This window comes from Alosa alosa, chromosome 1 (genome assembly GCF_017589495.1).
Source record: "Alosa alosa isolate M-15738 ecotype Scorff River chromosome 1, AALO_Geno_1.1, whole genome shotgun sequence".
Classification (NCBI taxonomy): Eukaryota; Metazoa; Chordata; class Actinopteri; order Clupeiformes; family Clupeidae; genus Alosa; species Alosa alosa.
Genome location: NC_063189.1, coordinates 18,802,870 through 18,874,958, shown reverse-complemented (window position 1 = coordinate 18,874,958; position 72,089 = coordinate 18,802,870). Strand labels below are relative to the sequence as shown.

Genomic DNA, 72,089 nt, shown 5'->3' with positions numbered 1-72,089 from the left:
TTAACATATAACCTAAAAATAATCTCAGATGAGCACCAATAGATCATCTTTATCAACTGAGGATTTATACAAATTATCCACATGAGGTCAAGTAATTTAGGATTTCCAGTCGTCAAGTATGTTCCAAAAATTGTATATTTTGTTCCACTGTATACATTTTTTCTCTCCCTTATTAGTTTTTTCATCTATCTTTTAAAAACTGCACTTTTTAAGCCCTCCTCTGCTGCATTGTTTAAGGTATCAGTGGAGAGGAATGCTATTACACGGGCCAAAGAATGTGTTTGTGTATGAAAGCTTCAATCATAAAGACGAGTGGAGCACAGGCATGTGCTGAGAAGAAAAGGCTTAGCATATGAGCTCGCTAAACCCAGTTTAACCAAACAACGTTGGCCTGCACTTACAGCTGGCAGCCACGGCTGTGTTGGAACGGCACACTTTTCAGATGATTCTTACGTAACACATACTTAGTTTACAGAACACCTCAGAAGATATGAACGTTTGCATTTCATTCGTTCAGGATTCCTTTATAGCAGTGACTGTCATCAAACAAGATGTCTAGTTTTTCCAATAAAGCCAGTGTAGATTGTCACAGTTGTTTTATAAAAGAGCAAAAAGTGATAGTGCCTTTGTAATTTTGTGTTGAAGTACAATTTTAGAGGTGTTTTTTTTTTTATTAGTGTGGGGAGTTGTAGTCTTATTTCTTATATTTGTACGTTTTGTCTGAATATTTCATGGATAATCACTACGCAGATTCTTCCTTACTATTGCAGGGGTCCTTTTAATTTCAGATTTTTGTAGCTGTCCTATAAAAGGTAAGTGGAGAGGTGGTTTTAAACATCTGAGAGAACATCTGAAACTTGTTATTTGTGTGTGTGTGTGTGTGTGTGTGTGTGTGTGTGTGGAGGGGAGTGAGTGAGTGGGGGGATGGTTCTGTCTACGGGAGATGACTGGAAATGCAATGCTGAGGTCAAACAGCAGAGGGAACATGTGTAACACACCAACATTCTCACAGTGAGCTCAACAATGCACTCAGACAGGAAGTGAGGTGCAGGAAGTCGGAAATCAAACACCAGGAAAGGCACTAAGGGGAGGAGGGGGTGAGTCCAAGGGAGGAGAATTCTGATGTGTTGCATTCCATCACAACCCCGTCCTTCCCTACGCCATATTCTCTCGCCCCCCTCTCAGAGATCTGCCCAATACACAGTGAAACAAAGACGCAGGTCTTTTAACTAAACTGAGCTGATGTGATCAATACACTTAAGGTGTTCCAGTTAACAACAGGGAACAATTGGATGGAGGTCAACTTGGATTGTCCTCTCCTGACACCAAAAAAAAAAAAAAACAGCACAGCCAAATCCACTTTAAATGTACAATAACCCAATGGGATCAGTCCTGTATTCGAACATGACATCCACCCACAATAGAATGCCTGTTTATGAATTTAAGTTCATGTGACTGCCTAAATGAAGACAGCAGAGAATAATCATGTTGGCCAACGATTGAGAGCTCAGTTCTGAATAGGCTTATGTTCCTTATGGGACACAAAACACATGGAAAGAAAGCCAGGTCTATTAATATATTTCCCAGCTTGTGGAGGAAATGAGGATATTTTGAAACAACCAACCGTGTGAGGAGACAGACTCCTCCTGTTGTCTTGAAATCTGTCCATGTTTTCATGGCTCAGCACAACCTATAGAAGGAAGTTTCTTTCAAGAACAACCCCCATCCAAGTAGTCTGAATGACTGATTATTTCCTTGCAGATTAAGTTTTTTCTACTACTAATATATATATATATATATACCCTAACCTTCACAGCAAACTATAAATCAATCAACTCTTTGAAGCAGAAATCCCATAGCTCTGATTTCAGTTAATAACTATAGCAGAACAACAGCCAGCTCTCAACCGCTCTCCAGCTTTCCACCCATTAGGCAACATGATGGCATGCAGGGTGACCACTGCTTACCAGAGACGTCCAAATGCTCCAGGTTAGGACAGCGTGACACCACCTCGAACACGGCCTCGTTGGACACGTTGTAGCAGCCAGCCACCTCCAGGCGCCGGAGCTCCGGACAGCACTGGGCCACCGTGTAGAGCCCACGGTCAGTGAGCCGGCGGCAGCCACTGACCACCACTGTCTCCAGGGTCAGGCAGACGTTGGGCGTGTCCTGGCAAAGGCGGCGCGTTAGCACGCGCAGGGCGCGGTCCACATGCAGCACGTCGCCGGTCAAGCGCACGGTCCGCCACAGCCGCGGGTCCCACGCCAGGTTGTACCAGCGGCGGCAGACGCGCGCACAGCGGCACAGCTGGTTGGTGGGCAGGTGTGTGAAGATCTGCAGAAACGCATGGTCCGGCAGTATGTCGATGAGCGCTTCCTGCTGGTCGCGCAGGTGCCGCGCGCCCCGGTAGCCCACGCGGGTCAGGCCGGTGGGCGGTGCGTGCACCATGGCGACCGTCTCCGCTGTGAAGGAGGAGGAGGAGGTGGACGAGCCGTTGAAGAGGGCCGCCGGGGATAGCGAAGAGGACCGCGGGGGCAGGATGAGCGCCGGACTGGGTGTGCTCAGCGTCCTCATGCTCAGATCCGAGTCTAGGAATCATGGGGAGAAATAAGAACACAAAGCCTTTTACAATCAATGCTCCTTGACACAGACAACAACACTGAGCCAGAGTTAATGCTCCGTGACACAGACAACAACTGAGCCAAACTGAAAAGCACAACGCACCTCAAACAAGAAACAACCCAGCAACTCCTGTTTTATTTTAAGAACTTGCTTTCTGTCCCACGACAATAAAGCTGATGATGACTTTTTGTGCAGCTTTCCTGTGTGCCTACTATTTTTCTTCCTGATTTCATGGCTGTGTAGGAAACGAGACAGTTCAACTAGTAATTCTCAGGGTATGGAATGTGTAAAGAACACTGGCTGCAGAACTTATATTAATGAAGGCTAATCTCTTCTGACAGAGCCTGAATTAGTTTTACTCCAGAGCTTAACCCACACCACCCTCACCCCAGTGGCAACTTACAAAGCCCTCACAGGCCACAGGCCTGCTCTGCCTTACTGGCACCACTTCATAACGTATAGATGATTCACAGGTCACACACACACACACACACACACACACACACACACACACACACACACACACACTTACTTCCACTTAAAAGGCTCCAAAATGCTTTTAACCTAACGTTTCAAGACCCTTTCTAGACAGATGGCAAGCATTCGCTGTTTCATGTCACAAGTGTCAGGTCCCGTGTCCCCTGTGGGTTTGACGTCTCGGCCGAGGTTGAGCTGGGAGGAATTTTAGTAGACGGAGCACAGGGCACAAGTTTCACTGCCAAGAGGAGAGCAGTAGCCCTCATTCAATGTGGCATGCCGTTGGCATAATTGCAAGCCAGTTTCCAGTTCAGTGACACTATGTGTTCTCGTATGGAAACCACATCTTTTTAAAATGCCCCAGATAGAAAAAAAAGCAGTATTGGGTTGAGAGAATCACATAAAAATGAGTTTAAGATCATTTTTTAAAAGAAAGACAGGAAGAAATGAACAAAAGGAACCAAAGAGAGAAGGAAGAGAAATGGAGAGTGACAAAGAAACTTCACTAAATACGCCCTTTCTTTTATGACTGCATTAGTGAGATCTTTTGTTTTGTCCAACAGTATGACACATATTGCTGGGAATCCTGTGAGTGTCAGTGTCTTTGGGTGGGTGTGCAGCCATCTCTGGACTGTACACAAGCCAAGAGCACTCACACACTTTGACAGGCTGGGTCCCCACCCTTCAGACAGCACCTCATAATAGCAGCACCCTCGGAAACAGCGGAGGGGCCCCTGGCACTTGTTTGGCTGTTATGTGCCAATTATGTCTTTAGTCAGCTTTTATGTCCCCCGCCCAGAAGGAGGAGGAGGAAGTGACCCCATGGGGTAGGCTGAAGTTGTCTGTCTCACTCTGAGAACACTCTCCTTCTTGTGTGCACACATTAGCCTAAACTCCGCCGCGGTGACTGCTGCCTCCTGGACACCTTCTAAAGAGGTGTCACAATTAGAGTCACTCAGTCGCGTCGGCTCAAACACTCAGGTCATTGTGCAGTTGGGTCCTTACCAAGGAATTCCTCATTCAGCTCTGGCCAAGGGCAGCAGACCCATCCGACAGCTCAATTAGAGCATTTACACTGCCCAACTGGATCCCTGGAAATACCTGACCATCAGAATTAGAGACTCCATAAGCTCCTTAACTGCATAAGCCCATCTATTATACATCACTTAACTTGTCAATACTTTAACAAAAACACAATAATATCAATATCAAGTAATGGCCTCCTCACAAACATTTTTTTTTTACCCTTGCTCTGCTGAAGATCTGTGGCTGCAACGCAGCCAGCAAACAATTATGAGGGCACAGTGTAGTCGTTTATCAGACAGTGTGATTTCCGCGAGCTTAGATCACCTCTGCTGGGGCTGGGGGTTGGCCTAGTGGACCGAGCAGAGCGCCAGGCTGCTAAGACACCGTAAAAAAGCAGGATTAGTGTGATTTGCTAATCCTCCCATCAGCGTTGATCAGGCACCCATTTGTTAGGGCCTGTGCCCCCCTCCCCTGAGCCCCTTTTGCTTCATATTAGGGGGGTGTGTGTGTGTGTGGGGGGGGGGGGGGATGTTCCTGGGCTACCCTTGAGCTGGCTTCCTTCAGACGACGTTCCCCAAGACCTTCAGTGCAGCTAGCAAAAAGTCTTCCCTCAACTCCAAATAATTTTCCCACACCCCGAGGACCAAGCTTTTGGCTGCGGCACCGCTGCGTTGTAGACTGCTGCATTCTATGGCAGTGGGTTTTGGATCTCTGCTTCACATAACCTGTCAATACCTCATCTGGCTCCTTGTGCGCCGGCCCATAGAAGGGGCTTCCTGCCCAAACAAACAAAACTCCCAAAAGCCGTGTTTTCGCTCTCCTAATTGTTGCTGATATTGGCCGTGCTATCCCTATTCTTTCTGAATACGAGTCAACACAGGTTTCCATGCAAAACGGACTTGGTTAACGCCAGGATCACCACTGGTTCCTAAATAACCAGATTTATAGCCATGTCCTTCTTTGTTGTATTCGGTCTGCAGAGAAACATAGCCTGCACTAAACATGAGAGGAGTTCAACTGTGATCAGGATTTATTTTGGTGACATTTTGTTTGTTTCTGATTTATATGTGGCTAGACTGCATTCGCTGGTATTTCTGACCACTGTTTTAGACATAGACGTTCATGTAACAAATATAGTCACCCAACCAGAGCACTAACTCAGCTCGACGGGGGGAAAAAACCCTCGAACCACAAATTATTTCAGAATCCCACAATTATATAAAACCAAGGATCGTAGCCATAAATTAATATATGATATGTTTCAAAAGCAGTTAATTCCATAGCAGATGGCATTTTATTAGGGTGCAAACGAGGTGATATGTGTGGTTAGAGAGAAAATGCCCATGCCATCACTGTAAATCACTGTCCCCATAGGATGCGGCCTTCCAACTACTATGCATGTGAAATGCTAGCTGCTCATGGCAGACTAAATGAGGGGAAAATCAAGCGACCACCAGGTTCAATTTCTGTCTTTTGAGCACTCTCACGAATTCTGCCTCCTCGGCTGCTCCGGCTTATTAAGCAGAGCTTCTGTTTTGCGTTGGCCTGCCAGCCTGATTGATATTCCAGACCAATAGCTGGAGATGAAGAACACAGGCATAACTTGGACCTATCTGCCCAGGAAACACCTTTTAACCATTTAGACAACTCTTAACAAATGTCTGTCCCTCAACACAGCACCGGATGAGAAACGTTCACCTCCTGCCAAACTCTATGGTTCAAGCTCCAGTAATCATAATTACACTTATCATGTGAAACACTATTTAACTGGGAGACTGGAGACGCAAAAACATAAGGAGATCTAGATGATTGACACATCATGACTGAAAACAAAGCTTGATGTGACATTTTGGAACAGATTGTTGTTATGTATGAAATATTTGGGCAGTTTGTTCAGATGAGCAAAACAGATGAATACTTGAACTGCTATAGGCCTACCTGTCTAAATCCACTATAGGGTTCTTTTTGAGACGAAGATAAACCTAAGGACAGGTAAGCTGCCTAAGATAATCTATAGCTTTGTCAACACTGTTCTCACCAGTCAAAACATCTTCACAAAACCACTTGTGTCTAAATAATCTGTGCCCAACGCTAGTTCAAATCTTCTTATGAAGGTTATTCTTACGGATAATTTCTTGCTTGAGAAAACTTAAGCTGCTCCCAATCCCAATAACTTTATGGCCCCAATGAAGCACATAAATTAAAATGTGTTCAGAAATCCTTTTTAAACCCACAACATATCGCATGTAAGCATCACGTTTAAGAAGCACTAGGTTGACCTGGTGAAACACAAACCCTGTCCACAATCATAACAACCCTTATTCAGTCTGCTGCAGTCCATACATAAGGCAGTGAGTGATAAGCACAAAGCGTGAGCTAGGACTGACCGATAGGTTCACACGTCAGAATGCGAGGAATGCCATTGGCCAGCCTGCCTAGGGCATGCAGGAGGCTACTGCTAGAACCCAGGAGAGTCCCACTCTGCTCACTTCCTGCCATTTGACCGGATCATTGGGAACGACTGGTCTCCAAATGAAAACCAACCCCCAACGCACACACACACACACACACACACAGACACACACACACACACACACACACACACACAGGGCTGTTTGGGAATGGCTGAGAGGAATCCCAGGGTTTGTTGGCCCCTCGGCCGACTCATGCTGCCACCTCGGCATATATCGGTCCTTTAGTCAAGGAAAACAAACACAGCAACAACATTCACAACACACAAACAAAAAGTTCTGTTTCATCTCAGGAGGAGGGACCTCCAAGCAAATTGTTTGGTAAGTGCAGAGAATCCAGATAGTGGTTTATCTGGAGACTGACCTCTTTGGTGCAATCACGGCTAAAAATCAGCTCTTTTGAAGGGCCAAATTGAGATTAGAATGAGGGCCAAGCTTTCAGTGTGTTCAGCGCACTCCTTGAGGCCATGGTAAGGGTGAAGGGGAGGTCAGACAGACACAGTTTTATGGTGTTTAATCCTAGTACAATTTCATCTGCAGAGTGGAGATTGAGTTTAACACACTGGCATGCACAAGTGGAACTGACGTGCTAGGCATCACAGACACATTTGGTTACTGTCCAGTGTTTTTTATCAACTCCTGATATCCCATTTACGTTTGAAACAAAGTTTAATGTCAAGTAAAATCTACTGCTCTGCTGCACAGGCTCACACACACACACACACACACACACACACACACACACACAGGCTTTCACACACACACACACACACACACACACACACACACACACACACACACACACCAACCCAAACACCAACCACTCACACTCACTTAACACACATTCTTCAATTTTTGAACCGGCCAATTTTGACATCCATCTTCCACAGTTGTAGTAAATCACCAGTCACATTCAGTCAACTCACAAAAGCCTTTAAGTTCTTTGATCACAACGCGTTTCTCTGCTCGCAAAGCCTCCTCTCCGGCCGCCTCCTCTCGCTGGTTATTCATCACAGCTCTCTTCAGTTCACAGACGTGAAGTGTGATGTCATGAGCCATTTTTCACGCCGGCCGACACAGGGCTTGACCTCTGGCAGCCGCCAGCAACCTGATCTCAGCACTGCCCAGATAACTTGTCACATTTCAGCACTGCAATCCCACAGCCTCAGGCCGTGGTCAGTGTTACACTGTGATCTGGCATATGTGCCCGCTTCTAAAATGTGGCCTAAGTAATATGTTCAACTGAAACAAACAAACTTTCATATGATTGTGTAAACTTTCATATCATTGTGTAATGGCACGCTGGCAAAACAATTTTCTATCCCATCTAAACTCAGTGTATATATATTTACTGAGATGAAAAACTACTTTGAGCTGAAAGTACTCTCAGTACGGTCACACTGGACTTTTTCACCTGGACTTTTCTGTGCTCGACTGATGATCCTGACTAGCGTGGTGCTTGCTGACAGACCTATGCTAGCCTCAGCCTCAGCCTGGAGCAGGGCATCTTGCTCTGATTAAAATGCCTTCTGTGCTTCTCATGCGAGATTCTCTGGCTCATCCGAGCAATGCAGATGCATTTCGGAGCAGCTGCGCTCGCAGACCATCAATGAGACCACATGGACGAATCATTTACAGCCATCTCACCACACATGCCTGTAACTATACTATAGGAGAGAGACTTGCACTTCTCGGCCTCTTTTTTATATTTCATCATAAGAACACTTGGCTGTAAGCTATGTCTGAAGTGCTGAACCACTGCTGCTACAATCTGTGTAGAGAGTTAGGAGTGCAATTGTGCTATTATTCTCTGTACTGCAAATTGGCTGAAACAAAGCACTGTTCAAGGTAAATGACCAGCATGAAACAAAGAAGATTTTTAGAGCTCAGAATTGTTTCTTTTTCCTTCAGAAGCGCAAAAAAAGCCAAGAGTTTCTATTTTGATTTGCAATGCACATTTTCCGTCCAATATTCTTTGTGTGAACGTAGCTAGGTCTCCCTGCTACCTCTTTCATGTTTCCCTTCCCTAATTATCATATTAAAAAAAAGAGCCTGAGTCATCGTGTCACCATAAATTCTGGAACATATCCGACAAAGTTCTTTCCTGAAATTACTCATCCATATGGGCACAGGGCCCCCTTCTTTTATTAAATCAAAAACATCATAGAGGAAATATTCAAACATCTGGTCTTTAAACTAAGGCTTTGCCACAGTAAAGGACAAAAAGTAATGCATTTCATGTTTCTAACCAGTTCACCCTACTCTCCCCCCTACCCCCACCCCCTTCTCTCCCCCTCCATTCTGGTGCGACGGAGCAGCACTGGTGATGTAGAAAGCAGAGAGGGTCTGGAGAAGTATTCTACTTCGCCTGGATGGCAGGTCGTCCTGGGCTGGGCTGCTGTGTATTCACAATCACCAGACAGACGGAGGGGCCGGCCAGATGTGCTGTACCCCCAACCCCCTGCCCTCAGCCCACGTGTCCACACCAGCAGCGCAATGCTAATGACCCCCACATACGCCATGGCAGGTGAGAACGAAAGTCTCCCAATCATGTCTTGATTTCTTTGTTGAAAATGGCATCAGGCATTTAGCTGATGCACTTGACTGAACACAACAGTGGCAGTCCTCCAAGAGCAACTTGGGGCTAACAGTAGCAGAGCCTGATATCAATCCCACAAGATTCTGCCATTACACTTGGATCTCCAGAACCCTAACCACTAAACCAGCACCACCCACATACATAGGTGAAGATGCTGTTCATTAAATGAGTAGATGGTGTGTGTGTACTTATGAACTTAAAGACGTCTCCACGCAGCAGAGGTCTGAGACAGGAACAGCTGACACTCCGAAGCTGTGGCACGGCGCGGGCGCCCAGGAGGGCAGCGGGTGACCTCACTGAATGAAATGCTCTGCCGTGTCATGAGTCGCCAGAAGGCAGGCCACATAAATAGCCTGTGCCAATAAGCCAAATCCCATTTCCCAGTGCGGCCCGATTCCCGCCCTATTCAGGTCAAACTGGGAGGTGAGAAGCAGGCACCTGGCTTGGCCGCTCTCGATTCACCCGGTGTAATCACATCAGCTAGTGACACCGCAACCCTCTGCTCTGTGGGCTGATTATTCAGCGCCTTTGTGTCGGGCTCAGAGCGGATTCATCTCGACCCAGAAAGGGTTTTAGCTTCAAACTGTGGTACACACGGGCAGGCAGGCAGACTGAAGAAAAAAAAAAAAAAAAACGTGGCAATAGACACAGTCTGGAACACTGAAAATTGTTCCTCTAGGGGATGTTTTAGTAGTACTGTATGTGAATGGGCCCTGACTGCAGTGCCTTCCATTGCCACAAATATCTTCATGTGAACTTCCCTGAAGACAATTTATTTCCATGCTCTCACTCCCCCACAACTCACGTGTTGCACAGAGGTTCATCACGACACCCTGAAGGCATTCCTCCTCAAATCGAAGCAGTTAGGCCCTTATCGGACAATATAATGACCAGTGCGCCTTGGCCACTGAATGATTCCAAAAGAGAGTTTCTCAGACAAAAACATTCTGCACCTTTTGGTGGAAGGCAACACTGGCTGACCTGCAGGAAGCAGTGACATCATGAGTGTGGTTTGGGCACAATGGGGACGGCTGCCCACCGCCTTCCTGTTCTCCAGACTTCCAGAGTGTTCCCCCAGGCAGGAAACCAGCAAGCAGTGCACAAGCACGGGCACTCCACCACAAGGCACTGATTGTAAGACTATGTGTTTGATGTGAGCCTCAGGCAGGCGTCGCAATATCTCTCTCTCTCTTTGCTTCTCTCTCTTTCTCTCTCTCTCTCTATGCTCTCTCTCTCTCTCTCTCTCTCTCTCACACACACACACACACACACACACACACACACACACACACACACACACACACACAGCATGCATGTCTTCCACCTTATTATATCAGTCCCTACTACATGACGCCACCCGATAGGATTTGCTCTCCTCCTCCCACGTCTGCCTCTCTCCCTTCAGCCAGCGCTGTAAGTCACAGCGATGTTTAGAGAATCCCCCGCTCAACGGAATAGGTATCCGTTTGAGGAATTCTGAAGTTTGCTCGGGACAGATTTCCCTCTGTGATTGTGTAAGGGGATAGCCACGCTGTGAGGCATATGGAGACCACGAAAGAGAGCTGGCTCGGGGAGCAGCGGTCAGCACACAGCTTTGTTCCATAAAACCCTCACATGTGCCTGGCAGACCACATTTGGGCAGACGAGGAACAGAGATTAAATGATTTTCTGCATTCTGAATTTCACACAGGACGTCATGTCATCACCGTTATTAGGGTGGCAGAAAGCAAACACTTTCCTTGCACTAGGAAATGGCAAGGCAATTACCTTATCTAAAAAGAATTATGACACTTCATTCAGTGGCCTATACCGATACACAAAAGTCCACTAATGGTACCAATCCACTATACAGATCTGTGGCCATGCAAACATACAGTATATTTACCACTGTTATAAGTCTGCACACATTCATCCTCATAATTCAAGGTCTGATCTAGCCAAGCTCTCTTTTTTTAAAGTGTGGTTTATAAGAGCCCACAAATCCACATAGTGAAGCATCCCTCTGAAGCCAGTTCTAAGTGAACCACATCCCCTCTAGACGACGGAGACCGCTGCAGCCCTCCGCAACAGTGGCGGGCCCCACTGGGCATAGTGTTTATATAGTCCTCTCTCTTCACATAAGAAACGCATTCACTTGCCCAGCAGATTGACCTCGCATGACTACATCTCTATCTTGCTAATCAAGAGCATATTGTGGTTGCTGTAATCAGTCCGTTGTTTGACATGAGAGTGCAACTCTCTTTTGGCGAGTACTTGGCACCATCTTTCTTGGGGGGAGGGGGACTTGTGCCTCTCAGATGTCGGTGCAGATTTCATGTTGGGCGTTTGTAAGGGGGTATCATCTGACATTTCACTAAATTGCAGCACATTTCTCACAACTCTTTCATTTGTTATTTTTCTATGTCAACTATAAAGTTATTTCACAACAAAACCAGATACAGAATATAGTATATCCCATACAAGTGATGATTCCACTTTTCTGATGTGAAATTGAGTATGGAATGAAGCTTAATAACAGCTCAAGCCCTGACAAACCTTCTATAATCACTTTGGAGTTAGAGGATTTTATGGCTGAGGCTCCTTGGAAAGAATAACAGTGTGGTTGGGAATGGGACTCTCTTCAAATCCGTAGCTCAGATCACAGAAACAAAATATTAAATTCCAGTGAGTAGCTCACAAAATATTGAGTCTCCTTCCATTTAGAATACCTGTTAAGTCTGTTCCTCTCCACCCTCAACCATCCCTGTCCCTCTCTCTATCCCTCTTTCTCTCTACCTTCTCTTCCACTCCATCCCCCTCTCTGGTGGGTTTATTATAGTGGCAAATCCTGCCTCAGACCTATCTAAAAATACAAGGTAATAAACAACAGGGAACTATAGGACAGTCTGCAAATGACTGCTGTCTCCTTCATTCTCTCACTTCAGCTGCAGTCCTATCTTGGCATCTTGGCCACACCTGCTTCCGGTCTGAAGACACAGTGACATGTTGGTCATCACGACCCAACTCGCTGCACTGTACAATGCTCTCACCTGACACAACACAAACTGAGCTTGGGTCTGAGGACAGACACAATGGGATTCCCTCATTTCCATCGGATACTGTGCCAGACTATGTTTGTGGTGACATCTCACACAAAACCATCTTGTTGGAAGGAACACTACTAGCTACATCTTTCAGAAGAACATTAAGGGATAGCCTACTGCTAAGCAGCTCTGGTCTTTGCTGTTAACCAACAACTGGCTTTTCAAGTGCTGCATGCAATCAACGTATCCTTTTATCTAATTCTGGGGTAACAGCAAATAAGCACATTTTCCAAAAAGTTGCCATATTCCAATGCCAATGCCCAACAATCCACCAAAGCTCTTCCAATTGGAGCATCAATTCCTATTAGGCTCCATGGAACACCTCCATAACCAACATTGCTCTCGTCTCCACCACCTATCCCACAGCTTGCCAAAGAAAATGTGCCTTAAGATTTGGATTTGATCCAGTGTCTCTGAAAACAGTGGTGGACCAGATGACTGTGCGCAGTGCAGAGCAGGTGCTCCACACCACCAGGGAAAAGGCAGGAAGTAAAGTCCAAATCACAGCCCTCAGTATTATCATGCTATGGCACCAACCCAATCAACAGCTGCTGAGCAGAGAAGTTACAAGGTGCCACTGGTGTGGATTTGCATTCCCCAAACAGTCTCCTATCAGTCATCACAGAGATGTGTGTGATTCACTTGGATGGATGGATACTGTGTGTCTTTTAGACAGTATTTTCTCAATCAATATATATATCTTCCTTCGTGTCAGTTAGAACAGCATCCTGTGTGCTCATTTTGTCTCATTTGTCCTCATCCTACCAGTGATATAGTCAGCCCTGCGGGCCTCTAAAATGGGAAGATGTGCCAGTAAGTGTGAGATTAAGAGCCTTATTAAATGTGCTTTCAATGCACTTTGTCCATTAGGCCTATATATCTGGCCTACATAAAGTATCTTGACTATTTGTCTTGTTTTTTTTCTATACACACAAACAGGTATGAAAATATGACTGACTCCGCTTGTACACCCAGGAGTTGGATGTGGTCAGAGACCTACACAATCAGGTTTCTGACAGACAGGTGTTTGGCGAGAACAACATAGGATGAGTAAGTAAGACTTCCGTTAAAAATATGTTGACCTGTAAAGTTGGAATAATATTTGTACAGTTCTGGGTGTTAGTATTGTGTTGTCTACTCATGCTTCCTTTAAAACCAATGAAGGAAAGTTTATACTGCTGAATCAGCCCAAATGATGCACAGTATTATTTTACAATCTAAAGCAAAACCACACCAAATAACTGCTCTTGCAGTGTGTATTAGAGTCTGTAAAGTGCAGTCTTTGTGTAAATAGCCTCAATCTCAAACTTCCAACCTTATGTTGAGAGGAATGTTTAAAGATATTGCTGCAAGACTGCTGGAAATGCTTGTCAGACGCAGGTGTTTGGCTAGACCTCAGGGGGCTATTATTAATATGTGGCAACTGTATATATGAACAACCTATCAGATTCATTTAATTTCAAAACAACTGACCAAACTTTCACAAGCACGAACAGCCTGCTTTCAACATGTGAAAACTAGATAATTTAGCAAGAATATCTGATATCTTGCTAAACATTTTCTAGCCTTTCTCTGAGGAATTACCTGCACAAAATGACAAGAAGTGGACCCACACCCATATCCAAGCCCACACTGATACGGCTGCTGCACACGTGACCCCATCCCCATCTCCGCCTCCTCCCACTACACCCTGGCACGTCTCCCCGCTCAGTGAACTGCAGCTCACCCTTGACTCTTTTCTCCAGTGTGCGCCAGACACACAGATCAGATTTCTTCCGACCGGCCGACCCACACACACTTAGAACGCCCGCATTCTCCTTCTCCATCCCCTCACTTGATGTGTGAGATAGCAGGCCAGTTCTCGGACAATGACAAGATACAATGTAGCAACAAGTGTCCACATCATTACTTTGACTGACTTAGAAACAGAAGAGAGGGATTCATTTGCAGTAGAACAACCTCTGTGGCACGCCTCTTTGTTTTGCTCTGAGAAAATGATTTGAGAAAGCACTGAAACATTTTCAGACATAAACATATCAGACTGTTCTCCACTATACAATTTCTATGTACTGGTTCATCTATTTCTGAAATAGATGGCCTTTACATTCGTTAAAGCCCAAGATAGAGTTCTGCTCCCAACTGAGCTTTCTAAAAATGTATTGCACAGAGAGGGGGAGTGCATCTTAGCAGGGATATAAAACCCCACATCCCCACACTGTGCGACTGCTATGAGTAATGTCTGCATTACCGTGCCCTCCTACTGAGTTCTCTGTGGCAGTTGCCTCCATCTCCCGAGCCCATACACTTTCCCTAAATAAAGAGCTCTTCAGCGTTGTCCCTGTAAGTGAACCCTTAAAGCTGCCAATCGGCGCCAAATGATTTTGAAGGAAAACTTCCATGGCAATACAGCTGTTTTTAGGCTCTGGCTTCAGGTTCTGAGTAAAACCAATTCTGCACAAGTACTGTCGTTGTTGGAGCATAGAACGGACTTTTAGCTCCATGTTGAAACAGTTGGAGGCCCATTTTGAGGTTAGCAGAACTCTGTGTGTACTGTAGCTTCTAGTTTGATGGTTTACAGTCAGCTCTTGGCTGCAACCTGTTGAGATCTTCCAAAAGATTCACATCACCCCTCCTCAAACACTCAATGACTAACGATGAGTTTGTCTCTGCACCGGGTTGGAATATTACTTAGTCTGACTGGTATGGATATGATGAGAGATATAAACTGTATAGCGGTCTTAGAAACATAATTCTCCAAAACATGGAGAAAGATGCTATGACAAAAGTCAGGAGTATCCGTAGTAAAGACAACATTTTTGTCAGAAAACAATCTGATCATTTCACAAAATCCGCCAGCATTCTTTAGTCTAACATGTTGCCTCAGTGGGAAGGCCTCCTTGGGTCAGCTCTTAAGTGTTCTGTTGTTTACTGCTGAAGGATTAGCACAGCAAGACCATATGCTGCTTAAAGATGTGGCTGGCGTGGGGCTACTGATTGCTTCCAGCAGGGTAGTAAGGGCTGCTAGGCTAATTACACTTGATAAAATCAATCCAGCCTTGTTGCTTTCTTTTTGGAAAAGAAAAACAGAAAAAAATGTATGGCCAAACACCCATCACAGAGTGGTAGGTCAGTTGATAGAAAGCCTTTGGGATTTGGGTAGAATCTGATAGGTAAAGGCCTAAAGGAAAATTTAGGTAAATTAGCTGCTGTCTACCCCAGCCCAGAGTGAGACAAGAGGATACACACTCTTCTTTTCTCTGTGTGTGCAATAACCCAGTCTGACACCTAGGGTGGTTGTACGTCCGGATTTTAAATGCCCTGTCCGGCGTCCGGCACAGCCTCAAGCCGGACGTTCATTTTTGTCCTCCTCTTTGGAGTTGCACTGGGCCTAAAGAGCCCCGCTCTAGAATCTTTGCTGGGACACAGCATAGCGTTTCTCAAAACTATGGACGAGGAGACTGCTGGTATGCATGCGTGTGCACGTCTGCATGAGAGAAACTGAAACCAATCCATAACGTTGTAGCAAAGCTCCACTTCAACTTGGAAGAGCTGACCCTAGAGGTGTTGTCTCCTGAGCTGCTGCAGAGGATGAAGATGGAGTTTGCTGAGGCTAAATTGAAGAACAAGATACTAAGGACAAGAACTTAAATCAATTAAAAATTCAGATGGACTGCTGCAGCACATACACGGACAATGTGATCCCTTGTAATATAGCTGACATATGTAAGTCACTTCGGTCAAGAAGTGTCTGCTAAATGTAATGTAACACACACAAAGACACTGCAGACAAGTCTCCAATAGACTGAATCGCTGTAGAAATACTTGACTATTTGAGCAGTTGAATGTTAACCAGTTGCATAGGGTTTTTTCCACACTCTCTTTTGTTGTTTACATAAAACAAGTCATTTATGCTTGTTAAGAAGTGAAATGTATATTTTTTGTTTATTTTTATGTGAGGTTAATTTGCCCATTTTAAGTCCAGAAAGGTTATGCCTTTTAGTCAGTTTTTGAAACAGACACAGTTAGCCTAGCTTAGCGTAATTCAGACCCATTGCATACTTACATACTTGGAACTACTGCTTCCTCACCTGTAAAGGCTACTCAAAAAGACGCGTGCCTGGCTCTGGATCTCGATTGGTCAATCAATGTAATCATCATCTGAGGATTCTGCTCTCACAAAGTCAGTCATGATTACCAGTCTTTTGCTTTAGTCACTCACTACTCATTAGTCACATTGGTGTTATTGATGGAAGTCGATGGAAGTCAATGGAAGTAATGCTTGATTGGTGCATTTGGCTGTGTCTAGATCATAATAAATGATCTCTTCAAACTTTCAGGAAATGTGTGGAATGTGCATGAAATCACACAGCTTAAATAAAGAGTAGAGACCACAAACTGAGGTGACAATATGTCCATGGTCCCCACAAATCCATTCACCAGGGCACTTAATAAGGGGCCTGTTTCTTTCCTTGGTTGGTTGCTACCTCAAAACACACACACACCCACAAAACCAGTGCCAAAGCCACTTGCTTGGAGCTGACTGGCACATGGCCTTGGTAACTTATCACTAAGGAAACGGTGGTGGAAAACGCTGCCTTTATAACAATGCTATCTAAAAGGCTTAACGTTGGACTGCACAATGCCCCTTGCTCTACTAAAGATATCAGTACAGACCAACAACTAACCCCTGGTTCCACAGACAGGATAGATACAAACACAAACACATCAAATGTAAGAATAAGTCCTCAAAAAGACGGCAAGATTCTCCTGTTAACACTTTGTGAACACTTCACTAGATCGCTGTCAGGGAAGGCTTGTCCAACGCTAACCTCCACCCAACACACAGAGATAAAGCATCTCAGTTTACGAGTGGTGTGTGACCAAGCCACAGGACAAATTTCCCATTCTTCTGTTCACAATGGATCAGCAAATTCTATTTATTCTAGCAGCATCACAGAGCTATGTCCCGGAGGACTGAGACAACACAGCCAATACAGCACCATAGGCTGCTAAGCACACGGTCAGCCCAAAAGTGCCACTGTTACTGGGAGCTTGTTAGTCCTACCCCCACTTCATGTTCAGTCACAACTACAGTATGTGCACGCTGCACACACTTCCTTGTGAGTGTTGCTGCTTTCACATGAGTACACAGTACACACAGTCTGTGGTTGGGTGCTTTGCATGTCAGTCAAAAGACCCACTTTTTGTCAAAGGCAGTTCTTTGTTAGCCTGGATATTCCAGACCCTGGTAATCTAAAAAGATTAAGGCCACGAATAATGTAATGGCCCAATTTGGGGTGCATTGATGTGATTGGCTCCCCGTGATACAAGTGGCAAAAGTAACCTGCATCATTACTCATTGCCAGAGTGTCTCGCAGAGACAATTGAAATTGTGCTCTTGCGAGAACTCTGGAGTTTTCAGGGTAGTTCTTTGTCAGAACACCGTGAACAATCAGCAGTGAAGCAGTAAAAGAGTAGGGTACAGTAGGTCCTCCAAATATTGCTGCCTGTTTTTTGAGAACACATAAGCCAGTCAGAGAGAAGGAGTGCGCCTGGGGATGCTTTGTCCGCTCACCACCACAGCTCCTCGGAGCAGCTCCTCTGTTTTCTTTTTCTTCTCTTGGCTGACGTCGCGACGCTGCTCTATAAATCAGGGGCGCTCCAGGCAGTCATTCAGCAGCGGGATACACACACACCACTGACATTACAGCAGCGTGCTCGAGACGAGTCCTTCCCACTCCCAGGCGCTGGACAGGCCACGGAGCAGCCCATGACCACAGACGCCGCAACGTGAACGCTCACCGTGCTGCCCTCCCCGGCGCGGTGCAGCGGCCAGCAGCAGGCCACCTCCCTTCACACTCCCAGCAGGCCCCCATGCTCCCTGGGCCGGCCCAACCTCCCGCTCCTCGCGTCTCTGCTCCGCACTGCCCACATCACTGTTATTTTAGAAAGGAGAGGACAGCCCTCCCTGCTATTATTATGGAGACATAATGTCCAGAGCTGCAAATTACGGACTGTGTGCTTTTGAGTTTCATCATGTGTGCGTTTGAGTGACTGAGAGAGTGAGTATGTGCTCGCATGCATTCAAGAAAAACAAACAAAAACAAATCCGTATCTTTGAGAACTCTGGCACTATAAAATACGATTAAACGAGTCTCATGAAGAGCAACACAACTCAGCGTTGCACATACTTAAAGTTGTTTTCATTTTATTGTAGAACGTTGTGGGTGCGCAGCAATTTTGTGAGTTATTCATACCAGCTAGTCAGTCCATAAAAAAAGAACAGAGGCAAGGCCTCAAAAAGCCTCACTGCACACCCTCTCTTCCTCCTCCTCCTCCTCTCTCTCTCTCTCTCTCTCTCTCTCTCTCTCTCTCTCTCCCAAACACACTATCTCTTTCCATGAGGCTCTCTATCTCCTAAGTACCTCCATGGATTTAGGCCCTTCTCCCTGTTTTTGGGGGGCCTGGGTTTTTCAAAATGGAGTTGGGAGGTGGGTGGGTGTGGGGTGGGAGCGCCTCTTCTCTCTCTCAACAGTGAGGGCTCTGACCAGTTTGTTTTTAGTATAAAGCACCTCTAAAAACACATTTTTTTCCAAAAATAGTCAACACTGCACGAAAAAAAGAAAAAAAGAAAGAAACACAGAGCAATGATGGATAATGAGGACCATATGCCCTACCTTCACTGGTAGCTGCATTCTTTGGAGCCTTGGTCGACGTCTGATCCGTACTTGAACTCAGGTCGGAGGAAATACTGGAACTGCCTTTCCCTATGAACACAAAGAATATCATGAGACGTGTCAGTACACCCGTAGCATCACTCCAAAATGGTACTAAAGCTACAACCTCAACTCAAACAGATCAATTAAGCAGAGTTAAATACAGTATATCACAATAACATTCTTGAAAGAGAACTGCTAGCAAAAGAAGAAAGCATTAGGCTATTGAAGCGCTATATTTGCTCGCACTTCATTAATGTGGTCATTTGAATCACAATGACTCTTTCGGAAACAATTCTCTCACAACACATCATTTAACAGATCACTTCATAAATGAAAAGGTTTACTGTAATTAAGCTATCGCTCACTTGTTGAGTCAGTGTTTGGAGGTCATTTATGTCATTTTGAATAGCAAGTGAATAGGTAGTACTGAGAGATCACCTCCATACCCTTCCCCCTTACACAGAACAGTTAACTACACTATTAATAAATGCCCAGCATTCCATTTCACTTCATCACATAGGCTGCTCTGAGCAGAAGCATTCCAGATGCCTCAAAACCCTCACCTCCCGTGCACATACATACAGGACACAAAACCCTCACCTCCCGTGCACATACAGGACACAAAACCCTCACCTCCCGTGCACATACGTACAGGACACAAAACCCTCACCTCCCGTGCACATATGTACAGGACTCAAAAAACCCTCACCTCCCGTGCACCTACAGGACACAAAACCCTCACCTCCCGTGCACCTACAGGACACAAAACCCTCACCTCCCGTGCACATACGTACAGGACACAAAACCCCTCACCTCCCGTGCACATACAGGACACAAAACCCTCACCTCCCGAACACATATGTACAGGACACAAAACCCTTACCTCCCGTGCACATATGTATAGGACTCAAAACCCTTACCTCCCGTGCACATACAGGACACAAAACCCTAACCTCCCGTGCACATAGAGGACACAATCCTTTACAAAAATACCCAGTTCTGCATGTAAACATTCATCCAATTAAATAACATGTGAATCTCTACTAAAGAAGAGTCACTGAAATGTTTAGCTGAGACAAGCTTCGCCGTAAGAAAGAAGATGCAAGATCTTTATGCCTTATGCGTTTATTCCCAACTAAGTAAAAAAACAGCATGACAGGACATTGCATTTTCAATCAAATCACACCGATTGTGTTATTCATTAAAGTCCAGACATTTCTCCACATGTGTGAGAGGGTTAGTGGAGAGGGCTTCCCTGATGTTTTTGTTACATAGGAGACATAACTACCTGGAAGGCAGTACAAATTTAGCATGTTTACAATCATACCTGGAACTCAAGGTCAACATAAGTTTGGCTCAAAACTTTTCTTACCATAGAAGGAATAGTTTGATGGGCATACAGCATCCTGAACACATTTTAGAGTGTAAACACACTTTCTTTTAAATTATCTGAAGGATTCCATGTTCAGAAGACTTAGGGTTTTGCAACGGATCAAGAAGGTGGGGTGCAAGTGGAGCTAAACCATACACCAGGCTCCAGTGTATTGTGTAATTAGCCTACATCAGAGGCATTGTTTATTGTCTATTGTCTCTCAGGAATGTGGGTTATGATGTCGAGGAGATTAATTAGCAAACCATATTCAGTAATGATGGGATTTGGGACAGCCCAAGCAGTGGTGCTTGCCTGTGGTTTGCTACACCTTAGCACTCTGACAATGACTCATGGCAGCTGAAGAGTTTTCTGTGGTTGTGCCTGTGGTTTGCTACACCTTAGCACTCCGAGTGTGGAGGCCTAAGAAGAGATGAAGATGCTTGTGAGAAGCACATCAGTCTGGTATAAATGTTGAATCCGAATTTGTTTTAATGATTAGATATAACACGTTTCACAAATCACAAATACATGCCTTGCCTAGATGTATTCCCAAAACTGGAAAGGACACTGAAATTCACCAAAGTTCCAATCAACTTAATGTTGTGAGTGCCACTGACAAATGTAACAGATCTACAAGGCTGCACAACTTAATCTACATACATCATATGTGTTGCCATTTTATCATATATCCTAAAATAAGGGTAACTTTTTGATAGACTGTTAACAAAGCTGCATAAGGAAAACACAGACCAGTACACTTCCAGTCTGAAAGCACTCTGGGAGAATGCAGCCGTAAAAATAGGAAAGTATATATTACACCATCTTTGTCTGCTTCCTTTTCAGATACACTGTATGTTTCTTGTGCTAAAAATGTCCATCCTGTCAAACGTTTGTGGCAGGAATAGTTGTTTTTCACAATTCCTTGTAAATCTCTGCATCCCTTAGCAGGCCTTGGCAGAAGTCTGGAGAGAGAGAGACTTCAGGGAAGATCTACCACATGAAGAGAGCCATGCTCAAGAAACATACTTCACACATGAATAATGCACAATTACTACAAGACACCTCAATCTCAGAACTTGAGAAAGAAGTTTCTTTGTGTGCCATTTACCATCTACTGTTTACTGTGGAAAGTTGCTGATGTCATCCATGAGTGCCAGTTCTGGGAAAATGCCAAGACGTAACCTTAGAAAAAAAAAAAAGAGTCTGGTGCGGTTTACAGCACCACTTTCCACAAGTCTTTAACAAAGCCAAAACTTGCTCTGTGGGAAGGACTGCTATGGCCCTGCTAGTAGTTATGAGTTAGAACGCCAAGTTAAAAACTTAATACTACAATTGCAAGCTAATGAATACAGCTATATGCAAAGAATCCCAAAGGCAAACTTTAGACGCTCCAAGGTCAACGTGGGCTTGATACTAAAGAAGTATTAAACTTTATGTGCCAAGGCAGGCAACACATCACTTATATGGGCAACAGTGCAGTTAAGTGTAGGCCTAGCTAGTGCTACTGGCTCATAATTACTTTATAAACTTACTGTGTTGAAAAACCTGTTGCTTTCCCTTAAAGTACACAATCGGGGTAGCCCATGTGGTGGGTCACTAATAACCCCCGAAAACTCCACACGTACACTTACAGTGTGTGACACTCCAACGCTCCTCCTCCTCCACCACTGCAGCTCTGTGGCTGCCAATGCTACCATGCACAATAGGGATGACAGAAAAACGCACTTAGAAGAACAGTGCAGCCATTTCAGGCTGTCCTTTATTTTCGCTCTACTCCCTCCTCCCTAAGTTTCTTCTGCAGTTGTTTTTGACTGCACACACAGGCCGACTGGGGGATGCCAAACCTGCTGGGGCCTTGCATTCACTCCACACTATTCCTGGCAATAGACAGGACATATCCAACTCAGACTGACAGGGAACTTTCCCTACCGCCTGCCTCTTGAGGCTCTGAAACGTGTTCAGGCTTTCTTTAGAGTGTTTGAGTGCACCAGGACCAACCCCCTTATGCTTCTAGGGGGGATCAGAAGGCCATATGTAAAACATTAGGCCTACTTTTACCTTCTACATGGGGTAAATCAGGCCATTGTCAAAATGTAAAACCGATCTAAAGACCAGAGGAGTTGATTGTCCAGCCTGGTTATATTAGGTATGTAAGGTAGGTAAGGAAAGTAAGGTAAGCTCATATCAAACCTCATTGTCCATTGTTAATTTATAATAAACTGGCACCAAGGCTATCCTAAATGAAGCCCTGTTCTGGCATTTGGTTAAAGAAATGTGGTTGGCTTTGTGTCTTGTTCTTCCTTTATCTGTAACAGAAGGATGCTTTAGCTAACTGCCACATAAAATGCTGAGCTCATTTCAGGCACAGAGATCCCTGGAGATACGCCGGCCACAATTTTTTTGGCCATGCCTTCTATAGCTTAGTCATATATATAACCTACAAAGACTTAAAACACAAAAAAATACATTAATGAACGCGTGCAAGACAAATAAATAATAAACATCCATGGTATAAACACATACAGGCTATAATCAATGAAGGAAAAGTAGCGATAACTGTAGACAATGACTCATGGCAGCTGAAGAGTCCTCTGCACACTCTCATTTTGCTGTAGAAAGGGGCTATTTTCACTCCCTGCGAAACTTTGGGCTTGGCACCTACCTTCACTCCCACTCTGTTTCCCATTGTTCGCACCCATCCTGTGGAATGCATACTCTATCTGCAGGGCTCGGTGAAAATATCCATACAAAATGAACAGAATAATCCTGAAATAATGCGATGGGTGAAACTGGAAGGCAGAAAAACTAGGTCTCTGAAGAAATGACTTTCTTGTGCGATTAATCCACAGCTCGCAAAGATAACGGTGAACCGAACAGTCCCATCATTATCAATCCAATGGCTGTAATATTTAGTGTAAAATACCAAGATGATTACACACTACAACAGCCGCATGGTCTTAAAATTCGGTTATAGTATTTAGGGGAAGAGAATTAGAGCTCCGCGTTTTAGAGTTTGATATCTAGGCGCAGAAAAAAGACTGGAAACCAGAAACTTGTTGCGTCAGGACCACGCATTCGCTCTCGTCGAATATGACCGTTACCATGCAGACACTGCTCGCGTCCGCAGGAGGCGATGAGGATTTGCAGTAAAATCCTCTCTCTTCGTAGGAGCTTGTCAGTGTCCTGCTGGAAAACAGCAGGGTCTACAATTAAAGAGACAGGAACGTTTGGAGGCTTAAAAAGTATTCCACATTTAGTAAGTTATTTATAGTTTTTTTTTGTTGTTGTTTTTTTTAATACAATTCTTTGCATATCTTTCAACAAGATACAAAATAGTATTTCAAAAGTTGTCTCCCATAAGACACTCTTTAAAACTGTATAGGCTAATAGTAAAAAAAAAAAACAACACTAGGCAACATTTCTCGAAAAATGGTGTGTAGAGGTAGAGAAGGGTGAAAAGATTTGTAAAAGTGTGCTACACAGGTCTGGAATGACCTTATGTTGACATCTTTGTGTAGCCCCCTCTGCTGGCTTTAAGAGCCAAGGCTACTGTCTGCACACTGCTTTAGTCACTTAGCCTATGCCCCAAGTCATTAAAATCACAGCTACAAACGCTTTGTTTTTTATAAGAATGTGCAGAATAGGAACATTTCATAGGACCATTTTTGTTGGTCAAAAACATAGGCCTACTGGTCAATCAAGACATCAGGCCTATTGCCAAAACCAATCTGTTCTTAAAGTCAGTGACAGCACAGCTAAGAAAGTTCATTCACTGTCAACTGCACATGACACTCGCCAAATTCCAGCTGCATATTTAGATGTTTCAAAATGCCTTCATCTGAGGCAGTTATGTCCATTTGAAGACAAACATTACAACCTCACAATCAATTCACACTAATAGAAATAAATGGGTGGGTTGTATGGAGTCCACAGACTCCCTGGGGTAGCTCTTCATGCATGATGACTTTAGAGAACTAATTAGAGGTCACTCTTATCTCTGTACCTATTGGAACACAGAGCGATGTCTGTTCTATGTAGGCCAACGGATGTTTACCCTATCAGGCTGGATTAATTAAAATGACTGTGAATATTAAACTTGACAGTTGGAACACATTTCTCATTTTCAGAGGTGAAACCTTGAAAGGAGTCATCAGATGTTGATAGCTATCCACGTAATCTGTGCCATTTTAATAGAAAAGAAAATCTAACAGAAAGAAATATAGATTAAATGTGTAATTTGTTGCATCATTGTCATTTATTGATTAATTTTTCATGCCAACATAGTGACAACTTAGAGTGGAGTGCACTGTGTTTTAATTAAGTTTGCTTTTATTGTCATACCATGGTACATGGTATGCACACTTCAGATCTTAGAATACAAGGTCTGAATAAAAATGTAAGTAACCAGCAGGCTATTCAATACCCAGACATTGTTTTCTCGTTGTCTCCTGTATGTAGAGTTTGACTTTGATCACCCACTTCAACAGCTGCTTGAGGAAGGCAAGTTAAACATCTGTGGTATCTGTGGAAATATACAATAAGGTTTCGATATTGACAAATAATTGACACAATAATGTGCAACTCTCTGCCACTTCCCTTTTCTCTGCCAATCAGGTAGGTTATAATGCCACCAGCAGTATCACCAAAGCAAGCACATAAGGTGACCTTTGACCTTAAAATAAGGAAATGAATCAGAGAGGGATGTGTCTCGATGTTATTTGTGAACATTAATGCCTTTATCTCAGTAACTCCTATTGCCACAGTCTGCTGGTTTGGCAACCTGAATGTGACAAACAAAAGGGCTTGGGAAAATTGTTCAACTGTATAGACTCGTTATTAGGAAAAATATAGGCCTACCTGATATCCCATTGCAAGTACTATGTAGTGTTATGTAGGCTATTATGCTTGTATTTATGCTCTATTTATGATCTTTTTGCTAGTTTGTGATGAGTGCATTGGTGCTTATTCTTTGCAGTAGGCTAAACCAAATTGCTCCTCTGAGAAAATAAAGAGAATTTGTGAGAGAATGTCAAACATCATGTGAAAGCTGCGAAGTGCACATGGAATTGCCCTAACTTTCAAAAATTTCTTATCTTTCTCATATCTTTTTCATTAGTTATTTACTCTATTTATAGGCTTACATATACTAAATGCAACCTTACGCACACATAATGTTTTTACTTTTGTCAACCAAAAAGTAGTTCCATTCCTCCAAGACAGGTGGCGCATGCAACCTTGCCGAGGAAAGTAGAGATGTGCTAAAGTGTCGCAGAGTTAGTGGAGGAAGCCAAATGTGAGCTGGAAATGGTCAAACTCATCTTAATAGAGAGTAAGTTATACCTTTCTACACAGCATGATATATCAACTTATTGACAGAGGCGTTAACTTAACAGCATATGATAACGTATGGCTGTGTGTTTGTAGTTATAATCAAGTATGTCGTAATCAAATGTTAAAAGCATTAGCCATCGTTAGCCGGTCGGCTGTCTTGCTGTGCAATGCAATGTCCACGTATTAGCTAAGTTAGCCAGTCTAGCTAGCTAGATTGCCCGTGTTAGCTGGACAGTAGCAACCAACTTGTCCAGTACAAAACCAGGTGTCATCGACAAATGTACCTTTATTCAAATCGAATAGAGTAACAGCATGTGCTATTATGGATTCGTTTACGTTAGGCTGTTCCATATGAAAAATCATATGTGGTGGTACTCGTTGGAGTTGAGGTTATGTTAATGGTAAATTAACGTTAGCTATCACCTAGGGTAAAACATCTAACGTCATCAGTCAGCCAAAAGTGACTACCCACCTGGTTGATGATATAACAGGTGTGATAAACGTATTGCCATATTGAACGTGTGTTCATGTCAGTTTGTTGGCTTAACTTTAACATTGCCCTCAACCACTTTTACTGTACTCTTGTTTTTTTTTTTTTTTTCCTTCTGTGTTTCCCATGTACTCCAGAATGATGCAACAGCGATGGCGACCCAGTGTCTGCTAACGTTACAGGACCGGATCAGGGTGGCCAAGGAGCTTCTGGAGCGTGTAGACCAGCTGTGCAGTAGACAAACCAGAGATGTGGAAGGCAGGGCCAAGCTGTGCAGCAAGCTTCGAGCTGAGCTCAAGTTCTTACAGAAGGTTGAGACTGGCAAGGTGCAGATCAAGGAATCTCATCTGCAGAGCACAAATCTCACCCACCTGAGAGCCATTGTTGAGTCAGCTGAGAGCCTAGAAGGGGTGGTGAGCGTACTCCATGTGTTTGCTTACGAAGGTCCGGATGGGCAGAAGCAGACCCTGGTAGTAGACGTGGTGGCCAACAATGGACATACCTGGATCAAAGCCATTGGGCGCAAGGCAGAGGCACTGCACAACATATGGCAGGGCCGAGGCCAGTACGGGGACAAAAGTGTTGTGTGTCAGGCCGAGGACTTCCTTGAGGCCAGTCGTCAGCAGCCAGTGCAGTATAGCAACCCTCACATCATCTTTGCATTTTATAACGGCGTGTCCAGCCCCATGGCGGATCGCCTCAGGGAAATGGGCATCTCTGTGAGGGGAGATATAGTCGCTGTGAATACTTTAATTGGGGAAGACGATGGAGAAGAGGAAGAGGAAGGGAGCAGCAGCGAAGATGAGCAACGACTTGAAAATGAACCTGCAGAGGAGGAGGAGGAGGTGGAGGGTGGTGATGACGATGATGACGAAGAAGATGGGGGAGATGGTGAGCTGACGCACACTCGTGTGGACAGAGACACCATTGTAGCTCGCTTGTCCTTCCCGACCGAAGTTAAGGTGGACGTGTGCAACAGGGCCAACCTGGACATCACCACACTCATCACCTACGTGTCCTCACTAAGCCACGGCCGTTGCCACTTCGCCTTCAAGGAGCAGGTGCTGACCGAGCAGGCCGCCCAGGAGCGGCAGGACAAGGTTCTGCCCAAGCTCGAGGAGTTCATGCAAGGCAAGGAACTCTTCGCCTGCCAGTCAGCCGTGCAGGACTTCCGCGTGATCCTGGACACGCTTGGTGGACCGGGAGAGAAGGCCAGGGCGGATGAGTTGCTTGCCCGTCTCACCGTGGTGCCTGATGAGCCCTCGGAACGCACAAACCGCCTGGTCATGAGCTCCAAGGTGAACCCGAGGTCCCTCATGATTTTTGGAACGGGAGACTCACTACGTGCAGTCACCATGACCGCCAACAGCGGCTTTGTGAGGGCTGCAGCCAACCAGGGCGTCCGTTATAGTGTGTTCATCCACCAACCTCGTGCTCTTACAGAGGGGAAAGAGTGGAGAGCCATCCCTCTATGAGAGGGGGAACAAGCTGGAGTTGCCTGATGGTTGTGGTTGTGGGTGAACTCAAACACTACTGGCTGAAAGAATTGGAGTAGATTTATTTAAGGTTTGAATATATATATATATATTTTTTTTTTGGAATACGGCCTCCCCTGAAAAAAGGCCTCAAATAAATGAGCTGTTGATTGATTAAATAGGCTTGACCATCTCAGAAGATGAAGAGAATTGGACCAGCACTATAAACTGGTAATCAAGCCTGTTAAATATAAAAGAGCATCAGATTCCTATTCCTATTTAGTGTGAAGTCATTGTCATTTGCTCACAGATTAAAATATTTGAGGTCAATCTTGATCTCACAGTCTGATCAGATGTGTCAATTGCCATGTCATGTATTTTATTTACCTATATATCAGATATATCAGATGATGCTTGTATGTACCATAAAAGTAAATAAACCTCATTCAGTAAATCATGGTTTATGTCTTTTCGTCTCTTCTTTTATTAAAGCTAGCAAAGTGGCTGTCCTGGTAGTGTGTGCTTCGTAGGATACAGATTATTCTGAGGATTTATTTGCTTTCAAAAGGGTTCAGAAGTGTTTAGATACCAGTGAATGAATCAACATTTATAGTCTTTGGCTTAACTACCATGTTAGGCTGCCCACCACAAGGTGGCACTGTTATCTGTAAATAATTTTGTATGTCATGTACGCTAGTAACAGCAAAGTCCTTTTAGGCAAGTCCCTCCACTCGGCGGCCATATTGCAACGCTTTTTGGGCACTCATCGGGCGTCCTATTCGGCAGAAATGCGCGTGCGCAAGCCTTCACGACACCAATCTTGCTCCAGCGGCGAGTTCACAACAAATGATTGGCACGATGTCTTCACAACACACCATATGATTGGCTCAATGTATTCACATCACACCACATGATTGGCTCAATGTATTAACATGTCGACGTTTTGCCGAGGAAGGGGTGGGATATGTGTAGACAACAGCCGTATTGGCGTTACAAACTAACCCCATGCATTTCTTTGGAGGATTTTTTGTGCTGTGTGCTGTGTCTCCTCATTAGAAAGTCTTTGGTAACAGTCACAGATACACCATACAGCTCTGGAAAAAATGACCACTGCACATTTTTCTCAATGAGTTGACGGTCATATTCAGAATCACCACTGCAAATTTGAATATGTACGTCAACTCTTTTGAATATCACTCAGCAACCGTACATAGGATGAAATCAGAAAAATGTGCAGTGGTCTCTTAATTTTTTTTCTAGAGCTGCGTATGTTCCAGGGAGAGCATTGACCAGTGCAAAGGTCCAAAAGGACAGTGTCATGTTCATGTTCAGCATCTAACATCTAATTTTAATACTAAACTTGAAAGTCTTAACACTTAGATTGCATGGAAAATTTTGAATAAGTGAATCTTAATTGAAGCATGTTTAAATGGGGCAGCCGTGGCCTACTGGTTAGCGCTTCGGACTTGTAACCGGAGGGTTGCCGGATCAAACCCCGACCGGTAGGCTTTGGCTGAAGTGCCCTTGAGCAAGGCACCTAACCCCTCACTGTTCCCTGAGCGCCGCTGTTGTTGCAGGCTGCACTCACTGCGCCCGGATTAGTGTGTGCTTCACCTCACTGTGTGTTCACTGTGTGCAGTGTGATTAACTAATTCACGGATTGGGATAAATGCAGAGACCAAATTTCCCTCACGGGATCAAAAGAGTATATATATATAAATTACAGATGTGCTATGATTATATATATAGAAAAACTTCACACTGAAATCATTATTTTTTAAAACCCTACATTACAACAAAGTGTATAGTCTGCTGTTGGAGATAAGCTGCCTTCAAGTTTAGACAGTCACATACCAACCTGTCGTGTTTAAAAAGCAAAGTATATGGATTGTAGGGCTTGTTATCCACAGATGAGTAAACATGCAGGTCTTATTGATCTCAAGATGATACTTCAGACAGTGATGCCTCCGTCTCAGATATGCTAAATGGTCTCTCCACATGACGTTTCAAGCATGTTTTCAAAACAGAATGTCTCAAAGTAACAGAAAAATGAAAAGTGCAACACTGCTTATTCCAAGTACAGCCGGTTTACTGAAAGAATGTCTCACTTCTTGATAATCATGATATTATGTCTGACCAAGGTATCTCATGCAGTCAACCCTGTGGACTGCATGTGACCAAATATATTTGTCTACAAAGCGATTGTGCCAATTACAACAGTCATCCTCCGATAACTTAAGTCAGATTGGTCATCCTAACTTGCTAATACACTAGGCCTACATTTAATTAGTGTTCAAAATCAATCCATGGGATTGGGGAAGTGGGGTTGGTTGGTGCAGCCAAGCTCATCCAGGGCGGGCACAGATGACTTCCAGGACGGGCCCGGCCCCCCAAAGCCCCTCCATGACGCCGGGACTGGTGACTGATGCAATAATATTGTTTCATATGAAACATTTTCATTTGCTTATAATAATAAATATTAATTTGGTTACTCTTACAATCTTTAACAAATATGTCAGGTACGTTTCAAGAAGCATTCTCAACCATGTGGTGTGTGTGTGTGTGTGTGTACTGTGTATATAACAAAATTTTTTAGCAACATTTTACTTTATACGTAAACAGTTTGTGGAAAGTTTGCTTGCTAACATAGAACATACTGACAGAATATACTGTGTCTATTTATCGGTAACTTTTACTAAAAAGGCAAAGGCCAAACAAATGACATTTGTAACTAAACATGCTATGTGAAGCCTCGCTTTATCATTTATCTTGGATTTCTTAATTCTGCCTTTGTAAAATACCGCTCTGGAAAGCTTTACTACAGTGTACAGACAACAGTGTAGCTATGGTGACAAGTCCACACAAAACCATAAATCAGCCTTGCTGACTCCTGTAATGTGTAGGAGGCAGCATTCTCTGAATCTCTTTCTCTGGTAATGCCCCATCACACCAAATGCTGATGTGTTTCTGTGCAGCCTCCACCACCAGTTCCATGCAGGATCCCCCTCAGCCAGACTCATACTCTATGCCATAGTGAGGAAGACATTACACCAGAGCTGCAGAATGAGGCCACTGCTGCAGTTCACATGCACATCATTCATCTCCTGTGATTGTGATTAAATGAAGGCCTACAAGCAAAGCAAAATTAAAAAAAATTCTTGTCTTCTTCCGGTTACTCTCAAACCGTAAAAGGATTGATTTCTTAGCTTGATTTCTTCATTTATATGGAACAAAATGGCAAACTCTAGACCTAGTGTAGTTTGGTCAGTGAATCATATGAGGGGCCAAAAATGTCTCTGTCTGGACAAGACTATTTTATCACGACAGTCCAGCTCCAGGTGCAGTACTTGTGTTCAACCCTGGACAGCAAGTCTGCAGTCTAGCCTACATGTGAGAAAGAAAAATGTTTTTTAGTTTGTTGTGATGAATGATATACGCCTAAAGTAAAATAAAAGGCCTCGTAAGTCGCAACCTCGTTGTTGCCTTCAAAATTTCCTTTTAAAAGTGTCTTATATTAATAAGGAGATACACAATGACAAGCCAGTTGCAATCTGTCACTCTCTTTGTCTCTCTCCTGTGTACACAAGATACATTCCCAATTAAGTTGAGTAAGTAAAGTTAGATTTGCTACATGGTAAGAGGACCCAAAATATCATCCATGTAACATCGCAGTCTTGAGGAAGAGTGAAAGCAGTTTGCAGCAGTAAAGCTACTATTTGATTGGCTAAATTTGGGTACCCCTTGTCCTTCAAAAGAGTTCCCCTGAAAAATGCCAACTCCATATTTGTCCTTTGCTGTAACACAGCTCATGCACAGTGGCCCCAGTTATTGTTGGTGTCACGTTGTCTGAGCTGTGTTATATGGCGTTTTGCCATGTCCCCTGGGGTGCTCCGGGGGTGGGGGGTGGGGGGGGGGGATGGCAACTCCATATAACACAGCTCATGCACAGTGGCCCTTATTCACCTGTGAAAACCAAAAGGAGTCTAAGGGATACACTAACTATATCATCAATGTGATTTCGCCATCTACTGGCGAATGCATAGAACACAGCAATCCTATGGTTTGTGTACCCTGTAGCCTCATTTTGGTCTACAATGACCGTTGTGTGAATCCTCATGAAACACAACCACCCAATGAAGACAAATGATCCTGCTCCTGTCTCCTGCAATAATTGTTATTTTCCCATGGTATATAATGCGATCTTAACAATATTGTTATATAAAGATAGTTGTATTAGGCTAATTAACTATTAACATAAAAACATGACATGAACATGATTCTTTATGTATTTTATGAACTGATGAACAAAACATCTGTGAGAGTGACTGTAGATTAGGTCACCATTCTCCAAAACTTCGGTTTAGAGCACCACTTTGTAATAGGGGAAGTTAGAATAAGCTGAAGGTGGGGCTTATCTAACACCTCTCTCCAGCCAATGGGCTTGAAGTATTTTCATCATGCTCTAGGTCTTCCCATGAGCTCAGTACTGCTGTTCAGACCCACCACGCTTTGCCTCGGCTTGATATGCTGGTGTTACTGTTGATACAGAGGCTTTCCACAAATTAAGTTAGTATCAGTTATCAGTGCTTGATCTACAGTTTTATTATTGAGATACATCTGCACTGTTCGAAAGAAAGTACTACAATACCGACTAGCAAATTTGAATGGCTACTTGTCAAAGCAGTATTACATTTATGTTAAGAGTGTTAACATAAATAAAATATAAATGTATTTCAGACCAAATGCATATTCTACTGTATTTAGGATTTAAACATGCATATGAACGTAAGAATTAATATTTTAATTAATAATATTGATATCGTACAATTTCATACCTTTACATGACAATTAAAGACACTTTGAAGACCCTGTGCTCAGCAAAAAGATGAGACCGGGCTCAATACCTCATCCAGAGTCACTGTTCTCTTCTTAAGACAAAAATGTCACAATACTTCAAAAGACATTTGGTCATTATTCAGAATGTAGGATCAGGCGTTTGCGGATCATAAAGTGCACATTTTGGCATGGTCACTGGATGGTAAACTTTTTTTGCATCGTATTGTCATTGACCCTCCTGATGTCCCAAGACTGCATTTGCACCTTTGATACATTAAGCACTTCTGGCTGGACAACACATCAGGCTGGATCTCAACACCACTAGCTTAATGTCCTCTTCATCTTAGACAGAACTGTGATGCTTTCGGACACTTAGGAAGTGAGACATGAAGGGAATAGAAAGAGAAAGGCCATGATTAGTCCAAGATAGATTCCCCCCCTACTCATTTTAGGACAGGGGGTAGGGGGGTTATCTTTCTATCTAGGTTATTTGAGCAAGTGTCATCTGCTGATCATGTTTATGTCTGTGGAGTTTTCATCTTTCTGTTTAGATGTTTAGAGGATAATTGAGCTCAGGTCTCTGCCTCTCAAGGTGGTGTTAGCTGGGCCATTCTCTCAAGGTGGTGTTAGCTGGGCCATTCTCTCTGCAGATTCCGTGTTTGAGACTCTGTTCCTGTATGGGATGACACGTGGTTGACTTTGTTCCTCCCAGTAATGAAATGTGTCTGGCGTCTCTCTGCTGTGCTGTGCTATTTCTAGTCAAGGGCCCCATTTGACCACAGCTAGCATCTCTTTCTCACATACTATAGTAGGTCATGACATTTCCTGTTAGTTTCAGTATAATGTTTCCTGTTTTAGAATGAAACACACTTGTTGTTTCTCACACAGTAAAATGGAGATGCATATCTCTACTTTGCAATTTCTTGTGATCTACATCCTACAGACAGGTTAGTTGTTCTAATACCTACAGACAGGTTAGTTGTTCTAATATCTACATCCTGCAGACAGTAGTTGTTCTAATATCTACATATATAGACAGGTTAGTTGTTCTAATACATCCTACAAACAGGTTAGTTGTTCTAATATCTACATCCTCCAGACAGGTTAGTTGTTCTAATACATCATACAGACAGGTTAGTTGTTCTAATATCTACATCCTACAGACAGGTTAGTTGTTGTAATATCTACAGTACATCCTGCAGAGAGATTAATTGTTCTAATTATCTGGACTTGTTTGGATTTGACTGTTCCTACATCTATGATGCTCTGCAGACCTTGTCAACTTGAATAATTTTTAGAGAATAGATGTCCATTTCTGCATGGAATTATCAAACAGTGCTCGTAATCTAGTGCTTTTTATACCCCCTATACCGGGGTGGCAGACTTATATAGGCAGCGGTCTACATGAAGTAGAAGAGGTACACAGTAGTGTGACTTTGTACTGCATATGATAACAGTATTTCATCTGTCAACTATTTTCTCTCTTTGATGTTGTTCATAAGTGTAACTAAGTAATAGAAAGTAGAGACCACAATCCACAACCAAAATTGTATTCAAAGGGCCAAATTACAGCATTACAGGCCATGAAAAACAAAAATAGACAATCACGCCTAGCTCATCACCAGTGTCTCAATTTCGACGGCCAAAACATGTGTATTGAAGTTGTGCTAGCTAATGTTACAGTTCAGCTGACTAATATGACATTTCCCACAATGCATATTCAGAATGCCATGCATGCACTGCAAAGAATGACCTTTTCAGCTGCACTTGCCCTATCAACAGTTTTCAGTACACCACTGCTTATGTTTAATTGGAGCTGAACACAACCTCTGTCTCTTCACAGCTGGGTCTCCTGTGTCCTCTATGTTCAGACCAACTGGAGGATCTGTCACACTGGAGTTCCAGCAACACCAGCAGCTGGAGAGGGAGAGTATAGATATCATACAGTGGCACTTAGGCCAAGTTAAAATAATGAAATATGTACCTCACAAAGACACTCTTATAGTATTCACCCATAAAGGCAGAGTAGAGTTTAATAATGAGACCTTCTCTCTGGAGCTGAAGAACCTGCAGAAGAATGACAGTGGACTCTACAGAGGAGAGATCAGTGCTGGAGAGACAGAAGTTAAAGCTGGGATCAGACTCTCTGTTCTGGGTGAGTGTGACTGATGCTGTGTTAAACTTTAAAAAAAGATCAGCTTTGATCAGATCAATTTTATCCAGCTCTATCATAAGGCACAATGCGTGTGTGTGTGTTTGTGTGTGTGTGTGTGAGTGTGTGTGTGTGTGTGTGTGTGTGTGTGTGTGTGTGTGTTTCAGATCCAGTGGAGGCTCCTATCATGTTTGTTGTCTCCAGCAGTGACTCCTCTAACATGACCGTGATCTGTAGAGGTCGTGACCTCTCTCTGACCTCCACCTGTAAGAGCAGCAGCTGCTCTCCGGAGGGAGAAGCCTCCACTGACTCCACCCTCACCCTCTCTGTCAGAGGAGGTGTTGTCATCTGTAACTATAGCAACCCAGTCAGCTGGAAACTTGCTACCTTGGAAATGAAACCTCTGTGTTCAAGTGATGCAGGTAAGAAAGAGATGTTTAGAAGACATTATCTGGAGCAGTGAGCTGAACACAGAACAGAGTTGTTCAGTTCAAAATACATTTTAGTTTGTCCATTAAGTTGATTGCTCAAAACAATGTGAAAGTTTTGAGACAACAGAATGATTTGAAATAAGCGTTCTTCCCACTGCATATTTGTAAGAGTGATTATGTGATTATAACAATGATCATGATGAGGAGGAAGAAAGAAGAAGAGGATGTTGTGTATCAGGGCTGGAGAAAATGAAATCAGGATTTATTTATTACAATGAAAAGCACACTAGTCACAATGAAATAACACAAATGATAATAATTATTAGGGCTGTCAAAATAACTGATTAATTTCGATTAATTAATTTGAGAAAAAATAACTGATTAAAAAAATTAGTGCAGATTAATCGATTCCGTATGACCTTTGACCCCGAGCCGTTCTATTCAGTAAAAATTAGACTGTAAAATGAAGGAGAGAGAAGAAAACGTGCTGTCTGGATCATTGATTGGAACATTTACTTTTAAAAAATGGCCTGATGGTGTTGATAAAAATAAAGTGTTGAAAATAAAGTCCTCTGCAATGTCTGCAGCAAGGAATTTGCATATCACCGGAGTTTATCAACTCTATAGTCGCAAATCAATGCAAAGAAATAAGTGTTGACATTGAGGGGAGTGTTAATGTATTTTCATTATGTCCCCTACTGTAGGTTATATCTGTAGCCTGAAATGCCTTGTATGTGAAAAAAAACTTCTTCCCAAAGCACTGTTGAATTTATTTCCTCAGCATATTAGGTCATATCATAGATTATTATGGTCATTATTTGAACAGTGAAAATAATAATAAAAGAGTTTTTGAACTTTAATGTCACTAATGCTGATTAATCAATGATTCATTTGAATTTAAATATTCAAAATACTTTCACAGCAAAAATGATATATGCGATTAATTTAGATTAATTAATCACAGAGTATGTAATTAATTAGATTATTTTTTTAATCGATTGACAGCCCTAATAATTATAGTTAAAATAAATTATTCTCATTAAATCATAATGAGAATAATATTTCTAATAATATAAATACGTAAAGTAGTGTGTATATGTACAGTGTGTGTATAGCAATTGTGCAGAGTGATGAAGGCAATGACATTTCTATTCCCTTCCCTTCTACACCCTCAGAAACTCCCTCCATAACTATGAATGTGATCCCTGTGATCATAGCTATTGCTATAGTGTTCGTTGCTGGTGCTGCTATATTTGTGTATCGACAAAGGAGCCGAGGTGGTGCAACAGGAACAGCAACAGGTAAAGAGACATTTCTAGGCATTTGTAGCATCACACAACCTTCATTGGGGTTCTGAAAGAGAAGTGATAATCATCATGTACTTACAGGTCCAATTCAAGCAGAATACGCTGAGGATATGGTGAGTAGACTGTTCTCCTCCCTCATCTTCTCATGGCCACAAATATGAAATTATATTTCTAAGATAGGAATCCGGACAAAGACCTGCTCTCAGTGCATTAGATTTGTGAATGAGACCTAGTGTCTGTTGTTGTAACTCTCTGTCAGTAATTGGACTTACAATGCTGGTGTGTCTCTGTGTCTGTCTGTAGCCGTCTTCATCTCCAGGGTCTGCTGATCCAGTAGCCTCCACATACAACAGTGTGCAGGATAGACAGCCAGATACAGCTGAGGAGAGTCCCTATGCTGAGGTGAGTGATTAGGAAAAACTCTATATATACCGGTAGACAGGTCTGCATCAATATAATGGATCATGTTGATAACTCAATGTTGAATATGCTTGTACTTTAATGAGGCTCTCTGCCTCCTTATATCCCCATGCAACCCTGTCTTCATCTGCCTGCAGATCTGTTTGAAAACCCTTCATGTAGACAGATCCTCTCGGGATCCACTCAAAAACCCTAGCAGCAATGGAGGACTCATTCCTCAGGTAAACATTTGCAAATAAAAGTAAAGTGACTGGCATTTAGGAGACACTTTATCCAAAGCAACGAAAATTTGCAAAGGCAGGTTTGGGATTTGATAGCATATTTTTACTACCATATTTCTCTTAAGACTCAGTCAGGACGATGGAATATCAGGATCCAGGCTTTTATTCTTTTCAATGAGGGGCCAGTGCCCCTCAAGGGAGAGATGCATGTTTGTATCACCCCATCATGGGTTTCACCAGTATTCTCTAACTATACAAAGGTTGATACTAACTTATGTTACAAACAAAAGAAGGAGTGACCTCTAGTATGAATATGCAATATAAAGGTGTGGTGTGTGGGGATGTGGTCCCTTGTTGTTGTGTCATCAGGCCATGTCAGCTTTATTATTCTTTAATTAAGCTTCAAAGGCCTGGCCACATATTGTTTTAGCACCCCAACTTGCTCATGGCCAAATGGTGACAATATGACGTCTGCTCCCCCCATCCTTGCTCCCTAGTGTATACAATAGAGAGTCACACCTGAGGATAAGCCAAAATGTCCCAAGACAGTGCCTACTGAATTCTAATCATTCAAGGATAAACAATGGATACACTGCATACAGACCAAAGACACACACAGGGTACACATGGATACAAAAATCACATGACCAATCAATCAAATGACCATAAGAAGTACACAGTATGTACATTTACAGAAATTGTTCTGATTCACAACACTTTCAGATTCAAACCCTGGTCAACCCATGGTCAACCTGCATCATTTAGAGTAATGTATTTACTAGCTGTGGTGTACAGTAGTCTACATGATACGCAGGGCTATGCAGTATACCCACTTAAAATGCATCACCATCTCAGTATACCCACTTAAAAGAGGCAAGGATGGGTATTAGCATTTGGGGTTGATCACAGTATACCAACTACAGCTAACTAGACTACTGTACATCGATAGACTTCATCTCAGTATACCCACTACAGCTAACTAGATTACATCATAGCTAACTAGACTTCATCTCAGTATATCCACTACAGCTAACTAGTTTTCATACATTGTTTCACCCTTGATTTGGTATCATTTTTACACTTTTAGAAATGCCTTACCTAGGAGGCTATGTTTGGGCATTAATATCTTGAAAACTATTAGCCCAAACTTAGTAGATTGGAAGACAGGCATGTTCTCGGTATGATTAGACCGTTAAAAGTTTATAGCCTACTGCCAGTGTTGGGATGGATACTTTCAAAACGAATTCTGTTACAGAATACATGCCCAAAAATGTAATTTGTAACATATTCCATTACGTTACTCAATCTGAGTAATGTATTCTGAATATTTGGATTACTTCTGCATTGCATTGCATTTTTATAAGTATAGGAATGCGGCCATCAAATTCTGATTACTAAACAGGCCTATTCTGGTGTGTTCTTCTGTTCCAAATGGCTGAATGTGTTAGACCCACATAGGAGAATGTAAAGTCAACTAGAAATGCAATGCCAGAGGAATTACAATAGTGGATGGAAAGCTGCTGGCTTAATGTTGGTGGGGAGATTCCTGAAAACATTGAATCACTTAATCTTTGAGTTTATACAAACCCTCGTACCAAAAAACCTTGTGTGTCAGGCGTTCTTGAGATATCACACTTAAGGTGGGTTTGACCTTGACATTTGACTTCATCATTGAGTCCATACAAATGTTCACAGCAAATTTAAAGCATGTATGTCAAGCCATTCTGAAGTTGTGACACAAGCATGAAAGCTGGCATTTGGAAAATGTAGTTCAGAGAAAGCCTAATTGTATGCAATGCAATAGGCTACCTGCAAAACGGGGCTTTCAGTTGGTGTGGATGACTGCTCGTTCTGCACCCAGATAAAAATTAGTCATTGAATCTATGTTAAATCAATATTACTTTGTCAACATTAAATTATTGAATCAACATTGCATTGCAACATTGATTCTACATCACTCTTGCGCCCTTCATTAATAATGAAGCAATGTTGAAATTCTAACTACAGATCAAGATTTCAATGGTATTTCAACTAAAATGAATATTGAAACAATGTTGAAATTACAACCAAACTAAAGATCAACGTGATTTCAATGGTATTTCAATTGATATTAAACCTCAGTAAACCACTAATAATCTGTCAAAATATTGGGAAATTCATTTCCTGCTTTATCTACAGCCAGGATCAATTTGGCTAGGCCTAGGTATGTCTGGTTTAGGCTACACAAGCTTGCATAAATAACCATTGACAACTTATCAGTTTGAAAAGCAAGTGCATTTATTCACTCTTCTTCATCTAGAAATTCATGTGTGCTCTGCTTTCCTGCCTTCCATTCAGTATAGTATCCATAGCCGTTGCAGTCAGCCTGATCCTCCACCATCCAGTAGCAGAGTGAAGCGGCACCTAACAGAAATAGAAGGGAGAAAAAAAGAGACAGTTGTTAGTTTGTTGTTCAGTTGAACATATTTATCTAACAGCAAAGCCTATAATCAAGTCAAACTAGCTAGAGTTAAACTTAACGTTAACATCCTCTCTAGACGTAGCAGCTATGAGTTTATTGCTAAGCGATGACAGGTATAACCAGCTTGCTTGCTTACTTGTCTAGCCGAGTCATTAAAAATAGATGTCACATACGCATTTCAAATTAATTGTAACTTACATTGGGTGTGGTAGGAAAACGTCCGTTTCGTCGTAGTTTGTTGGACAAAGGAGACACCAAGAACGTAAACTTTCTTGAAGAGAATTGAGCAGTGTGAAAGCAGTGTGGTTCAAAAGCGATTTATTACAGGATGTGTAGGACTAGTTTAGGGAGTGCCAGATTGTATGCAGGTGGACCCTTTTACTCATTACTCATTACTTTACGACCCTTCTAAATGAGCCCCCTTTGTGATGTCAAAGAGAGAAAAATATGTTTTTTAACATTTTAAATCCCCTATTTCTCAAAAAGTATAAACTTTTCAAAAAATCGGAAATGATAACTCTCTTGTCCAATTCCAGACCCACAGAATGGTTATTTCAACATGTCTGTACGTTAAGCGGTTAGAGCCGCATTCATTTTTGAAAAGGTAAAAAGAAAAGGTTATAAGAAGAAGAAGCCAAGATTCCATCCACTATAACTAAGCTACCTGATACAACTATAAAATAGCAAGGTGACCAGTAAAACTACAGCAGGCAACTAGGCTAATTAAAACAAACAAAAAAATTAGGCTACTTTAAGGGCGTAGCCAGAAATTATAATTAAAGTGTGCCTGTGAGATTTTAGGTGGCATCAACCCAGTACAAGTGAGGGGCGCATATGACAGGTGGGACGCAAATGACCTGCAAATGTAAACCTATACTGTATATCAGAGCTCTCAAAATTAACGTGATCGCGTAATGACAATCAAAAACTGCATGTTAAAATATGCTACTTGCAAGAATAATTCTTCAGAGGCTGCACCATAATTCATTTTAAAACGTAAATGTATATCTAATTAGAAAAAAAAATAAGCCATAACGCTATTTTAAGTTAGAATGAAAAACTCAGAATGCAGTGCCTATTTTAGAGATGGGTTTTATTGTAGGTCTAAATCAACACGTGAACTAGGCTTTGTTTATTGATTAGCAAACTGTGTAACCGATTGGCCGAAGTAGCCTAAGCTATTAATCCTTGGGAAAATATCCTTTGAACAGACATCAGGAACCACGATCAGTGAGGAACAGGAGTTACCTCCACTGCTTACATTTTATACCAATACATTTTCATTCTTGTCCCTGAGGCAAAACAATGATTTTGACTGTTTCTACGGTAGGCTACAACATTACTCTGGAAATACAGAGTTATCGCGAGAGCACAATGGAATTGTCTCTGCGAGACACTCTGGCAAAGAGCAATGATGCACGTTACTTTTACCCCAATATTCCGGGAAACCATCTAAACTGATGAAGGCAGCGCTGCAACGTTGGAGGACAGCACACATTGGTCGTAGTGTTATCCAATTGCGTCAAAGTCCAAAATAATTCAGAGTAAACATGGTCTAGTGTTATCCAATTGTGTGCAGTGAGATTTTTAAATGCATGCTTGTTGCCGCCCCTTGAGTTGGGCCATTACATTATTCTTTGCCAGACCCTTAATCTTTCTAGATTATCAGGGTCTGGATTTTCCAGGCTAGTACAACATTGGCACTTTGTACACTTTCACATAGATTTTCAAGTTCCTACTAGTTACCCCACATTTCATTTTGGTCCTTTGAAAATTACTGAAAAACACAACCTCCACTTGTTTAATCCTTAAAAATGTTCAAGCCCATTATATGTGGAGAGCTCAAATATTGGATAACCATAATACAATATAAGAAAAAAATAATTATTGATACCAAATGCATTTAAAACCTTTATACTACCAACGTCACTCTTTTTGTACTTTTTGTCCAAATCTAGGGCCTTGTAGTAAATTAGTGAGAATGCTGTGCAAACTTTTAATGGTTCAGTCATACTGAGAACATGTTTGTATTCCACTCTACAAAATTTGGGCTGCCTATAAATTATACTTTTCATTACATTAATGGCAAAACATTGCTTCCCAGATAATGTGATTTTCAGACTGTAAAACTGAAGTAATTTCAAGGTCTGAAAATCACATGGGATTTGAACAGAAATTATATACAGGACTTGATTTTGGGACCCATTCTTGATATAGACAAGGTTGAACAAATTCTGAGACAGTGCAGCAACAACCTTATCGGATTTGATACAGAATGACCCTATTCTCATTCGGATAAGACTTGTGAGAGAACATGGGCTGTGATGTTGATGAGTTACTAGGGGACAGGATACACTCATTTGATAACAAGTCTATTTTTATCACAGAATCTTCTGTTAAAATGCAGTGTGTGCAGCATATTTTTCATGCCTAAAACCATTCCCCTTACATTTGTGTTAGTGCAGGTGTACCGAATGCATGCAATGGATGGGGGGACTTTGTCAGCTGTGTTCCTGCAGAATTGCATTGGATTATTAATATAAGCCAGGATTTGCCTTTAGCTTGCTTGATTGAATACCCTCCAGATGTATTCTGTATGTTTGTGTGCAGACAGCTTCAGCTGTGTCCAGCCAAATTGGAGGATCTGTCACACTGGAGTTCCAGCAACACCAGCAGCTGGAGAGGGAGAGTATAGATATCATACAGTGGCACTTAGGCCAAGTTAAAATAATGAAATATGTACCTCACAAAGACACTCTTATAGTATTCACCCATAAAGGCAGAGTAGAGTTTAATAATGAGACCTTCTCTCTGGAGCTGAAGAACCTGCAGAAGAATGACAGTGGACTCTACAGAGGAGAGATCAGTGCTGGAGAGACAGAAGTTCAGACTGAGATCAGACTCTCTGTTCTGGGTGAGTGTGACTGATGCTGTATTTAATATAAAACGTTCATTTGGTTATAATAACAAATATTGCATTTGGTTACTTTTACTTTATCGCCCGGAGAGAAGAAATACTGTTTTCTGATTGGCTGGTGCGGGAGGCTATTAATTCTGAAAAACAGGACACCTACTGTATGAAGATCTGGTAAAAAAGTTTAATCACCATTTCATATCAATGCTTGTGAATGGTAACTCAATCATTACATTACATTACATTACATTACATTTGGCTGACGCTTTTTAACCAAAGCGACTAACAACATGGTAAACAGTAAGTTTTTAGAACAATTCTCACAATTTTAGGACAGTTTAAAAAAAACATTAGAGTACAGTAAGAATAAGTGCGTCGGTGAGTGCTGTTTTTAGCAGTTACTTGTCAGTTTAAAACGGCTGGTGAGTGCTAGGATCAGTAAGACTTGTTGTAAGTGTTGCTATGAGGAGTAGATGTTCTCTAAAGAGCTGGGTCTTCAGGAGTTTTTGAAAGTGGAAAAGGATGTCCCTGCCCTTGTAGGAACTGGCAGTGTGTTCCACCAACGAGGAACAACAGATGAGAAAAGTTTGGATTGGCTTGAAGGCGTGCACGGGTGGTAGAGCTAGACGTCGTTCGATCAGAGGAGCGCAGCGGTCTGGAGGTAGTGTAAGTCTGTAAGAGGGCATTCAAGTAGGTGGGAGCAGAACCGAGACTACTTTGTGAGGCAAGCGTTAGAGACTTGAATTTGATGCAGGCCATAGGTAGCCAGTGTAGCTGGATGAGCAGCGGGGGTAACATGTGCCCTTTTGGGTTGGTTGTAGACCAGGCGCGCCGCCCAGCGTTCTGGATCATCTGAAGTGGTTTCACTGCGCAGGCTGGGAGACCTGTCAGGAGGGCATTGCAGTAGTCGAGTCATTGAGATGACTATTGCCTGAACCAGAAGTTGGGTAGCATCTTGAGTCAAGTAAGTCCTGATTTTCCGTATGTTGTAGAGTCTTGAAACGGCATGACCGGGCGACTGAGGCAACATGATCTGAGAAGTTTAGTTGGTTGTCGAGAACAACTCCTAGATTTCTTGCAGTCCTGGTCGGTTGAAACAGACAGGGAGTCAAATTTGATGTTGATGTCGTGGTGTATGGTAGGTTTAGCTGGGATGACCAGCAGTTCAGTCTTTGAGAGGTTCAGCTGGAGGTGGTGTGCCTTCATCCATGTAGCTATGTCTGAAAGGCAATCTGAGATCCGTGCTGAAACCAGGGGGTCGTCAGGTGGAAAGGACAGATAGAGCTGTGTGTCGTCTGCATAGCAGTGGTATGAGAAGCCGTGCGAACGGATAATCTGTCCCAAGGAGGTGGTGTAGATAGCAAAGAGGAGGGGGCCCAGCACTGAGCCCTGGGGGACCCCTGTGGTGAGATGGTGAGGTGCGGATAGCTGACCAAGCCATGATACGTTAAACGAGCGTCCTGTGAGGTAGGATTCAAACCAAATTCAATCATCTTCAACTTAACACTTCAAAGACCAAGGAGATGGTGGTGGATTTCCGCAGGTCTAAGCCCACTCTGCTACCAGTCCACATTGATGGGGTCAATGTGGAGGTGGTTAGCACCTACAAGTATCTGGGTCTCCACATGGACAATAAACTGGACTGGTCAGCCAACACTGATGCACTCTACAAGAAAGGGCAGAGCAGGCTGTACTTCCTGAGGAGGCTGCGGTCCTTCAATGTGTGGAGTAAGCTCCTCAGGATGTTCTACCAGTCTGTTGTTGCCAGCGTCCTCTTCTATGCAGTAGTATGCTGGGGAGGAAGCACAAGGAAGAAGGATGTGGGGCGAATTGACAGGCTGGTAAGGAAAGCTGGCTCTGTAGTGGGAGCTGAACTGGAGTGCATCACTTCACTATCTGACAAAAGGACCCTGAACAAACTGATCAACATCTTGGACAATGAGTGTCACCCTTGAATTTCCCCTGGGGATCAATAAAGTATCTATCTATCTATCTATCTATCTATCTACCCCACTCCACAGCACTATTGTTAAGCAGAAGGGCCTGATCAGCTGGAGACTTCGCTCACTGCCTTGCACAACTGACAGACTGAGAAAGTCATTTGTCCCCAGGGCCATTGAACTATTCAATGCCTCACTTAAGGGAAGAGGAGAGATAGACTTCTCTGCATAGTCTGTCTGCCTCTTCACCCCCTCCATGTTTGGTACTGTCTGTCCACTAGCCACTTGTACCACTGTCTTTATGCCTCACTGTTTGCGTGCTATATTAGCACATGAGCTATATGCATCCCCCCTCCCCCCCTCCATGCCACAGCCGAACTGTGGCCACACTTATACATTTTCTTAAATAGTTAAATATATAGACATCAGAGGTGGAAAGTAACGAAATACATTTACTCATTTTACTGTATTGAGTAGTGTTTTTGTGTATTTCGTATTTTTTAAGTAGTTTTTCAAATTAGTACTTTTATTTTTACTTGATTACGTTTTGAGTGAAGTATTGTACTTCGCTACATCACAAATCTACGGAGCCCTCCGGGTGACATGGGGAAAAAAAACATGGGTTAAAAAAAAAAAGTCATGGGAAAAAAATGAAGAAGAAAAAAAAAACGATGTACTTTTGCGAGATCTCGCAAAACTTTTTTTCTACTTTTGGAACTTGCTGGGCTTCCTGCTTGACCCCAATAGGCCCACAAACCACTACCGCCAGATGGCAATCATATCATGACACTATGATTGCTCGATCACTGTTGCGTTTTGTGGGTTTTCTGGACACATTACATTACATAGGCCTATGACACGGGAGGGAGAGGGAGACACCTGCGTGCAGACACGCACACACAGGCGCGTAGCAAGCGTGGGGGATGTGGGTGTTATAACGTACACAATTTTGCTGGAACACGATTCTATCCCCCACACTTTTTGTCAGATTAAATTGAAAGTAAAATATGGAAATAAACGCTCCCGTAAAGAGTTGGAACCGTATCTATAACTCACACACAGAGACACAAATAGGTCTGTTGATTTGATTGAACGGTCATCCAGCCAATCACATCAATTTAGGTGAAGAACCAGAGCCGCTCTGATCAAATTCAAAGTGTGAGTCTTTCAAGGCTATGCTGCTGCTTGGGTCTGCATTGTAACGTCTGCAGTGAGCATATTTCAGATAGAATTGAAATGATAATTGTTATCGCATTATGCTAATTTAGTCAACCAAAATTCACTGTCTGACTGACAGTTTTTGTCACAATGCAGGGAGTCAAAGTGAAAGCGGGGTGCATGCACCAAGGCACCTGTTTCTGCAGGAAAACCTTTGGCTACTGTTCTCAGAGCATTATGCTTTCTCTGCCTATGATCTGCAGCTTTTCTCAAACTATGGGCCTCCTCAACAATTAACCTACTACTGCTCCACGTAGCCGCGAAATTAAGTTATGCCCGGTGCTTCACACGTCTGCTCATTTGCAGCTTACTTATTCATTTGGTGTCATCAACTATATAGACATAGCCCAGTCAGCACACATACAGTACGTCTCCAAGACGCTTGGAAAGGAACAGCTCAATTACATCGCGTTCCATTTAGAACGTCTTATTTGATCTGATCTTACAAACGGCGGCGTCAAGACACATTTGAGTTCTAGGCTACATCGGAGATAGAACGCTTGATCGCTCATGCAATGTGTGCGTCCCTTGCTGCATAATGCAAACATAATGCATTTGAGTTCTAGGCTACATCGGAGATAGAACGCTTGATCGCTCATGCAATGTGTGCGTCCCTGCAACAAGTGAAACTGGAGGTAACGTGGGCTAGAAGCAACAATAGTTTAAACAACAACGTAAACAACGATCAATGGAAAAATGCATAGAAACTGCTAATCATAATCTTTAAATTGACATTAATTAAGCTGGCTATATGCAACACAATTTATTTATATTCCCTTTGCATATGTTTGGGTAGACTTCAAACGTTTTTGAATTTGAGCTTACAGTTCTGTGTCCTTTACATTTATTTAATAGGTATTAGTGATACCTCGAAATTAGGCTGCTGTCTGTTTATTGTAGCCTGCTAACCCATATGCCCAAAACATAATTTCTGAAATGATTTCTTGATTTATAACATGAGATATGTCTCCATGTAGGGTAGTGTCAAATAGTGAAGTGATAGCAGGTAGCATGTAGGCCTACATGTCACATGACCCACACATATGACGGGCGCTGCTTCTTCTGTCCCTCCCAAACTGCATTAAAATGGTGTTTTTAGCAATCAGAATTTCCATTTTTTATTCGGGGGAGAAACTCCCGGACACCAATATAGTCCGCACCCCTCTTAGAAAATACTTACAACGTCCCTGTAGGGAGTTATTTATAATTTGGCCAGTGTTTCATTTTCCTATCCCACAACCCCCACACTTTTAAAAAGCTTGATACGCCTCTGACACACACACACAACATACAGGAACATCACAATGCAACTAAGCTCGGCGCTACAATTATGATCAAAGGCCTATGCAATTATTGACAGAATTTAACGGACCTTTGTTCCTCCCGGTTCGCTCGTTCGGCCCTCTGATATGATTGCCATCTGGCGGTAGTGGTTTGTGGGCCTATTGGGGTCAAGTAGGAAGCCCAGCACGTTCTAAAAGTAGAAAAACGCTTTTGCGAGATCCATAAAAGTACATGGCAAAAGTTTTTTTTCTTCTTCGTGTTTTTTTCCCACATGACTTTTTTTTTTTTTTTAACCCATGTTTTTTTCTCCCCCATGTCACCCGGGGGGCTCCGTACAAATCCCATGCATTACTGAGTAAAAAAAAAAAGTTAAGACTAACGACAACCGAAAGGAAGGGGGGAAATTGGGCCCGGAACCACTAGATCAGCATGTAGCATAGGGCATGAATACAAGTCTTTCTGAAAGAGATGGAGATGGAAGTGGATCACGAGATAGCCTACCTCAGATTACCTGTGTAACCGAGGAAAGTGTATTGTCCGCTCTTTCAATGGGTTGCCTCAGTTCTATTGCGGAGATATTCAAGCAGTTTAACACCATGGGATTTCGTGTTTTAACGTGTGTGCTCACCTTTCTTTGGAAAGAAGTTTATTAGCATCTGTTTCCCCTCATTTTCATCTTTCTTTTTCTCGTTTTTGCCTTTGTTTTTTGGTAATCCGACTTGGTTTTCTTGGAGAAAGACATTGTACCAGCAGCACAACAATTAGCTGTCCACTACTAGCGATGCTCAACTACGTAAACAAAATGAGATATCAGTCGTTGTGCAGGCGGACCAAACCATTTTGCGCTTTAGCAAGGGAGAGTGAGAGTGACCTTAAGACCTTGTCAAACTCATATTAGGTAGTGGGCCGGATTTGTTGAAATGAAACCTCGTGGGGGGCTGTCATTGTCATGGTCATTATAATTTTTCTGCTCTTTCTCTCTTGAAATGCCCTACTTCCATGTTAGTTTTTCTGCTAATCCTTGCTGAGGATGGTTTGTAGTGCTAGGTTTAATCAATTTGTCATATCATAGAAATATTGCTTATAACACATTGTTGAAGACAACTGGATGTGAATTTCTTTGTTTTTTCTAATTTTCCCGTCCTACCAAAAACATCTGGGGTATGAAACCTGCTGGCGGGCCTGATGTTTGACACTTCTGCCTTATACAGTCTTCACTATTTTTTTGTATACAAAATTTATTACGACATTCATTTTGACATTTAATTTGGAAATTAATATATCCAGGTAAAATAAGATATACTCCAGACTTTTCAAGGGCCTTCTCCTCCATAGGGGCCCTGTAATCAGTCCCAGTTTTCCCACAGTCCGAGGCCCTTGGATCTGCTGAACTCCTTTACAAATAGAGTTTCTCTCTGAAACTCAACCTGGGCCTGCCTGCCTCAGATGCCTGTGAGCAGCTTTTCAGTTGTGCTGGATTACTGTTCACTGCAAAGTGAGCAAGGATGAGCACAACTCATTTTGAAAATCAACTGCTGCTCAAACTTAAAGGAGAACTCCGGCGATTTTTCACATACTGTAGATCTCCATTTCAGCAGCTAGTAGCTAAGGTAGCCAGGCAGCTGCAGCGCTACACTCTGGGGGGCATGAACATGGGGGCTCACGAACATGCCCCCAGAATGTAGCGCCGCGGTAGCTGCCTGGCTACTTTAGCTGCTGGCTGCAGCCACTAGAGCTGGGTAAAACCGATTTTTTTGTTTTTTTTGCCCCCCCCAAAAAAAAAGTAACTAAGTAACTTTTACTTAAAGTACATTTTAAATGAACTACTTTTTACTTTTACTTGAGTACATTTTCAGATGGATAATGTAACTTGTACTTGAGTAATATTTCATGAAAGTATTGGTACTTTTACTTGAGTACAATATTTTAGTACTTTTTCCACCTCTGATAGACATATAGACTTTACTTTACTTTATTTCTGCATTGTTGCACTGTTGACTTACTCATTTGTACCATCACCATGACCACTATCACCATTGCACTACCACCATGACACTCATTCACACAGAGCACCTTAGAGCACCTTACCATACCTTACTATGCACAGAGAATCACAGGCTCAGTCCCTGCCTCAGTCATTGCAAGCGCCTCTGATTTATTAATCACCACTATGTGGATACTGTTTTTAGAATTGATTTAGATTAAGTGTTAGTATAATTTGTATTTTTGTAATTTGTATTTTAGTATATTTTTATATATTGTATTAAGTGTTAGTATAATTTGTATTTTAGTATATTTAGCATATTCTTTATCTTCTACTGTCCTTACTGCTTAGTTGTGTTTTTATATTATATACTTTAATTACTATTTCTGCTGTTAAAGAATGTGTTTGTGTTGTATGTATGCTGCTGAGACCTTGAATTTCCCCTGGGGATCAATAAAGTATCTATCTATCTATCTATCTATCTATCTATCTATCTATCTATAACAGCCATAGTAGGACGACGGTTGAGCCTGGAGGCAGGCTTCGCAACAAAGCTAACTGTCCAATGCTATCGCTGTTATAGGGCCAAAGAAAGTTGTAAAACAAGCACGGAACTGCGTGTTTCCTTTGCATGCTATAAAGGCATGACTAATGCCTATAGTGGCAACCGGGTGATAAGTGGAATAACGGCCTTCGAGGTATCCTGTTATACGGAATTAATGGAGTTGGGCTCCGCTGCGCATCGGGGAGTTCTTTGCCTTCCGCCCTTGTCCATTAATTCAATATAACAGGACACCTCGGCGGCCGTTATCCCTTAAATCTTCAACAAACATGTCTTCAACAAACATGTAAAGTTTCAAGAAGCGTTCTCTCCCATGTGGTGTTTGTGTGTGTGTAACAGCATTTTTCAGTAACATTTTAAAATAACTACTTTGTTGACTGTTGTAGAAATTTTGCATTTTGAAATTTGCTTGCTAACATAGGTTGTTGGAATATACTGTGTCTAATCATCGGTAACTTTTACAAAACAGGCAAAGGCCAAACAAATAACATTTGTATCTAAACACAGCAGTCTGTTTGGTACTTCAACTAGCATTAGGTGTTGTGCTACGCAAAGACGCGAGACACACCACTGGAAAGGTTCACTACAGTGTACAGACAACAGCTATGGTGACAAGTTGACACAAAACCATACATCAGCCTTGTTGACTCCTGTAATGTGTAGGGTGGCCTGTAGGGGGCAGAATTCTCTGAATCTCTCTCTCTCCAGTTGGTAATGCCCCATCACACCAAATGCTAATGTGTTTCTTTATGTCTCTTTGCAGCCTCCACCATCTGCTCCATGCAGGATCCCCCTCAGCCAGACTCATGCCTCTATGCTAAAGTGAGGAAGAGTTGAGACCACAGCTGATCTATTAATCATTTTTTTTACTTACTATTTGAGAGAAATACAAGACGGCAACATTGTCCTCTGGACGCAGCGGTAGTTTGGTCTGTGAATCATACACACAGTAGGGCCAAGAATGTCTCTGTCTGGACAAGACTATTTTATCACAATAGTCCAGCTCCAGGTGTCCACTATGCCGAACCCCGTGTTCAACCCTGGACAGCACGTGACCCACACTCTCCTCCCACATGACTGTACTCCACTGAAAACTGCATCAACTGCAATAAATTAGTAGTTTTACAATGTATCAGTTTTGGTTATGTTGCATATTGCTTTAATATGAAATCAGGTCACTTTACATGATGAACCAGTAAAATATGAAATATTTTCTAGAAATAACTATATTAGAGAATAAAAGGTAAATAGCCTGTAATTCATTATTGTGAGTTATCGTTGTATAGTGAATGGATGTTTTTTGTGCTTTGCAAATAAACAAGATAACTGAACACTGGCATGTTGCGTTATTCATGCATTTTGGTTTATTGGATGTTGCATTAATGCAGATAACATTTGGTCCGTGTGCCCGATTTTCAAAAATGAGATACTGCTGTAATCTTTTTGACAAACTGCACCTAATCAAACCCACTCTTGCAGTTCCTCGGAAATGCAATTCTAGTTTACTCTGCAGGTCTGTCAGGAACAAGGGCGTAGGTTTGGTCTCAGCTTTGGTGGGGTCACATCCCCAACTCCTGTTGTCACGATATCAACATTATTGTTTCAATACCAATAGCAAGTAAAAAATCTCGAATTTGATACTTTTGGCCGTCTTTTCGATACTTTTGTCGTCCTTTTATGATTTTTAAAAAAAAAATGATTTGGTTTGGGGGCCCCCACCACCTTGACGCCATGAATAGTATTGAATATTGTGTGTCTCACGGTTTTAGGCTAGTGGAAAATAGTTTTGCATAGTGCAAGGATATGTAGATTCAATTCATCATGTTTGCTATGTCATTAGATAAAATTAATGTTCAAATAAACAAGTCAAAGTCAAAGAAAATCTTTCTGGGATGAGATCATAGATGAGATAAGTGTCTCGCGATGTTCATTTCTATGAGTATGGAAATGTACCATAGTTTATGTTTTGTTATGATAACTTATACCGCACTCGCTCACTTTTCTGCCAGTGTCACCACAAAGTGAAGTAGGCCTAGGCTATGCTTTGACGCTGTTGTGCATGTCAGATAAACCCCTTCGGTTTCAGCCAATCAAATGACAGTGTTTCTTTTACTGTCATCCTGGCCGTCGGAATAGTACAAAGGAGTTCGCTAAAATATTGGTGGGGACATTTTTGTCATCTCAAAATATTTATTAGGACTAGTCCCTAGCGTCCCACCCTAAACCTACGCCCATGGTCAGGAAAGGATCCCAGGCTATTGTCTTAGCCCGCTGAAGCCCATTTAAAGTTGAACATACAAGTTCAGTAAGAGCTGATTTATTTCTGTGAGACAAAGACTGTTGTAGGCAGCAATGTTTACCTCTGCACTCTCATGTTAAGGTTCACCAGTGGTAAAGTAGGCCCCTGTTGGTTGTTTTCAAAGTGTTTATTCAGGCCCACACACTTTGCCTCGACCTTGGAGACTAATGACCAGAAGAGAGTTTGTGTGTGTGTGTGTGTGTGTGTGTGTGTGTGTGTGTGTGTGTGTGTGTGTGTGTGTGTGTGTGTGTGTGAGATCTGCAGTTATTGTGTACATCAGCACTGTACCGGCTTGACTGAGCTTAATGGTGACTGATAAAGGCACTAGGTCTAACTGCGTGCACACACACAAGTACACACACACACACACACACACACACACACACACACACACACACATACCACACCACACACACTAATAGATACAGCCAAACACAGCTATATAAAGTACCTGCTGTGTGACTCGTTTCTGCAGTGTGTTCAGTGATGACTGAAATTAAAGTGTAAAGCAAAAATTGACCCCAGGGTGTTTTTCTGCATTAAAACACATCAAATAAGCCGTGAAGACAGTATTTTTTGTTGATCAACCACTACAGAGCTTGGCCCAGTATATGTTATAGACCCAAATTGCAAACAGTGGATTGGTCAGGGGCAGTGAGCCAAATGCTTCACAAATAGCATTGTTTAACCATATATTGTTGAAAACAGCACCAAACCTCGTCAGTAGCTTGCTCAGGGTCCCTACAAAACAAAGCACCAACAACATAGTTAGTGAACAAGTTCATGTGTTTTTGATCCTGGGAGAAGAGAAGACAACACTCCAGAGTTATCGGCTGATCATGTTGATGTCTGTGGAGTTTTCATCTTTCTTTCTAAAGGGTGGGTATTTGACCACAGGTCACTGCCTCTCAAGGTGTCATTAGTTAGGCCATTCTCTCTCTGCAGATTCTGTGTTTGAGACTCTGTTCTTCCACACTTGGTGACATGTGGTTGGTGTCTGGCTTCTGTGCTGTACTATTTCTGGTTGATCTCAGGAGCCCATTTGACCACAGCTATCTCTGCCTCATATATTAACCTGTTACAGGTTAACCGAGTAACGGTCACAAATATGTGATTAGAATGTTTGCAATCCAAGAGTTCCGTATTATGATGCGACAATGCGAGATTTCCCCCATAGACTGTATAAATAACACTGAAACTATATATTGTTTGCATAGAATTTTAGAAGGAACCAGGAAAATAATTCACTCCTCAATAGGTTAAGCCATAGGCCATGACATTTCCTGTTAGTTTCAATCTTTCCTGCTTTAGAAACACACTTGTTTCTTACACAGTAAAATGGAGATGCATCTCTCTACTTTGCAATTTCTTGTGATCTACATCCTACAGACAGGTTAGTTGTTCTAATATCTACATCCAGGGTGCGATTTGTGTAAAAACCAGGGGATGATTTTGAATAAGTTTATAACCCCCCCCCCCAAAAAAAAAAAAAAAAAAAAAAAAGGAACGAACGAACGATTCATAGCCTATATTATTTTTGCCACCTTTGTAACATTTTAGTTTTAGTTTACCGTGGTGTATGACTTTAAACAGCGAGTGTGCTTGGTATGATGATCAGCTTCTCTAATGCAGGGTGGGACTACGTTTTGACAAGCATACAAATTCACCTTGTTCTTGCCCCATCTGAAATGACTTCTCTACTTTTGCTGCCTCCATCCTTTCTGTATTTGTTGTGTAAAAAAACGTTGTATATGATGGCACTGAAGTCTTAAGTTAGTGAATTGGCTAACAGTGTTAGTTGGTAACCAAATAGCCTACACATTGCGCTACACGCTGCGTAGGCTACGTGCATTCTCTCTCCTGCTGATTTGCGTTCAGTAGCCAAGTGCGTAATATTGCAAAAGTTGAAAAAATAAATGTGTTTATTGTAGCCTACAGATAATAAATAGCCTATCATACTGTCAGTTAATTGCCTACAGTGCAGTGAAGAGTTTGGAGAGTAAAGTTATAGGGCAACTTAAAGTTTTATTAAAATAATTTACGAACCAGAACATAAAGACCATGAAGCTTCTATTTCTTGCAGCTGTTAAAACACCCGCTAGAATACACACCAACATTCGTTTTTGCAGTTCAGATTATTTCTAAAAGTTATTTGTCTACTACTGGCTGATTTATCAAACGAGTGCCTTCTCGTTCGTCCTCCGCAAACTACAGGTGTTTCGGTAGAGAGCCATTGAATAAGCGATGCCAAACAATTTCTGAAACACTTTTTGTGACATTCAGCAAATATCTCCTCATTTAATGTAAGTTCCTTCGGACAATCGGCCTACGTTCTACTCTACGTGCAGTTGTCCTCCATCTCAGTTGCATCAGTTTTCTAATTTTGAAGGTTCTAAAACATTATTATGCTTCACTGAATCCTTCTCGTTTTCTTTCATTTGTCCAGCTAACTTTTCCATTGAACCTAGCCATTTATGATGGATTACACACTCGACATTCTGAAATGTCCTGCACGATCAAGGCCAAATGAAGTTGAAGGCCGAAATCAGTGCTGACGGTGACGGTGCGTTTCTGATGTCAGATTATTATGTAGGCTAGCCTATAGACTGTTCTCACATTGCAGCGCTTTACTTATATGAAGTAGCATTAATCAATATGAGGGGCAGAGGGGGATAAATGTTGTCCCCCCCTACAAATCGCACCCTGTCTACATCCTACAGACAGGTTAGTTGTTCCAATATCCACATCCTACAGACAGATTAGTTGTTCTAATATACAGTATATAGCCTACATCCTACAGACAGGTTAGTTGTTCTAATATCTACATCCTGCAGACGGATTAGTAGTTCTAATATCTACATCCTACAGACAGGATGGTTGTTCTAATACTTGACTCTTCTAGACTTGTTTGGACTGTTCCTACATCTGTGATGCTGTATAGACCTTGTCAACTCTTCTTAGAGATTTGAGTATAAGTATATATACTCTTTTGATCCCGTGAGGGAAATTTGGTAAACCATGATTTTATGACCATGTCTGCAAATTAATTTCCAATTAATTTGTATGGTAGATGTTTGGTTGTTTGGCAACAGTAGTGCTTGTAATCTAGTATTCATAAGGGATATACCCTTAGCACAGTCAGAGTTTACCCACCTGAAGTCATTTATAGATAAAGACAAGTACGAAAAGAAATAAAAAACAACAGGACAGATATGAAACACATAACATATTGATTTCATCAGGTTCTTCAAAAAGAAAGCAAAGAGTGACCTCCTCAGCTGCGCCTGTGCTAACAACAGCTTTCAGTGCAGCACTGACTATGTTGCGCACCACTGCTTATGTTTAATCTTCAATCTCTTCACAGCTGGGTCTCCTGAGTCCTCTGTGTTCAGACCAACTGGAGGATCCATCACTCTGGAGTTCCAGCAACACCAGCAGCTGGAGGAGATTATAGAAATCATACAGTGGCACTTTGGCCTAGTTAAAATAATGAAATATGTACCTCACAAAGGCACTCTTATAGTATTCACCCATAGAGACAGAGTGGAGTTTAATAAGGAGACCTTCTCTCTGGAGCTGAAGAACCTGCAGAAGAATGAGAGTGGACTCTACAGAGGAGAGATCAGTACTAGAGAGACAGAAGTTCTGGCTGAGATCAGACTCTATGTTCTGGGTGAGTGCGATAATGCTAATAGAAAAATGAGATGGTCATTTTCCAGCTCTGTCATATGGTGCAATGTGTGTGTGTGTGTTTGTTTGTTTCAGATCCAGTGGAGGCCCCTGTCATGTCTGTTGTCTCTAACGGGTCCAGCAGTGACTCCTGTAATGTGACGGTGATCTGTAGAGGTCGTGACCTCTCTCTGACCTCCACCTGTAACAGCAGCAGCTGCTCTCCAAAGGAAGGAGCCTCCACTGACTCCACCCTCACCCTCTCAGTCAGAGGTGTTGTCCTCTGTAACTATAGCAACCCAGTCAGCTGGAAACATGCTACCTTGCGAATTAAACCTCTGTGTTCAAGTGATGCAAGTAAGAAAGAGATGGAGAAGTTCATACACATGACATCATCTGGGACAAAACACATTTTATTTTGGTCATTTAGTTGATTGTTCAAAACAACATCAGACATGGGACATCAGACTGATTGCAAATGAACATTCTTCCCACTACATATTTGTAAGAGTGATTATTGATTATAATGATGAGGAAGAAGAAGAGAATGTTGAACTCTTAAAACAAATTTGTTGAAAACAACACAACTTTACATCTGTGTCCAGATAGGGACAACACATTCATTTTAATAGTGTGTGTATCAGGGCTTGAGAAAATGAAATCAGGATTTATTTATTACAACGAAAAGCACACTAGGTACAGTGAAATAGCACAACTGTGAAGTTAAATCTTACGGCTACCCTTACTTAAAAAGTTTAGTAATTATAACTCAGTTGTTTGGTTGATTTTGTCTTTTGAGATTACTTGCCTAAAATCTGTGTACTTTGAGTTGGAAAGGTAAACATAATTTAAATCAAGTAAACTATACTTGAATTGCTGAAGGTTTGCTATACTGTAAGTTAGTTAACCCCACTGAACCTTTTAGTTAACCTTAGTTTTAAGCATGCAGACAGATTGGCTTCCAATTACAGAATAATCTGGAAGGCGCATAAAATAGCGTCATTCACACAAAGTGAACAGCCGCTTTTGATAGTCTAACAACGAAAAGTATTTCATTCGTAAAGTATTTCTTTTTTGAAAGGGGAAACATGGCTATTTCTGTAAAACAGCGCGAGTGAGGGTGGTGGACCAACTGAATGCAAATTTACGTATGCACCCATGTGTGTGAGTGCATCCTTATCTCGGCACAACATTGAGAAAGTGCTTGCCATACTGTGATGCTGCTTTCGAGATGTCTCGTAAATCATCGTACACGAACCCGTACAACATGTACCAATGAGTGGCTAGGAACGCCTTTCTCTCGAGCCACGAGGGGCATTAGCAGGAGGCTAGTCATTGTTATTGTTTTGTGCTACATGTAGCCTCTAGCTAAACGGCTGGAAAACAAATTGTTACATTGTATTGCAGGCACAGCAAGACCGTGTTATGCATGAATTAGTGACCGGATTGAAGCAGCAATGTAATCTAGTGTGTAAGAGCATTATACAACTTTAACATGACCAACACAGTACATATGCAAAAAAATACATGTCATCTCATCTCAAACTATGGGCGCAGCCATGTTTGTTGTAAGGTCGTACGTCCACCTCGGGGTACCCTCAAGTACTCCGAGGTAAAGTGGGTGTGCCTGCCCAAAATGTCGCAAGAAAGCTGTGTAATTTACACTTTCCAACTCGGGTGGCGAATTTACGAGACATCTCGAAAGCAGCATGAGTGTACAGCCAGGGTGCAGAGTGATGAAGGCAATGACATTTCTATTCCATTCCCTTCTACACCCTCAGAAACTCCCCCCATAACTATGATTGTGATCCCTGCGATCAAAGCTATTGCTATAGTGTTCGTTGCTGGTGCTGCTATATTTGTGTATCGACAAAGGAGCCGAGGTGGTGCAGCAGGAACAGCAACAGGTAAAGAGAGATTCCTACATTTATACATCTCTACAGGCACAGAGGCATTTGTAGCATCATATAACCTTCATTGGGGCTTTGAAAGAGAAGTGATATTCATCATATACTTACAGGTCCAACTCAAACAGAATACGCTGAGGTCACGGTAAGCAGAACTTTTCCGACCTCATCTTGTCACAGCCACAAATATGAAATGATATTTCTACGATAGGAACCCACATAGCTCCCTGCACTTAAGACTGATTTAAATGAAACCCATTGTCCATTATTGTAACTCTTTCTGTCAGTAATTGGACTCACAGTGCTGGTGTGTCTCTGTGTCTGTGTGTAGCCGTCTTCAGCTCTAGGTTTCTCTGATCCAGGAGGCTCCACATACAGCACTGTGCAGGATACACAGCCAGCTGCAGCTGAGGAGAGTCCTTATGATGAGGTGAACCCACACAGACACTTATCCATATTTAGTAATTAGGAAAAAACTCTACATAGACAGGTCTGCATCAATATAATGTATCATGTTGATAACTCAAGGAATCATACTGTATGTTGAATATGCTAGTCATTTAATGAGGCTCTATAGATCCCTATAACCCAACACAACCCTGTCATCATGTGCCTGTAGATCTGTCTGCACACCCTTGATGTAGACACATCCTCTCTGGATCCACTCAAAAACCCCAGCAGTAATGGAGGAGTCGTTCCTCAGGTAAACATTTACAAATAAAAGTAAAGTGACACTTAGCATTTAGGTGACAGTTTTATCCAAAATCAACACAAATTTGTAGAGGTTCAGGTTCAGCATGCTGTAATAGTAGTATAGTAGTGTACCCAGCACAGGTCTGAGACCTTTGTGGTATTAGAGAATAGGTCTGTTATTTATTCTCATTTGGATGAGATTTGTGAGGGAACATGAGCTGCGATGTTGATGAGGTGCTGTGGCCAGACCCATAGGGGACAGGATGCACTCATTTACTAACAAGTCTATTTTTATTACAGGATCTTGTATTAAAATGCAGAATGTGCAGCACATTTTTTATGCCTTTGTGTTTAATGTACAGCAGGTGTACTGAATGCATGCATAGCCTAGCCTATATGTTTATGATCACTGCTGCAACACAGCACAGTCATAAACATGACACCCAAAATGTCAGCTGTGCCCCTGTAGAATTGCACTTAATTATCAAAATAACTACTTTGTAGACAGTTGTAGAACGTTCACTTGCTAACATAGGTTGTTGAAATATACTATTTATCAGTAACTTTTACAAAAAAGGCAAAGGCCAAACAAATAGCATTTGCATCTAAACACAGCAGCCTGTTTGGTACTCCAACTAGCATTAGGTGTTCTGCTACGCAAACACGCGAGACACACCACTGGAAAGGTTCACTACAGTGTACAGACAACAGTGTAGCTATGGTGACAAGACGACACAAAACAATAAATCAGCCTTGTTGACTCCTGAAATGTGTAGGGTGTAGGGAATCTCTCTCTAATGTCTCTTTGCATCCTCCACCATCTGCTCCATGCAGGATCCCCCTCAGCCAGACTCATGCCTCTATGCTAAAGTGAGGAGGACCTGACACCAGACCCTGGCCTCTATGCCACAGTGAGGAAGAAAGCTGCAGAATGAGGCCACTGCTGCAGTTCACCCATCATACATCTCCTGGAATTGTGATTGTGATGAAATGAAGGCCCAAAGCATAATTAAATGTTTTTCTTGTGTTTTTCAGATTATTCTCAAACTGTAAAATGATTGATTTTTCCGATTGATCTATTCTTTTTACTCCATATCTACTGTATTTGAGATAAATACAAGATGGCAACATTTCTTCTGGGCGCAGCGGTAGTTTGGTAGTTTGGGGGTACACACTGTAGGGGCCAAGAATGTCTGTCTGAACAATACTATTTTATCACAAAAGTCCAGCTCCAGGTGCAGTTATTTATGTGCCAAACCCCTTGTTTCAAACCTGCACAGCAAGTTTTCACTTTTACTCATCGGTAGAAATATCATAGAGAAGCTTGCTGCCAGCTGTACAGTCAGAATCTTTTTTCATTTCCCTCTGGGCCCTGACAAGGTTTTGGAAATTTGTGTATAAGTTTAAAGGTGCTCTAAGCGATTCTGGGTAACAACACTTCTGTTGACTTTCAAACAAAACGGAGAGCTAGCTTGCTACTTCCTCCCCCTCCCTCATGTGCTGCTCCCATGCAATTGAAAATCTCCTAAACGCGCATCTCGTCTGTGATTTGCTGGAACAGTTTGTTATGTTTTTATGGGCTAGGTTTGCCCAGGTTGTTTTTGTTGCCATTTTTGGAGCCTGGGCTGTCCACAGAGATCATTTTTTTACAGTGTATTCAGGACACAGACAGCTAGCGGTTGTTAGGTGATGTTTGCAGTAAGTGACATAAAATGTTTTAGCTTAAAAAACGCGTGGCATCGCTTAGAGTACCTTTAATATTCCCAATGGTAGCTATGTACACACCATTGTGGATTTGTATTGTCTGGTGACATAAGAGAGACAAAAATGAACTGATTGGGCCCTGACCATGTTTGGCCAATAGACCTCTCCGGAATAAGTCCCGCCTCCGAAACATCCGGATCCACCCAACTTCCGGGCGTCAAATGTCTATGGGAAATAACATGGTGTTTTGAAATATCATACCTGTCAAACATCTGTAGGTGGCGAAGTAGAAAAAAATGGTGGGCCGATTGGCCTACACACTTCTGCCACTTTTTGATTGTCGGTGCCGTTAAAGTAGAAATATATCAGTAAGAAGCACTAAGCCTAACGCACGCTTCAGACGCCGCGACTCCCCGAGTCAAGGTTGCATAGCAACGGCAATGTTTCATAGTTTCTCTTCACCGAAATGGAGTTTGTGACACCAGAGCCTGTCTACGGAGGTGGCACTTAACCCTGTGTGAAATCATCATGTTTGATAGGTTGTTAATACATTCTGAAAATGTTACTGTTCTGATCAAGGTCATGCAAAATAAAGCTATCGACTCAATACGACTGCCTCTGATTCCTAGTCTGCTTATCATTATCTGTTTTTCGTGAAAAAAAAATCTCATCTCGTCATGGCTTTAGTGTCTTTGTCGACGATTTTTTTCTTTTTCAAATATCTCAATAACAGCCAACAAACTTTCAGCACAGTCAAACCAAAGTTAAGTCGTGTTGAAAAGAGGCTGAACCTTGCAAACGATTTACTGAAATCACTCGTGAATCACACGTGAAAATGACCATCACGTTAGGTTGTGACTGGTTGTGAGCGAGATCTAACGCCCTCCTCCGCCCGCGTACATCGGAACTAGCTCCCGGTTAGCATTAATAATCGTTTACTACTTTAACGGCACCGACAATCAAAAAATCCAATGGAAACCAAATAGTACAGCGGCTAAGCACTGGAATCGTTCAGTTTTTGCAGAAAGCATGAAACTTGGCACAGTTATACTATTACCCCTAGTGATCAAAAATTAAAAAACACATAGCGCCCCCTAGTGGCCACCATCTTGAATTCAAATATGGCTACCATTCTTAATAGAATTGTTGATACAACTTCAAAATTAAACAAGATAAAAAAAGTATTTTAAGTTCTAACACTCAATTTTTAGGGTCAAGGAAACTATTGACACGATTTCCAAACAAACTTGATGTTGGCCATTTTGAAATCCAATATAGCGGATACCAAATGTGAAAATATAGACTATCATATAGTCATATAGACAAAATATAGACTATCATCTATCAATGGGAATCCAAATTACATTACATTACATTTGGCTGACGCATTTTTAGCCAAAGCGACTTAAAACCTGGTAAACAGTTTAAAGGTACCATGTGTAAGAATTGAGGTAAAAATATCCAAAAAATGAGCTACACGCATCAAAAGAATGAGAAGAAATAAGGGCGATGATGTCATTAAAAAAATGACAAGGTATAGTGCTGCAGAGAGATCAATCTAAATTAGCATGCTAAATTACTAGCCACAGCCCGACAGGTGTCCTAATACCAGTTTCGGCCATGGGAGGTGGTATGTGGGCAACATAACCGCCAGCCAAACTGCAATACACGTGTCTTGGTTGTTACTCTAGGGTAGACCAACTCACTTTCTGGAGGTATACTGCCCCATCTTTTATGGAATGTGGAGTATGAATTGATTTTTTGGCGGACATTACACATGGCACCTTTAACGTTTTTAAAACAATTCTAGAACAATTTAAAACAATTCAAAAAGGTAAAGTACAATAGGGAAAAGTGCATCAGTGAGTGCTGTTTTTATACAGTCAAGTCAGGTGGTAAGTGCTAGAATTAGCTAGTTGTAAGTAGTGCTACGAGAGGAGATATTCTCTGAAGAGCTGGGTCTTCAGGAGTTTTTTGAAGATGGAGAGGGATGTCCCTGCTCTAGTAGGAACTGGTAGCGCGTTCTACCAATGAGGAACAACAGATGAAAAAAGTTTGATCTGACCTGAGTGTACCGGTGGCAGAGCTAGATGATGTATGTCTGAAGAGCGCAACGGTCAGGGGGTAGCATATATGCCTGTATGAGGGCATTTGAGTAGGTGGGAGCAGTAGGTTTAGCTGGGAGGACCAGCAGTTTGGTTTTTGAGAGGTTTAGCTGGAGGTGGTGTGCCTTCATCCATGTAGATATGTCTGAAAGGCAATCTGAGGTCCATCCCGAGACCAAGGGGTCAGGTGGAAAGAACAGATAAAGCTGTGTGTCATCTGCATAGCAGTGGTATGAGAAGCTGTGTCGAATGGATAATCTGTCCCAAAGAAGTGGTGTGGATAGCAAATAGAAGGGGGCCCAGTACTGCGGACAGCTGTCCAAGCCATGATATGTTAAACGGGCATCCTGTGAGGTAGGATTCAAACTGATATGGACTGGGCAATATGTTAGGAACAAAAGGATGCAACTTAGTTATTTGGGAATGAAAATTATCAATCCCCAGAGGACTGAATTTAAAGACCCCCCCGAAAATCCAAGTGGAAAAAATTACGCGGCAAGCTAGTCCTTTTTTGCTTGAATTTCAGCGCAGCAACTCATGATGGTACTCAGTAGTTCGTATGACCCCGACATGCTTGATGGCATCGGGGCATGCTTCTAATAAAACGGCGGATGGTGTCCTGGGGGATCTGCTCCCAGATGTGGACATGGCCAAGTCAGGGGAGTGTGGGGCCCACTGCACCAATACAGGGTCAGACAATGGGTCTGAAGTTTTCATCCTGATGCCTAAGAGCAGTTAGAGTGCAGTTGTCTTGCCTGTAGAGGTGTGTGCGTCCTTCCAAGGATATCCCTCCACAGACCATCACTGGCCCACCACCAAACCAGCATGCTGAATGATGTTGCTGACAGCATTACATTCTCCAAGACATCTTTAGACGTCACATGTGCTCAGGGTGAACCTGGTCTCATTTTTGAAAAGCACAGGGCGGCGAACCTGCCAATTTTGTATTCTATGGCCAATGCCAATTCAGCTGCACGGTGCTGGGCAGTGAGCATAGGTCCTTCATGAGGCCATCGGGCCCTCAGGCCACCTTCATGTCAAGTCTGACAGTGTGGTCAGAGACATTCACACCAGCGGCTTGAAGGAGGTCATTTTGTAGGGCTCTGGCAGGGCTCCTACCGCACTCCAGTTTTTGACCGGTTCAGTATCAGAATGTATGGCTACTTCCTTAAAATCCAACATGTCTGCCATTTTAATTATGCATGATTGTCTCATTATGTATTTCATAATGCTGAAAGATGGCTATAGACACGTCATATTATGTGTTAAAAGCAGCATAGCATTATAAATGCAGAAAAAAAGGGCATATTTTGGTGGCCATATTTGAAGTCAAGATAGGGGCCACTAGGGGGTGCTATGTGTTTGGGTCCATTTCAATTTTTGATCACTAGGGGTAGTACTATACCTGTATCAAGTTTCGTACTTTCTGAACGATTCTGGTAAAAATCTGGCCTTAGCCGCTGTACTAAGATGGCATAAGTATGTAGGCCAATCAGCCCACCAGCTTTTTCTACTTTGCCACCTACAGAGTTTGACAGGTACGATTTTTCGAAACGCCATGTTATTTCCCATAGACATTCGACAACCGGAAGTTTGGTGGATCCGGATGTTTCGGAGGCGGGACTTATTCCGGAGAGGTCAATTGATGTTCACAATGGCAGCTATGTAGCCTACCTGCACATATTTATTAGTTGCATAGGCTTTTGGATGGGTGTAAGAACTACAGTGATGCTTCTGTAATGCTTTGTGGTTTTGTATTGTTTGATGATATAAGAGAAACAAATGCACTGATTGGGCCCTGACCAGGTTTGGTCAATTGAGGTTGGCAACGACAGCTATGTAGCCTGCCCTATTTGTGATTTATATTATATTACATATTACATATTTGTCAATTGTGCTATGTAAGAACGAAGTATATGGATATGTGTTCAGTTGTTTACAATAAACAACATGGCAGAAATTAGAATAATAGTTAGAATTACAGTTATGCCCTTTACATACAGTAATGCAGCCTATTGTACTTTTTAATGTTTGATGACAGGATAGAGACTTAAAGCTACATTGTGTAATTTGGATTGTTTCTTAGCAAAAACACATTTTTTTTCCAAAATATGTGCTCAATTAATGTGTAACTGCTTCCACCAATAAATAAAAGTATTCACGTAATTGTAGAATCTGCTATTCAGAATACATACGAGTCGCCTGTACGGTGGCAGCCATGTTTCGGCCTTCATCTTTAGAAGTGTTAGTCTGTTGCAATATACCATCTCACTGCTGGGAGAATTTCCCCCAAGAATTTACCCATGAAATTCGATTTGATTGGCCTGATAGAAGTTTAATTTGTCGAGCTCACAAGCCAACGGAGAGTTGCTAGACTAGCCCTGGCAGCAAATGTAATTTGCTGCCGCTAGGGTGCGTCTAGATTTCTAGGCTAGCACAACGTAGCTTTAAGAAAAATTATTTAGACTAGAGCTGGGACGATTAGTCGACGTAGTCGACATAATCGATTACATAAATTTGTCTACGCAAATAATTTGCGTCTACTATTCGCAACGTAGATTTATTAACGCACCTGTGATGACCTAGCCTACATCCCGATTTAAACCAAAGATTCTAGAGCGCAGTTTGAGAGATGTATTCAGGGTTGTAGCTAAACATATTTGTTGCATTTGCTACAAAAAATCATTCTGTGCTATGGATGATTAAGGCCCAATTCACACCAAAGATTCGTAACGAGACAAAACCGTTGCAGAAAGGTGTTGCAGCGGTGTGAATTACAAACATGTTGCAAGCCATCGCGAAATATTCACCATGTCTAGTCACAGTTGCAAGGTTTTAGAATGTAGCAGCAAGTTGCTGGTTTATAGAATGTTGCAGCTCATCTTTGGTGTGAATAGGCTACCATCGTAACACCGGTGCGATACAGTTTTTCCTATGGCTATATGTGTGAGAATGAGACACTTGTTTGTTTGTTTGAAGTGTAGGGTAGAGAGGACAATCGATGTGCTTTGATTCCAACTTGGTAGTAATAGTCTACACGATTAAAAAGCATGCCCACGTGTGTGTAGCCTACATACTAGGCTATCCAAACAATCCTACAACAGCTTGCAAATTATTCTCCCGAGCCCAGCAAGTGTTGTGCCTAAAGCGAAAGTTTCTTCCGACAAGGCCGAGGTACATTCTAAATGTCTATGACAATCGCCTTGTTCCTTTGCTTTTTTTAGTTTAAAACGAACTGAAAACCCAGACACCACCATTCAGTTAAAACATCAAGGAAGAAAGTCTGCTGATAATGTTCGCTTCTATCTGTCAAATTTGAACCCAGCTTATGATCCATGCGCAACATAAAACTTCACAACACTTTCATTAGGGCTGCTTTAGCCACAGACCTTCAGCTACTGTATGTGTATGTTTATGGAACAGTCTAGACACATTTCATGCATGCCCTTTTGGACATGACCTACTCATTTGCACCACTGGTTAGATGTAGGCTACAACTGTATTTTGTTGTAGGCTACTGGTATTTCACTTGTGCTATGACAATAAAGTTGAATATACTCTAATCTAATGAAAATACTATAAAACTAGCCTAAACATGAATAAAATCTTGCATATGTAGTAAGACACATTCACAAAAACCTATGACCTGACCTCTCTTCCTGATAGCTGTTGAAAACTGCATGGAACTGACAGTGATTGTTTTATTGTATTTTTTTAAAAAACAACAACAACAACACATCATGCTGATACTGCCTTTCCCAAATACAATGTAGCCTACAGGTGTGCATGACCTCAAGTCTAGTTGCAATAGATGAACTGTGATGAACTGTGATGAACTGCCCACCTTGTGATTGTTTTTAGAGATGTTAAAGGTTTTATAACAATACTACAGATTTTGTGGCTGGTGCTACAAATCTATTCCTTTGTGCAAAAATGTGAACATACAACCCCGTATCGCACATATCTCATGCCAGGCTATTCTGTCTGATACGCCATGCTGATGCTACACCCTAAAATAATTAGCCCTCATCACCTCACACATGAAACATAAAAAAGTTAATTCCAAAAAAATGAATGAAATGGTAATGAGAAACTTTCTGATATTTGGGAATGGAAAAATAATCGCTAATTGATAGCTGACATGGAACGTTATTAACCGGTTCGGGAACTTTATTTCTTTTGTTCTAACCGGTTCAGGAACGTCAATTTTAGTCAGGAACGTCACTGTTCATAATCTCGCACAAACAGCGAATTCGTGACAGGAAAATTGTGGACCATTGTCCGTGACAAGCACTTCTGGGCATCCATACCTAGCAAACACAGCTTTAAAGAAGCCCTATGCAACAATTTTAGCAAAAATGACCTTAATTATGCAGGTTGAGAGTCGTTCTGATGCACTTTTTGGGTCGTTTGGTGGGCGTCTCCCTCTAGTGCTTCTCCGCGGAAAAACAGAATATGCAACTTTCTGGTCTCGGTCCGAACACATCCGGATGTAACTCGGCGGAATTCTGCCTTTCTGAAATACCCCTCTGATCGCAGAAATGTTTGTTTTCTTTTTCTGTAGGTCCGTAGTTCCTTGATCATTTGCGCAGCAAAATATCAGATGAAGCACTGGGCATAGCCTAATTTCACTCCGCGGCTCTGGCTCATAGTTTGAGAAACGCTGGCCTAGACGCACATGACACGCCCTCGAAGGGACACGCACTGACACATCAGCGCTTTGATGTCCAATGCAACAGAACCACTATGCAAACTTTTGATTGTGAACTTGTACCTGGCTCTTCCACTTCTCGATCAGCATCAGTTGTGTCTGCAAAGTCTGGCTAGTCATGGCAATTGCATTTGGTTGGCTAGTAGTGGTGGTGGTGGGGGGCATCCACTGCAGCATGCTGGCTAGCCAAAGGATTCGTGGTCATTTTGGTGAATTCTTTTAGCCTGGGTGCCATTCCGAACTTAGTCCCGCCCACAACATTTGAGGTCGGGAAGTTCGGTCTGGCATTGCTCCATTGTGGAGCAACTATGCTCGCCCTAGGTCGGGCGGACCAATCAAATCGGGCTTTACGATGATGGACAGGTGAGCAACAGCGCCTGGTCTATCACGTCATCTGAGCACGCTTAGATTAGGCTTATGTTTGAAACAAAAACGCTGTGGCTAGAAGGATACATGGCTTTTAAGACCCCATATGGAAAAATGCATATTATTTAATGAGGTTTTATCACTGAAAACGATTATTTCTGAAAAAAACTTTGGCCAAAGTTGAGATGTGGGAAAACTCGTGGTTTCACTTTCATCAAGGGAAAACAGCGCTGTTGCATTGTGACATGTTCCCTCGTTCGTTTGAAATCTCTGATTGACCACCTGTTCGAGGGATTTGCGACAGCCTTACCCAGCTGTTTAACATGTATGTAGCCTAGCATATCAGTGTTCAACAGAATTATTTAAAAACGGAGAGGATATAGGCTATGAGTTTTTTCCTAATAGCCTACCCTGTATCTCTTAGATTTCGGCAATGAGTGTTGTAGGCTAGGAGTTATTGACTGCACTAACTTTTACAAAAGACCAGAAAACAATGTTAAGGCATTTGTGGAGAAGAAGGATGGTTCGTGTGTTTTCTTCCTATACCTCACGGTAAGCTATTTCATTGCTCTGATTGGTTAGGTCTATCCAATTGAGTGCAGAGGCATTCCCCCCCTGTATCGGTTGAAACACGCCCCATAATTATGTCCCAATGGAGCAGTATCAGACTCATATTCTGACTAGAATTGAGTATGACTATGTCAGGCTAGTATTCTTTAGTAATTCTAATCTTCTTTCATCATTTAGATCCTTTCCCTTTTTTTTGGCCCCACTTGGCTGCTTTTTTAGACCGGACATTTTTGCTAGTTATTTCTGTGCTCACTCTGATTTTTGTTCTCATGTCATGTGCACGTTCGATGAGGCTCCCTGAGGCCCCCTAGAGGCGAGGCCTGGGGCTGCAGCCCACATAGCCCCCTTTCTTAAGCCGGCCCTGACTCTGGGGGCATGATGTAAAAGATGTCCCTAGAGTGTAGCACTGTGGCTGCCTGGTAGCTTTAGCTGTTGGCTGCAGCAACTCCAGCTAGGTAGCACTGATTTGTTTCATTTTATTTCGTCTTGACAGTACTGGATGACCTCAATAAATAGAGATCTGTGTGAAAAATCGCCAGAATTCTCCTTTAAGTCAAAATACCGGCCATGGTTTCCTGAGCCTGTAATCTTTCTGTCTGGCCAAGGCAATGGACTTTTTCCATGACATTCTAATTGTTTGAGATGCGCCTGTGTTATCAGTCATTTTGTTGCATCATGTTGCCATTGACCCCCCTAGAGTACATTCAAAGCCTTGATATGAACCACTTTTTAACATTCAAGGCTTCATGAAGCTTCATCTCGCCACCGCTAGCTTGATGTCCTCTCGTAATCCTTTCTTGATGTTTAAGTGGACACACGAGGGGAATAGAAAGGTCATGGTTCCAGGGGCGCCACCAAGGGGTGGCCGTGGCCACCACAACATAAACTCTGGCCACCACAACATAAACTCTGGCCACCCCTGTGGCCACCCCTGGCCATGTGGCCGAGGGACGCAAAATGTGTCCAAATTCACACCCATTATTCTCTGTTGAGAATTGTTCACAGAGTACTTATCACACATAAATTACACTGCATGGTTCTGTGAAAGATGTGGAAATGTCATGAAGCTTCATCTCAACACCAGTAGTTTGATGGGAGATCTGTGATGCTTTCAGATGCTTAGGAAGTGAAAACATAAGGGGAATAGAAAGAGAAAACTCATGGCTCTGTCCAAGATGCAATTGTTTTTGCATCTTGGACAGAGCCATGAGTACAATCGGGCCAGTACAGTGCTGATACCATAGTCATAGTCAAGTCACTACACCATGAGTCCGAGTCCAGTCTCGAGACCCTAATGTTTCAGTCCGAGTCAAGTCATTTTTCATTTTTCAAATCCAAGTTGAAAAGCGAGAAATAACCTTGGAAACATGGAGACACGTTTAAGCTATCCTCACTTGAAAGAGAGCAAGCCCACAGCGTTTCTCACATGGATAAGAAGTAAGTCTGGCCTCTCCTGTTGATTGTGTGTGGACAAATAGAGTGAAGAGTTAAATGGCAATGATATTATTACAAACTTTTAATCTGACTCCACGAGATTCTCTACGAGAATTGAAGTATATGATTGGTAGGCAAATGAACAATTTATTAGGCATTAAGCCTTAAAGGTAAATATAACCAATATCACTTCAGTTAAATGTACAAGTAAACTCACATAGGGTGTGTTCCAAACGGGAGACAGCTGCCTACTGCCTCCCTCCCTACATAGAGAGCTGTCTCACTAGACATGACTTTGGATTAAATGCATCTTTTAAAAATGAGCGTAGCACTCTAGAATCTTTGGTTAACACTACGGTATGACGTTAGCAAAGGCCTGACGTTAAACTAAATTATCTTACGTAAGCTAGCAGGCTATAACGGTATAAATTAGTTTTACGGCTGGCAGATATATCAGACCAGACGCTATTAATGGTTACAACAATGGCATAATCAGATAGTAAATTGTTTATTTCTAATCTGTAATCTGCAAATCTAAGCAAAATAAGATCACACAAATGACATTTTAAACAGATTCAGCAGCCATTACCGATGTCATCCGCCATGTTTGTTTACCTTTCACAGCTGTTTCAGACGTTGCCGCAAGGGATTATGGGTAGGAGGCAGCATGAAGTGTGCATCGATGCTGCCTTTAAAAATAACCGTTATTTGGGAATTCTAAGATATCTTAAAAGGCAGCAGAATTTGTTTTTTCGGTTTCGAACCGCACTTGCTGCCTTGCTCCCCCAGTTAGATATCTTAAAAGGCAGCAACTTTATCCGTTTCGAACACACCCATAGTCTACTGTAACAAAGTAAGGTAACAAAGTCACAACCAAAGGAACAAAAGAAGCTTATCAAAGCACAGAGATAAACTTAACCAGTTAAAAAGTTAGAGATAACAGATACACCAGATAAAACAATACAAACCCAAAAATAGAGAAAAGGGAGAGAGAGAGGGGGGAAGGAGAGGGAGAGAGTGACAGGAAAGGAGAGAGAGGGGCAAGAAGAGAGAGGGAGAGAGAGAGAGAAGACGAGGTCAAGAGTCAAGAGAAGAGCCGGAAGACAAGAGCCTCCACTTTTATCATTCACTTGGGCCACCCCCGACTCATCAGAGCCTTTGTTGTCTGAGGGGGATGGGTGGATATCATAACTTTATGCTACAGTGTAGTTCTTAGTCTACAACAGATTCATGCACAGATACATTATGCACAGATACATTAAATTGTAATGAAACCATGATCAGACTGTTGCCCACATTACAAGTATTAATTCAAGACCAAACATGAATGTATTATTCACAACACATATTTACAGAGCAATACTGTATGATAATGAGGTTGGCCTATCTCACCATAAGACATCAAGTAGGCCCAGGACTGAGTTAACCTCTCAGTAGAGCGGCCAGAACAAAGAGCAAATGGACATTTTATGCATGAGTGGGTGTTGGGAATCTTTGTCCATGGCCAGCTAAGACAATACAGATCAAACACAGGTATCCACACATGTAAATTAAATGCAAAAAGCATTCTTTAGAAATGCAAAAGGTTTGGGGAAAAGACGGGCCCTACAAAGTCAAGTCCGAGTCATGTCCAATTCATAACACCGCTGGTGCTTGTTGCTTAAGGAGGCAGTCAGTGTAAATGCTATGATGTGTTACATTTTTAAGTGCTAGACCCTCACTTTTCACAGGAATATGTAGGTAAAGGCAGACAGCGAGAAATGGAAAGAAAACTTCCATTGAGTCCGTGACTCGAGTAGGCTAGGCCTACTACAACACGCTGATACACACAATGGCCCTCATTTATCAACTGAGCGTAGAAACCAGTGTAGATCTGAGTGCAGAAATAATCTTACGACAGGCAGCCTCATGTGTGATTCATGAAACTTTCGTATCACTCTACTTCCAGCGTAAGAATAAACGTGTGTTGCAATATTAATATTAGTGATATTAATCCCGTGCAAAGACGACCCTCGGACCCGGACCATTTTACAGAAGGTAAAAGTTGCCGTAATTTCTACTAACTTTGTCCATACTAATTACTGACATGGTGCATTTGTACAGGAATAAAGCCCCTGGTAATAATTACTTTACCCCACGTCCCCAGGTAAAACTAATCCTGTCCGAATAGGCTTTATATGCCCTGGTAATAATTACTTTACCCCACGTTTGGCTTAATAGATACAGCCAAACACAGCTGTTTAGAACCTGTTGTGTGACTCCTCTCTGTAGTGTCTTCATGTGTTTTTGATCCTCAGAGAAGAGAAGACTGCAGAGAAGAGGGCACTAAAAGACTTCAGACTCCAGGGTCATCTGCTGGACATGGTCATGGTCATGTCTGTGGAGTTTTTATCTTTCTATCTAGAAGGTATTTGAGCACAGGTCTCTGCCTCTCAAGGTATCATTTATCTTTAAGATGGGCCATTCTCTCACTACAGATTCTGTGTTTAATGACACGTGGTTAGTGTGTCTCTGCTGTACTGTGCTACTTCTGTTCCATGACCACAGGACCCCATTTGACCATCTCTCATCTCTTCCTCAGGTACTAGGATATTTTCTGGCCATGACATTTCCTGTTAGTTTCAGTCTTATGTTTCTTCCTTTAGAATCAAACACACTTCTCACACAGTGAAATGGAGCTGGGGATGTCTGCTGTGCTATTTCTTGTGAACGTCCTGCAGACAGGTAAGTTAATTGTTTTAATATCTGCTAGAGTTGGGACTGTTCCTACATGATGCTGTATAGACCTTGTCAACTTGAATCATTCTTAGACATTTAGGATTTTGCATCAGTAGTGCTCATAAACTAGTGTTCATAACTTATAGTCATGGACAAATGTGTTGTTAACCTTGGAAGTGTCAGTAGGTTGACTAAAAGCTAAACACATTTTCATGCAATTAAACACCATAGGTTAAACACAAAGGGCCAGATGTACGTACATTTGTGAACGTAGCGTTATCACCGCCATGGACAAACCGCAAATAGCGAACGCTGTGATACCCAAGTGTACGTGGTATTTATCAAACTTTCACTTCATCGGGTAATCTGCGCCTTTCTCCACCCCCTACCGCAATTTACGAACATCCACATCTGAACGGCATAACCTACATACAAGCGCAGTTGAATGAAGTTAAAGGCACACTATGCAGGTTTTTTAGCTTAATATGCAAGTTTTTTAGCTTAATTTACCTTCATTT

General features: G+C 42.3%; 4 protein-coding genes across 6 annotated transcripts in view; 3 read left to right on the top strand and 1 right to left on the bottom strand.

The window, feature by feature from the left end:
• Positions 1 to 23,458, bottom strand: part of fbxl7 (F-box and leucine-rich repeat protein 7) — a 25,850-nt gene extending 2,392 nt beyond the window's left edge. The window contains exons 1-3 of the mRNA XM_048252878.1: positions 23,032 to 23,458; positions 18,956 to 19,045; positions 1,968 to 2,588 (exon numbers count right to left, since the gene is read on the bottom strand). Of these exons, the coding sequence (XP_048108835.1) occupies positions 1,968 to 2,588; positions 18,956 to 19,045; positions 23,032 to 23,068 (748 nt within the window). The 5' untranslated portion in view covers positions 23,069 to 23,458. The remainder of the gene's footprint in view (positions 1 to 1,967; positions 2,589 to 18,955; positions 19,046 to 23,031) is intronic.
• Positions 23,459 to 25,585: 2,127 nt separating this feature from the next.
• c1h7orf25 (chromosome 1 C7orf25 homolog) lies at positions 25,586 to 28,124 on the top strand. The gene is made up of 2 exons (XM_048250369.1): positions 25,586 to 25,698; positions 26,328 to 28,124. The coding sequence occupies exon 2, from the start codon at positions 26,343 to 26,345 to the stop codon at positions 27,663 to 27,665; it is 1,323 nt and encodes a 440-aa protein (XP_048106326.1). The 5' UTR covers positions 25,586 to 25,698; positions 26,328 to 26,342; the 3' UTR covers positions 27,666 to 28,124.
• Positions 28,125 to 33,366: 5,242 nt separating this feature from the next.
• On the top strand, positions 33,367 to 50,726 carry LOC125301548. Of its 3 annotated transcripts, none has more exons than XM_048254069.1 (10): positions 33,367 to 33,448; positions 34,345 to 34,656; positions 34,821 to 35,075; positions 36,260 to 36,385; positions 36,473 to 36,504; positions 36,695 to 36,793; positions 36,949 to 37,032; positions 42,104 to 42,407; positions 42,506 to 42,581; positions 50,159 to 50,726. In XM_048254069.1, the coding sequence occupies exons 1-10, from the start codon at positions 33,394 to 33,396 to the stop codon at positions 50,214 to 50,216; spliced, it is 1,401 nt and encodes a 466-aa protein (XP_048110026.1). In that variant the 5' UTR covers positions 33,367 to 33,393; the 3' UTR covers positions 50,217 to 50,726. The 3 variants fall into 3 exon arrangements, with proteins under 3 accessions (XP_048110026.1, XP_048110046.1, XP_048110037.1); XM_048254089.1 differs by having other exon boundaries at positions 42,501 to 42,581; positions 50,159 to 50,238; XM_048254080.1 differs by lacking the exon at positions 42,506 to 42,581.
• A 2,190-nt stretch (positions 50,727 to 52,916) lies between these two features.
• On the top strand, positions 52,917 to 58,958 carry LOC125301557 (SLAM family member 7-like). Its single transcript, XM_048254102.1, has 8 exons — positions 52,917 to 53,087; positions 55,059 to 55,367; positions 55,460 to 55,720; positions 57,145 to 57,270; positions 57,384 to 57,415; positions 57,602 to 57,700; positions 57,890 to 57,973; positions 58,798 to 58,958. Exons 1-8 carry the CDS (start codon positions 53,033 to 53,035, stop codon positions 58,846 to 58,848), a joined length of 1,017 nt encoding a protein of 338 aa, XP_048110059.1. The 5' UTR covers positions 52,917 to 53,032; the 3' UTR covers positions 58,849 to 58,958.
• The last annotated feature ends 13,131 nt before the right edge of the window (positions 58,959 to 72,089 follow it).

Coding starts and splice junctions, on each gene's coding strand:
- LOC125301557 (XM_048254102.1), top strand. CDS start 53,033: ATGGAGATGCATCTCTCTACTTTGCAATTTCTTGTGATCTACATCCTA. Junction 55,368..55,459: donor GATCAGACTCTATGTTCTGG/GTGAGTGCGATA, acceptor TGTTTGTTTCAG/ATCCAGTGGAGGCCCCTGTC. Junction 57,974..58,797: donor ATGGAGGAGTCGTTCCTCAG/GTAAACATTTAC, acceptor TGCTCCATGCAG/GATCCCCCTCAGCCAGACTC.
- LOC125301548 (XM_048254069.1), top strand. CDS start 33,394: ATGGAGATGCATATCTCTACTTTGCAATTTCTTGTGATCTACATCCTA. Junction 33,449..34,344: donor GATCTACATCCTACAGACAG/GTTAGTTGTTCT, acceptor GTCTCTTCACAG/CTGGGTCTCCTGTGTCCTCT. Junction 36,505..36,694: donor CAGAATACGCTGAGGATATG/GTGAGTAGACTG, acceptor GTCTGTCTGTAG/CCGTCTTCATCTCCAGGGTC.
- c1h7orf25 (XM_048250369.1), top strand. CDS start 26,343: ATGGCGACCCAGTGTCTGCTAACGTTACAGGACCGGATCAGGGTGGCC.